Genomic DNA, 72,089 nt, shown 5'->3' on the forward strand with positions numbered 1-72,089 from the left:
CTCTTTTCTGAGCCTTGACTGTCATCTTTCCGGAAGCTTGGATGCACAGCTCTGACCTTACCTGCTCTAGAGATCAGCACGGCCTGCGCCTTCACACACACCCGGGCCTGGAGGAGTAACGCAAGTGATTCTCACGCTCGGCCTTTATGTTGAATCCCAAGGAGCCTGATTTCATTCTCGTGGGTTCATGAAAACTGAGGAGAGCTTTGAGAAAAGTAATTAAAACACTTTATTGCCATGTAACAGGAGGTTGTCATTCTTAGGAAAATCTTCCTAGTCAGTCCTTAGAATCTCCCTATTGAGATGGAGCCTCTGATCAAGAGACCTGTCCTTGAACACATCTTTTAGAAGGTAAAGGATATTAAACCATTGAGGAAACAAATCCCAAGGAAGCAGAAAATGAATTTGCAATTTTTAGTGAAATTCACAGAACTCTATTTTGTACTAATGGTGGTTATCTTCTGTTTCATCTCCTGCTTCATGAGAGTCTTTGTTTAAAGTTACATTCTGTGTGCAGAATTTGGAAGGAAATATTTAATAAAAGGATTGCGGGGACTGAATACTTTATTCATAGTCATTACTGATTTATAATAATAATCAAAGTGATAATAAAATAATGTAGTCTGGTTGATATGACCTACAACTGGAAATCTTGAAAGTCGTGTAGGTAAAGTATTATCAAGAAGAAGGAAAAGTTAATCAAAACCACACACTAACTCAAAAGGATGGTACAAATATTGCTGATTTTCCTACTGAGTCATCTTTTGGCTCGTGAGGCCAAATGAATTTTGAAGCATACCTTTTTGCTCTAGTTTCTTTTCTTCCTCAATATTTCACCCAATCCCACCAGCCCAAGTTCTCCATGTTTTCTACCTGACTCGGTGAGTAGAGAGATGAGTAGGTCCTAATAGTGAATCAATTGTTAAACCCCTCTTATTAGTGAAGGAATATCGACAGGACGAACAAACCTTTTCTTACTCATTCTGACATTTTCTCAAACTGAAAAGGTATGTATTTTACAGTATTTAGAAGTCAGCCTCTACTAGGAGAGGACGATAAAAGAATGAGGTAGAGGAACAAGAAAACTCAGCTGTTGTTTTCAAATTAGCAATAAGAATAATTAACTGGGAATTCCCGTTGTGGCACAGTGGTTGATAAAACCGACTAGCATCCATGAGGATGTGGGTTTGATCCCTGGCCTCACTCAGTAGGGTAAGGATCCAGCATTGCAGAGAGGCGTGGTGTAGGTCGCAGATGCGGCTCAGATCCTGAGTTGCCATGGCTCTGAGGTAGGCCGGTGGCTACAGTTCCTATTGGACCTTAGCCTGGAAACCTCCATAGGCTGTGGGTGCGGCCCTAAAAGACAACAACAACAGAAAAAGAATAATTAACTTTTTTTTAAGTATTACCATGTATCAGATCATACTAAACTCTTCATAAATAAATATATATATATATATAGTATATTATTCTATTTAATCCACAACTAGAATTTTTTTAATCCACTGAGCAAGGCCAGGGATCAAGCCCACATCCTCATGGATACTAGTCAGACTCTTTTCCACTGAGCCGTGATGGGAATGCCCTAGAATATTTTGAATAGTCCAAGCATAGTTATAAAAATACCAGTTTTGACCAAGCTCTCTCCAGATAAGCCCCCCATTCATTGAGCATCATCCACGTGACAGGCACCGTCTTTAATTTTGTACAAACTCTGTTTTGAGTAGTCTTTACGATGGTATTGTATTATTACCCACATTTTACCAGTGAGATAAGTAACATGCCCAGTGTCACAAAACTAGTGATGACCAAGTTCAGATTTAAATATCCATCTGTCCGATTCCAAAATGGTTGTGTTTTCAGTATGAACTCATGAAAACAGTGATCGCAAAAAGCAGAATTGTATTATTTTTATTTATTACTATTCCGTTGGTGTAAACATGATGAAGAGCCGTGACTAAGTGGAAAAACATTTCTGGTTAAGTTTAAGCAACATAACTTGCCAGCTCCATAAATTCGAACAAATTGCTTTCATACACGTAAAGTTTCCTCATCTGTTAAATCAGAATGCAAATTGTAAACAAATTGTATAGGATTATTTTGTGGATTAAATGATATAACTAGGTATGAAATATCCTTTCTAAACTGTATAACTATTAACAATGTTACATTTTTAAATAACTCATTTAATCCATTCTTTCTTGGCATTTCAGCCTGATCTCCAATTAGTATCTTCCAAGTTTAGGAGAAGATGGTAATGAAAGGAGACATCAGGGAGTTCCCATCATGGCTCAACTAGTATCCATGAGGATGGAACTGAATCCAACTAGTACCCATGGGGATGCAGGTTTGATCCCTGGCCTCACTAGCGGGTTAAGGATCCAGTGTTGCATGAGCTGTGGTGTAGGTCTCAGATGTGACTCAGATCTGGCATTGCTGTGGCTGTGGTATAGGCTGGCAGCTATACCTCTGATTCGACCCCTAGCCTGGGAACTTCCATATATCACAATTGTGGGCCTTAAAAATAAATAAATAAATAAAGGAAGAAAAAAGAAAAGAAAGAAAGAGAAAGGAGACGACCGAGTTTTAGATGCTTGAAGCAGCATTGTTGTTTCCCAACAGCAGAAAGGGGGCACCCTTAAAGTAACCAAGAGGTGCCACACAAGAGCGAGGGCAAAAGATGTTTTTCTGTTATCTACTGCCAGAACACAAGGCCTTTCAAAACCCAAGGGCTAAAAAATATTATGTTATTGCCAGTGATTCTTTGGGTCAAGAAGTCAGGCAGTGGTCAGTGGGGGTGACTCTGGCCTCAGCTGGGATAATTCATTCTCCTTTACTCTGCTGGCAACTGCGGTGGGTTGAAAAGTCCACAGCCTAGAAGACATGCCTGCAACCTTACACCGGCTATGGGTGGCTTCTGCATGAGTGTCCCCTTACTGCTTAGCAAATTACCATAAATCAGTATAAATTCAGTGGCTTAAAACCGCACAAATGTATTATCTTACAGTTTTGGAGGTTAAAGTCTAAAATTCAGTGTTTCTGCAGAGTTGTGTTCCTTCTGGAGGCTCTAGGGGAAAACCTGCTTCCTTGCCTTTACCAGTTTCTGGAAGTTGTCAGCATTCATTAGCAAGTCCCCTTCCTTGTAGGTTTTCAACCTCTCCTTCTGTCATCTTATGTCCTACTCCAACCCTGAGCCTCCTGCCTTCCTCCTTTAAGACCTCTTGTGATTACTTGGGTCCACACGGACAATCCAGGCTAATCTCCCCATCTCAAAACCCTTAACTGAATCAAAAATAGATTAAGTAAATGTACTATATGTGTTTTCCTCATTATTAGACCTCACAGTCAGAACAGGGCCATACCCAGTAAATATCCACCGTAATTATTACATTAAAATAAATTTGTCAGTGAAAACAGCTGCAAATGGATGAATTCATCGGGCCGTAAAATATAGCACATAGTAGTTGCTCAAAAATGATAGTTACCATTATTTCAGAAAATGCCAAAAAGTTCTGTGCATTGAGGACTTGTTTTCATGGTTTCTTTTGGTCTTTTTTTGTTCCTTTTTCCCCTTCTTTAACTGAGTGAAAAAAAATATTTATGAAGTGCTTATTTCCTTCAATTAATGATTCTTTCTTTAAATGTAGAATGAAACGAATAAGATGCTCGAGTCAGATGGTCAGATTATATATGTACAGAATTCCCCGGTGTGCAGTCCTGTGTGAGATAACTGAGCAGTTACGTTGTTTCCTTCCCTTCCCCTTCCGAGGGTGTCACCTGAGCTGCACAGATTTGGTTAATGTCTGCAGAAGAAATTACTTTCAGGAGGTTTTCCTTAAGTGTGTCAATTGCCTGAGGAAATCCGTGCATGTTCTCTGGGGTGGCTTAGGAAGCCCCTCTGGGACCAGGGATTCTGCTCTTGCTAAGTGTATCATCTGGGAAAAGCCATTTAAATGGCTCTTTGCTCCTGCTGGGAAAGGCTGAAGCTGGAGATTCTCCCCAACCAAGTGTCTCAGGAAGCACTTCCATTAGCTCAGGAGTTCCTACTTCTCCTCTCTCTGATAGGGTCCAAAGGAACTTCTTCTTCAGTGAAGAGCAGGTGAGGAGATGCAGACGAGGGGAGAAGATGTTGGGGGGAAGCACCAAAGGCAGAGAAGTGGGGAGAGTTGGAGCAGAAATTTGAGAGAAAGAAGTATCTCTTTCCTGCCTTTCTAGGTTTGTGAAGTGGTGGGGAAGGTGATGGACATGGGAGTGAGTGGGGAAAAGAAATCCTCCATCAACTCTCTAGAAGGTTAAAATGCAAGTGAGGGAGTTCCCGTCGTGGTGCGGTGGTTAACAAAGCCGACTAGGAACCATGAGATTGCCGTTTTGATCCCTGGCCTTGCTCAGTGGGTTAAGGGTCCAGTGTTGCCGTGAGCTGTGGTGTAGGTCGCAGACACAGCTCGGATCCTGCATGGCTGTGGCTGTGGCTGTGGCCAGTGGCTACAGCTCCAATTGGACCCCTAGCCTGGGAACCTCCATATGCCATGGGTGCGGCCCTAGAAAAGACAAAAAAAAAAAAAAAAGTACAAGTGAGTATTAGAGTTTTCCTCTGAAACCAGAATAATGAAAATTCTTCTTGGCCTTATTCATGATGGGATGGGGAGATATATCAAGAATAGCAACTGCTAAGGGCCAAGACTTCAGGAAGGGGAGTGAAAAATTTAGGACATCAGGTAATTCAGTAGGAGTTCCCACTGTGGTGCAGCAGAAAGGAATCTGACTAGTATCCATGACAATGTGGGTTCAATCCTGGTTTTGCTCGGTGGGCTGGCGATCTGGTGTTGTCGTGAGCTGTGGTGTAGGTCACGAATGCATCTCAGATCCTGTGTTGCTGTGGCTGTGGTGTAGGTGGGCAGCTGTAGGTTCAATTCGACCCCTAGCCTGGGAATTTCCATATGCCACAGGTGCAGCCCTAAAAAGCAAAAAAAAAAAAAAAAAAAAGGCAATAATCAAAATAAATCGTATTTTAATGCAATATTTAATCTAGTTTTAATCCATGATTCATTTATTATTTTTAAACAAAAACTAGTGTCATGCCAAACCATATTACAGCCTAAGGCAAAAGAAAAAATGTGAAGTCTTAGGTTTGATGGAAACAAACTTATCAGTAATATATTTTTAAATCTACTTTCTTTACTTATCCTGTTTTCAATTGATAAAATTGCCATACTGGAGATATATGAGAATACTAGGTAAATTTTAATTAGCTGAAATAAGATTATAATTCTATTATCATATACATTATGGTGTGAGATTTAATACAATTGTTTTTCATTTTTTGACATTTTTCAAGATATGTTAGTATTCTGGAAACTATTAAGTATTAAAAAATACATGAAAATGTGTAGGGGTGCACATTTTTTATTTTGCCTTAAACTCCAGTGTGGCTTGGCACAGTCCTGTTCTTTGTTCAGAATTTTGTTCTAGTTGTCATGGATTTTTTGCATTGGTTTTGAGTTTTTAGAATGTTTCATAAGAGTGTTATTTATCCAGCTGCTGAATTTTTATTTGTTTGTTTGTTTGGTTGGTTTTTGGCTGTGCCAACAGCATATGGAAATGCCCTGGCAGAGGATGGAACCTGCGGCCCAGCAGGAACCCAGCCACTGCAGTGACAACAGTGGACCCTTAACCCACTGTGCCACAAGACAACTCTCCAGTTGCTGAGTTTCTTTAGCACCTTCCTTATATTTATATCCAAGGCAAATGTCTCATTGCCTCACCCTAGTTCCAGCCCGCTGTTCATAGCATGTGCTAAGCATGATAGAGTAGGGAGATGGAGAGCTTTGAGTGAGAAGACTTGTCTTTTGCCTGTGTTTAATGAATTAATGTAACCTAAATGAAACTTATCTGTAAGTGCTTGGGGTAAATAGATACAAAATGTTGCCTTCGGGATGGATTAGCAGTGGGATCCTGCTGCGTAGCCCTGGGAACTCTGTCTCGTCACTTATGATGGAACATGTAATGTGAGAAAAAACGATGTATACATTTATGTATAACTGGGTCACCATGCTGTACAGTAGAAAAAAGATATATATTTATATAAATTATATATAATAAATATATAATGTATAATATATAATGTATAATATATAAAAATATATTTCTATAAATGATATATCATAAATATATAATGATTTATATATTTATATAAATGATAAAACAAAATGCTACCTCTAACTCTGTAGGGACTACATGATATATAATAATGAACAATTATCGCAGCGTCTGACAGAGAGTAGTTTTGACTCAGTGAAATGTGTCATTGCAGGACTTACTGAAGGGGCATGCTGCTTCATTCAGGCCACCATGCTGTCCGTTGGTAATTCCACTCCTCCAAGTTTCTTCCTGGCTGGAGTGCCAGGGCTGGAAGCTTTTCACATCTGGCTTTCCATCCCATTTTGCTGCCTCTGTGTGATCGCCCTCTTGGGGAACAGCGCCATTCTATATGTGGTGATCACAGACTCCAGCCTCCACGAGCCCATGTACTACTTCCTCTCCATGCTCTCCAGCACAGACATAGGCATCACTGTTTCCTCTCTCCCCACCACTCTGGGTGTCCTCTGGTTCAATGCCAGGATCATCAGCCTGGATGCCTGCATTGCGCAGATGTTCTTTCTGCATGGATTCACCCTCATGGAATCCTCTGTGCTTTTGGCCATGGCTTTTGACCGCTTTGTTGCCATCTGCAACCCCTAAGGTACGCTGTGATTCTTACCAGCCCTAGAATCATCAAAGCTGCCGTGGTGATTTTTGTGCGAATGCTGGTCAACTTGATGCCCTTGCTCCTGCTGCTTAAGAGGCTGTCCTTCTGTGGTTCTCACATGCTTTCTCACTCCTACTGCTACCATCCTGATGTGATTAAGTGTTCTTGCTCAAGTATCAAGGTCAACAGCATCTGTGGCTTAGTTGCTCTCATTCTGACATCAGGTATAGATATTCCCGGTATTTTCCTCTCTTACGTGCTGATCATCAGGTCTATCCTCAGCACAGCCTCCCCAGAGGAGAGGAAAAGGGCTTTTGGCACCTGCATCTCACACCTTGGTGCTGTTGCTATCTTCTACGTCCCCTGGGTCATCTTGGCTTTGGTCCATCGCTTTGGGCATAACGCTCCTCTGTACGTCCACACCCTGTTGTCAAATCTCCATTTCTTATTCCCCCCAGTGCTGAACCCCATTATATACAGTGTGAAGACCAAACAAATCCGTAAAGCTTTCCACAAGTTCTTTGCAAACACTGGGTAGCCAGTATGACCACGCAAGGACCTAGAGGTAGTCTTGCTTCCTTCCTCTCTTCCCTCGACATTTTATTGAGTAACAGTGGAATGTGTCTGAGTGGTGGTAATACAAGGTTACCTAAGGGACCATCCTTGTCCTTTCAGATAATTTGTACGGTCTAGTGGCAGGGACATCGAATTAAAACTGTAATGACAACAGGGAATGAGAAGTGTGATCACAGAATTACATCCAAGAGACTATATGGACACTGAAGAAAATATCTAGATCATACTGGAGATTAAAAAATTGTCAGGGGAGATAACTACTTAAACAAAAAAAGTGATGCAATACATACAAATATAAGGGCCTTCCAGACCTAGGGCACAGGGCTGTGAAGGGGGTATGTGAGACAGCCTGACACACCAAGGAAATTTATGCAGTTAGTATGGCTGGAGTAAGGGGTGTGTATGATATTGAAAAGGGTAAGAAAGGCTATAAAATAACCTTTGTGTGGAGTTCCTGCTGTGGCCCAGTGGCTTAAGGATCTGGTGTTGTCTCTGCAGCAGTTCGGGTCACTGATGAGGTGCTGGTTTGATCCCCGACCAAGCACAGTGGATTAAGGATCCAGCATTGCCATGGCTGTGGTGTAGGTCACAGCTGAGGCTCAGATTTGATCCCTGGCCCAGGAACTTGCATATACTGAGGGTTTGGCCAAAAAATAAATGGATACAAAAGCTTTGTGCTAGGCAAAGTTAAAGTATGAAGCTTGAAAATGGAGAACAATCAACTGGAATTGGGAAGTTTTATTAGATTCCCCTTTAAGGAATGTCCATTGTGGCCTGAAGAAAAGCATTCTCCCTGAATTCTGACTTGAGGCAGTCTTTAAGAAATCTTATAGTCTTCTGTTAGTTTGAATGACCCTGGAATAATCTTCACTCCCTTACGGCCACGTAAGTTTCTCATTTGTCCTGGTTTATAGAGAGGCATTCTGTAGTTCTGAAATACGAGCTGTTCATGCTGGACTTGAAACGGATTCTAAGATTTTTAGTACAACTCGAGTCCTCAAGTCCTCAAAGATGGGTAATGAAGATCACAAGATTCCACGAGCTCGAAGAAGACAGAAGTGACAGTAAAATGTAGTGACTTCCTATCTCTCCTGACAATACTCAGTTTCCAAATATGCTCTTCTTTACCCCCCATGAAAATCCTCTAAGATATCAGACCTATGAAGAGGGGGCGGGGAATTTGGGCAAGCTTGTGAAATAAGGCACCGAAAGAAAGATATTTGTGGCGCCTTACGTTATGCATTGTCGAACCATTTACATTTTAAAAATGAAATTTAAAACATTTTAAACGTTTAGGATGATGTGTATGTAGCTCATTGGATTTAAGGGCTTAATAGCATTTCTGAGCTTATTGTAAACAGCATTAATTTTTCCTTTGTGAAATTTCCCCAAAAGAGTTAGTAAAATTGAACAATGTGAGATAGGAAATGATGAATTAGTAGAATTGTAATAGTAACTATGCATCTACAAGTGTGTCTCTGATTTACCACCTACAGGTTCCGTTACACGTGGCCTCACTTCCACCCTCCGTAAATGAAGTCTCATCCTTTTACATACTTCCTTTTAAGTCTTTATGTGTTTCCTCTCCTTGCCATCTCTTTTCCAACAAATAATAAATCTGGAGATAAAACTAAAACCGAGCTTAGAAGATTTTAGCCGAAAATGCCTATAAGAGGAAATAAAATCTGAAAACAAGTTATTAAATAGCTACCTCCACGATTTAGAAAAAGAAAAGTAAATAACTCCCCTCAAAAAGAAAGAAAATTGGATAATTAAAATAATAAATGTAAACATTTATTTTAAACTATCAAACGATAAATAAGATTAAAAATACAAAAGTTTCACTAGAAAGACTAATAAACTTGACTGGCAAGAGTGATCAGTTACAATTCAGGAAAGCATACAAATCAAGATTAGTAATGAAGAAGTTACACCATTGCTCATCCCGCACACACTTTTGAAGATGTGAAAGAAAATAATTTTTAAAACTTGGATGCCAATTTTTGAAAATTTAGATAAAATGTACAAATGTCGAAAAAGCACAACTTAGAACACTAATATGAGAAAAAAGCTCAATGGTCCCATATATATTAAATCTATTATGTTCATGTTTATAGACTGATCTAAAGACAGAAAAGTAGGGAGGAAGAAAAAGGAAAAGGAAAAAGAGAAAAAATAAAGGCGTGAAAGTGAGAAAGAGAGGAGAGAGGAAGGCAGGAAAGGATGGAAGGAAGGAAGTCAGAAACCTAACAATTGATGTTAACCTCCAACCTTCAGGCTCCAGCTGTATGCAGACTCTCTGAAAGAATGGGAAAATAAGGAGCACTCCCTCCCAAATGGGTTTTACAAAACCAGTCTTATTAAATACTGCAAAGAAGGACCCATCGCACAAAGGAAAATAACACACATATAAACAGAAAGAGAAGAAATATCAATACTATTATTTACAGAAAACTTGATAGATTCTGTGGAAATCAAAACCAATAAGTAGACTTTTAGATTGATAAATAGATTTAGCAAGATTTCTGATACATTACCCCTCAAAAGCACTTTTCATGTTTTCACTAACAAACACTTAGAAGAGTAGATTTAAAGGGTTACCATTGAAAATATACAAAAAACCAAACATGTGCGACCAAATTTCACAAAGGTATAAAACATCTCTACTTTGAAAAGTGTAAAACAGCATTGAAACGAAAGAAATTCTGAGTAGTGAGCCATGTTCTTGGATTGGATGATTCAGTTCTTTAAAGTATTGTGAAATTCCCCAAGCTGTTTCAATGCAACCCTCATAATTTCTGTGTAGATTGATATGTGTGTGTGTATTAACTATTTATTGTAAAGTTCATAATGAAATTTGTAAAGTTCTAAGTCTCACTCTAGTCAATATCATAACGATTAGAAAGCTACAATAATTATGGCAAAGTGGTTGTTGCCCACAATTTGACAAATGGAGTGTTAAAGCAGAACAGAGTCCAAAACAGACTCGCTACATATTTGGACACTATTTATAACAAATGTGGAACCATATAGCAGTGGAAAAAAGATAGTCTCTTCAGTGAAAATTGCTGGATTGGTTGCATATTCATATACAGAAAATGTGGAGCGCCCTCTATGGCTCAGTGGAATCGGCAGCATCTCTGGAGCACTGGGATGCAGGTTCCATCCCTGGCCTGGCACCAGGGGTTAGGGATCCAGCTTCAGCTGCGGTGTGGATGACAACGGTGGCTCAGATCTGACCCCTGGCCTGGGAGCTCCACATGCCGCGGGGTGTCCAAAAACAGAAAGAAAATAAATTCAACTTCCACCTCATACCATAAACAAAAATCTGTTCCAAATAAATTATAGAGGCAAACCATAAAATATTAAGTTCCTATAGCTAACACTGGACAATATATTTAAGTTGTTGGAGTATACAACTATTTCTTTAACATAACAGATCAGTCACTAACTATAAAGAAAATATAGCTTGCTCTAAATTAAAACAGGAAATTCTGTCCATCAAAAGACACGTTTAAGAAAGTGAATATTAAAAAGAGAATTTGTGTCCTGTACCCATAAGGAACTATATAAAATTAATAAGAGAAATCAAACAGGCCAATAGAAAAATGGAGAAAAGTTTGGAATGGACACTTCATCAGAAACTAGATACAAAATGCTTTTAAACACATGGAAAAATATTTGACATCATTAGTTAGGAAAATGAAAACTGATAACAAAATCCGATAGACTACCAACCTCCAGGAATTGCTATCATTAAATAAAACTGATAATATCAAATATTGGTAAAGATATGAATCAACAGAAACTCTCACATGCTGCTGGTGTGGATGTGAATTGGTACAGACTTTTTTTTTGTCTTTTTTTTTTGCTATTTCTTTGGGCCGCTCCCGCGGCATATGGAGGTTCCCAGGCTAGGGGTCGAATCGGAGCTGTAGCCGCCGGCCTACGCCAGAGCCACAGCAACGCGGGATCCGAGCCGCGTCTGCAACCTACACCACAGCTCACGGCAACGCCGGATCGTTAACCCACTGAGCAAGGGCAGGGACCGAACCCGCAACCTCATGGTTCCTAGTCGGATTCGTTAACCACTGCGCCACGACGGGAACTCCTGGTACAGACTTTTTAAAGACCTATTTGGTAGAATCTCAAAGTTGACCCAGCATTTTTACTCACAGACTATAACCAACAGACATGCATGTGTGTGTGCCTGAGAGACCCGAGAACTTCAGAGTAGCATCATTGTTTATAACCAAAACCTGAACACAATGGAAGTGTCAAGAAAATACAAATTGATCATTTTGATGTGTTCTTACAATTGCAAGAATTAAAAAGAATAAAACAATTCCAACACACAACATTGATAAATCTCATAACGCTAATGCGAAGTGAGTCAGAAACAAAACCGCACAGGCCGTATTATTCACTGTGTATGTTTATATTCCATTATATTGTAGATGAAAATTACGAGCAAAACTAATCTAGGATGTAGGAGGGCAGGAGCGTAGTTAGTTTTGGTGTAGGAGAGGAGCTAGTTAACGGGATGGGGTGGGTACGGGAGGATATCTGGTAAGGCTGAATGTCAGGATTGGCAAAATATGGCCTGTGGGCCAAAGCTGACTGCCCTCTCTTTGTAAATGAAGTCTAGTTTGGACCATCCCAAATCAGAATAGTGTATGACTGTATCACGCTACATCAAAATTAAGTAGTAAGACAGACAACTGTATGGCCAGAAAAAGCCTAAAATATTTGCTATCTAGTCTTTATAGAAAAGAAAAGAAAACTCGCTGGCCTCTATCTTTATCACTGACTGGGTGGCAGTTACATGTCATAAATCGCATGGTAGGTGGTTGGCTGGAGACAGTGGGCTGGTCTGTGCCACGTGGGCCTGCCCAGCATGGCGGCTTGTTTCATTAAAGCCACATCTTATGTAACATAAGTACAGAAGGAGTGTCCTCTCATCTTTGCCACAGTCTACAGTTAAAAGCCAGCAGAGGTCCTACTCGCACTCAAGATCAAAGGACTACGCAAGGGCTCCAGAAAGCAGAGGTAATCAGGGGCTATTTTACTAGTTTATAATCTGTCGGTAGCAGAAGGATGTGGCTGGAAACCCTCTTGCTCGAAGTTCATGTTGGTTGTTGCAGTATCAGCCCAGACACTTGGGGGAGAGGGGAAGGTTTCCAGGGAGAATTATAGTGCTTGAACTGAACCCTCACACACATTCTGCCATTTCTCATACAAGGACACGTAGGAATAGTAGACAAATACTCATTAAAGAAAAATAGCTAAATGAGGAACACATTACTGGATTTATTGCTATCTAGACAAACACACGACTCCCTCTGCCAACGTGGAACTTCTCTATAAAGGAGACACATAATGTTTGGGTGTGGATTTTCACCTTTCTACTAGTCTAGAATATTGCTCGGTCTGTACAGCAGTCTGCATCCATCACTCAGCTGGCCACAATGACAGAGATGGCCAAATCCCTCCGAGGGTCTAGATCCTTAAACTTTTTTTTCAATGTTTCTCTTTTTGAAAATTTATTTATTTATCTGTATTATTAAAGTACTGTTGATTTGTGATGATTCATCAAGTTCCGTTGTACAACAAAGTGACCCAATCACACACATTTCCCTGTGCTGTACAGTAGGGCCCCATTGTCCATCCATTCCAAATATAATAGTTTGTATCCCCCAAATCCCCAACATAGATCCTTAAACTTTTTTAGCACAGAAAACAGCAAGTAAGAGAGCAAGAAAATGAACACACAGTAACTCAGCATTTACCCCTAGTGACCTCAGCCACTAGCAAAATTGGGCCCAATGAATGATAATAGATCAGGAGCTGACCCATTTCCTGGAGAAAGGCAAGTGAGCGGCTAGACAGAGATGGGTTTGGAAGTGGACGGTATCATCCTCGCTCTGCATCAACGTGGTGGTGAAAAAATAGGACTTGGAGACTAAAGTGCATGGTTTCTCCTCTCTTCGTTGCCTCTGTAATTATTCCAGTGAACACCGGCTTGCTTTCCTGTCTTCCTAGCATACTGATAATCTAGTGACAGAGGCATGCACCTCTCTGTTCTCCAGGGTCTAGACAGTGTCTGAACCTTCCATTTAAATGGTTTATTTTGCTCGGTATTATTGTCCCTGGGGACCACTGGTCCCTTGAGCTAGGAGCTAAAACCCTTCTGAGATGACACAGCACTGCCCTGAATTAATATACAGAGAGAGGGGCATTTTGGTTTTTGGTTTTTCTCCATTTGCAGCCTCAGTGAGATTCACATTTTACTGACGGCCCCACAGTTCAATTCCACTTTGCTATAAAGTCAGTGGCTCCAGAGTCATAACTCACTCTGTCTGCTGGTGGAGACAGAGAAGTCTCCTTTTTCCACGTGAAGCTGGTAAGAAGCTAGAGAAAGCTGTTCGTTGTGCTGATTTTGTGCTTTGTTATCTATTCATAAATATTCACATGAGCTTACATAAAAGTCAGGTAACAAGGTTTTTACCCTGTTCTCAAGGATCCATTTAACACACACATATCTGAGCCCTTCTAGTTTATAGTTAAACATTACAGCGGTTTTTATCCGGTTGAAATGAAATCCTGAGAGCTGAAAATGAAAAGAGAACTATAGGAAAGCAGCCTCAAGGGGATGATAAAGTGTGTAGTCATTACAGAGAATTTACTCTCTGGGAGCAAACTTTAGTGTATTAAATGCTTGATTGAAAAATATTAAAGTTATGATAACTAATATTGCTATTATTTTAAGCTTATCTAGAATTGATTTTAACAATGTAAATGTATTACTTTCAGAGTGTTATTTTTAAATTTTATTTGAGCAAGACTTTATAACATTTGTCACATTTCTCTGTGTATTGAGTCAGCTACCTCTTCTAGTACCTGCAATGTCTGCTGAGAACTTTCGTCTTATCCTCAGACCAGCATCCATCATTTCATACACTTGAACAGCAATAAATTTCCCCCAATAATTCATAAAGAAGAAATTAAGCACTGGTTTAAAAGGAAGCAAGTTCTAACATGTGCTGTGACACGGATGACTCTTAAGGACATTAAGGGAAATAAGCCAGTCACAAACGAATAAATATTATATGATTCCTCTTGAATGCGATACTTAGAGTAGTCAGGATCAGAGGGACAGAAAGCAAAATGGTGGTTGCCAGGGGCTGGAAAAGGGGGGTTGTTGTTTACTGGGTGTAGAGGTGCAGTTTTATAAGATGAAAAGAGTTATGGAGATGGATGGTCGTGATGGCAGCCCAACATTATGAGGGTATTTAAACCCACTGAACTGTACCCTGAAGAACGGTTACGACAGTGAATTCTGCGTTAGATGTACTTGACCACCACTTTAAAGGCTGTAAAAAGCAAAACCAAAAAACAAGTAGCCCTGGGTGGGACATAATTCCCTCACAGAACTTTCCACCAGCATCGTCACATGCATCTTTTGCATTTTTTGCATGTTTAAAAGTACATTTTTTGATTTACACTGTTGTGCCAATTTCTGATGTACAGCAGAGTGGCCCAGTCATACATATGTGTACCTTCCCTTTTGTGTATTGTCTTCCATCCTGGTCGGTCCCAAGAGATTGGATACAGTTCCCTGTGCTCTACAGTAGGAGCTCATTGCTGATCAATTCTAAACCCAGTAATTGCTCTTCATCTTTATCTTCGGCTCTTTGAGGGACAAGTACTATCAGGCCCTAGAGTTAATCACCGACTATTTTCTTATGGCATTTTCTGTACCAATTAACCCCTGTTGTTCTACATTTTAATTTCTCACTATGTAACGTATTTTTCACCTCGGTTTATAAATACGTATGCTTCTCCGAGTATTTCCAATCTTGCCCAAATCCTCCATCTGCATCAGGGTCACCTTTGGGCATAGCTGATTTTTCTCCCTGCCTTCCCTGACAAGTAAAAATAATATACACTGGGCCTCCAATGTGTATTTTTCCATTCGTTCCTTAAGCCATTGTAACAGGTTCTCAGTTGTCATCACTGGACTTCAACCATGGTTTTTGTTTGTTTGTTAGTTTGTTTTTAGGTCGCTAATATGAAATTAATTTGAAATTTTCAATCCGTGGAACACCTGACCATTCAAGCAATTTCACACTGTCATTCATGTAACACCCAGTCATGGCACCAGGCTCTCTTGGTTTTAGTGATTCCTGGAAAGCTTTCTAGTCTCATCTTGCTTTAGTGTATATAGTTCTTTCCAATAACTTCTACAGAATTCCACCCTTACTGGTTTTTCTCTCGTAAAACCCAACTCTCTGAAGGTCGTCACCCACACTGTTGGATTAAAATGACACTTTTACAATGATAACTTCCAGATATGTTATCAACAAAAATCCAGAGCTCTTTGCCTAGATTCACACCGACGAGGACACTGCAGGATCATCAATATCTTTAGGTGACTTTCTCTTGGTCATTTCACACACAGCGTATTCAAAATTAATTACATGGATTTTTTCTTAACAATTCTGTATGCATTTAATCTTATAATCTAAGGGAGCTTAAAATTCTGTCAATATAGGAAATAACTATCAAAATGTATATAAAGTCACATGGACATATTTCCTTGAATTTAAGAGTGAAGATGTTATTGTATACATACAGTAGAGTTTGATTTACTTGAGTTACGGTGGTAGAGTACTTATCCATGACCTTAGACAATTCTCCTAACAGAAAGAAGCTTTATCTAGAAATTTTTATGCAGGAACGTACCTTATTATTTCTATAGGATGTGAGTATTGCGAGGAGAGATGCTACAAATTCAGGACAACCTGGAGATCTCAGGTAACTCGACATCTAAAGCTCCAACGTTCTTGCTGACTGGCATCCCTGGCCTAGAGTCCATCCATACCTGCATCTCCATTCCCTTCTGCTGTCTCTACACCGCTGCCCTCTCTGGGAACGGCATGATCCTGCTTGTCGTCATTACCCAGCGGCGTCTCCACGAGCCCATGTACTATTTCCTCTCCATGCTCTCCGCTGCTGACCTGGGCTTGACCGTTTCGACAATGTCAACAACGTTAGGTATCTTCTGGTTCGACGCAACTGAAATAAGCCTGGACGCCTGCATCCTCCAGATGTTTTTTCTTCATGGGTTTACCGCCGCAGAATCGGGGGTGCTGGTGGCTATGGCCTTTGACCGCTGCGTGGCCATCTGTGACCCTCTGAGGTACACCGCCATTCTCACCAATGACAGAATCATCCAGGTGGGCTTTCTAATGGCTCTACGCTCTGCGGTAGTAGTAGTACCACTGCTTTTGCTCCTTAAGCCTCTCCGTTTTTGTGGAGGAAATGTCCTCTCCCACTCCTACTGCTATCACCCAGATGTGATTAAATTAGCATGTTCAGATACTCGGGCCAACAGCGTCTGTGGATTAGCGGCTCTCCTCCTGACCTCAGGAGTAGATACGCCATGCATTGTCCTGTCGTATATCTTGATCCTTCGCTCTGTCCTCCGCATCGCCTCTCCTCAAGAACGACACAAGGCCTTTAGCACGTGTGTCTCCCACATCGGAGCAGTTGCGGTTTTCTACATCCCCATGGCGAGCTTGTCCTTGGCGCATCGCTTTGGCCAAGCCACACCTAAAGTGGTCCATTCTCTGATGGCCGACGTATACCTGCTTTTGCCCCCTGTGCTCAACCCCATCATCTATAGTGTAAAAACACAACAGATTCGAAAGGCTGTACTCAGTCTTCTCCTTACACAATAGACAGATGATTACCTTTGAGAAAGTCATTATAAAAGTGTCTTTCACTGTATAAAAGCAATCCTGGTAGGTTACTGCATATCCGAGATTTTTTTCTCCTCTTTTCATTTATTCAACAAAGATGTAGTAAGCATTTTTGTGTTTTCGGTCATAAAATACATATACAACATAGCAATGTAACTGAAGGATTTTACAGTCCAATAATGGAAACAAGGAAATAATAATAATGAAATAATGCAAATAATACCCATAGTAACTAATATCTATTAACTGTTCATTTTATAGTAGGTGTTTCTACTAACTGCTATAAATATATACTGTTTTTTCTTAAAAACAGCCCACTAAAAATATTTATTGTATTTTAGAGATGGAGAAAATGAGGCTTAGAGACATTTAGACCATCAAAGGCAAGACATCTAACAATAGAGCAGGGTTGAAATCCAAATCAGGCTTTCTGTATCTTAGATCCTGCCTTCTTCACAAGTGTACTGCATACTCTGCCAAAAGCAACTATCACGGGATCAAAAGTAAGAACTGGATCTTCCTGTCCATGTAGCATGCCTTTAAAAAGTTGCCGTGGCCTTCTTCTAGCATAATTTGGCTTTTATTCTTCATTCATAATTAACAATACAAACAGTAGAAATAGGCGTGTCATTGCATGTAAGCCATAAATCATTACCTGCTACTGGACAGTCCGTAGACAAAGCTTCAAGGATTGGGGCGTTGGCTGGTTCACTGCTGCCATTTGGAGAACTGGAAACGATCATATGAAGCAGAATGTAAGGAGTCTGGAGTAGAAATGATTAACCTTCGTCTGTGCAGACGTCCCTTTGGAATCTAACAAAATCCACCAACCTTTCTTCAGAGAAAAATCACATATAAAAGCTCTCATTATTGTCCATAAAATGTCGGAGGTTTCACAAAATGTCAGGAAGGGCGCACATGGCTCTCTCAGTGAAAGAACCAAGGTAAAGAATTCATGATTTTCAGCCTATATACAGTCATACATGGCTAAACCTAGAGCATGTGGTTCCTGAAAATAAGACTCTTGGTAACTATATCAATTTAAGAGGCAAGAAGAACCTTACAACTCAGTTGCATAAGATGGTAGGAAAGTTCAGAGGAAAATGGAGGTGGAAACCTAGTGGAAGTCACACCAGTTTCACTGCAGCTGGAAAAGGGGTCGTAGGTACGGGGAACGGGTCGCGAGTGCTACAGACCATAGGTCTGTGGGCAGTGCTGCCGCCAGCTCACGCCAGCTTGCAAGAAGCCAGAGCGGGCGTCTCTTCTCAACCTGTCAACGACGTCAAAGCGGCAGCCTGAAATCCGCATTCATACCAGGAGAACTGGTAAACACGACCAACGAGGAGCTTTGTCTCTCTTTTTTTTTTTAAAGAGCTTCAGTTTATCAGCACCTCTGATACAGCTTTTGCGACTGGGGGTGTATCTGTTTGGCCTTGTAAGAAGCAATAGAAATTATAAAATCAGTAAAATGTAATTGCCTGCACTCAAGAAGCTGAAATCTAAGCTGCGGCGTGGTGATGTAGGCCAGAACTAATGGATGAAGTGTTGGGGTGACTGACAATACAAAATTGTACCCCTTCTTTATGTTGCTGTTGGGGGTGAAGATGTTTCCAAGGGCACATGGAGGAGAAGCGTATCTGGGAAGTGACTCCGTGAAAGGATGTAAGAAGTGTTGTGTTACTATTGTACTCCTCATGGAGGGATAGTCTTCTGAATTTTAAATTCATAGGTCCCATCTGGACATAGCATCATGTAAGGTAGTTGGGGGCTTTTATAAAATGCAAGCAAAATCGTGGGTGAGTTTATTTAGCTTGAGGTGTATGGTTGGTCTACAAAATATGTAGGGTGCTACGGATTCATGCTACTTTGTTTAAGTCATTAAAGGGACTAGGCTAGTACACACGTAGTAGGTAGAGTGGTCTTGAAATAAATTTATTAAACTAACATTTTAATCATTTTCAGTTGCTCAAGAGGGCACCATTAAAAAGATACTCTGGGAGAGTCTTGAACTATGTACCTTACCCCACTGGGCACAGGCAGAAATAAAAGAGAGTGACAAGAAAGAGAAAGACCTGTGTGAGTGGGCAGGCGTAGCCTTGTTTTCACTAGGTTATCCCATACACTACGCATGCCCTGGTTTTTTCATTTGTAATCTGTTGTGGTCTCTGTCTTTTCTCGCTCTTCGATTGATGCATCGGATCAACTTATGAAAAAATTAATCAACTCTTTCCTTCGGAAGGATGGATCTGGTTGACATCTCAGCTTTGAAATAAGATGCTTGCTATTGACATCATTAGCCAGGTTTCCAAACAGGCCTGTATTCTCACCATCCCTCTGGTGCTCTGTGGCTAACTCCACCTTGAATCATGCTGCTTCCCATTCTGAAATACTCTATCCATCCCTATTCGGTTTTGAATCCACACTGTATTCAAGTTCCACCTCTTTTATGAAACATTCTTCAGCCAAAAGAATAACGTGACTGAGGAAAGAGAGCAAGCTGGGATGGAGAGATTATGTAAGGCCAACAGACTCACCCTTGAGTGTGTCCCAGGAGAAGGCCCTAAGGGCATGCCACTCATGCAGGCTATTAGGAATGGACTTCTGGAAATGACCTCAGCATCACGAAGAAGCTGAGAAGTGGCTGTCCTCTGCTGACTGGGGATGACCATAGGAGACGCTGTCACCGAGCCAGGCTCATTAACATCCATGCATATGGTGAGTCCTTGACATAATAGAGGCCGGAGAGCCTTGGTTAATCACCCAAAACCACAGGGGCTACTGTTATCATACAAAGCAACAAGGTCCAAAGGGCAGAAAGAAAGCTTAGCTATAGATGGATAACTGAGCACATCATGGAGCAAATTAGACAAGCAGCCAACAAGGGTCTGGCTAGGTAACATTTACAACAAACAAACAAAACAAAACAAACAAATAAAAAGAACAAAGAATGAATGAGAAGGAGGCTAGAAGCACTGATGTATTTTGCTGCAAGCTTGACTTTGCATTAAGGAGCGAAAGAAGGAAGAAAGTTTTGGTAGGAAAAAATATCTGAGACTATAATGCAGCTCCAAACAGAGTTAGTTGTGACCACGGAGTATCCTCAAGTCAAAGACACCTGTCAGAGGGGTCTTGTGCCTTCCAGGACTGGACCTGCCTTAGTCTCCCTGCTACACTCAGTCATTGGCTGGAAGCAGCTTGTGGGAAATGTGGCCTCTGCAGGCTGTGATGACGGAGCTAAGAACTCAGCAGCTAGGACTGTCATTCTCCATAGCCTCAAATAAAAAAGGCACATTTTAATAACCAACACGTCTGTCAAATTAAGAGAAAAGTATGTAGGGAGCTACAAGGAGGAGCCAAACCACTGAACCTTGAGACAAAGAGAAGCCAGAGCTTCTGGCTCTGAAACAGTCTGCCATGTCCCAGCTGCATGTGCCTCCCTTGAAGTTTCAAATGCTCAGGAAATGGAGCAGCAGGATGGATATATGAAAATTTTAGAATGATTTTTTGCAACTTTTCTTCAAACCATAAATCCTTTTGAAACATAATGTTAAAAATTCTCATGAGAAAGCATCTGATGGGTCCTGCTTGAGTCAGATACCAAAGTCTACATTGCTGATCAGTCAAGTTTATGTGCACAAGCCCAGCGTTTGGGGGCCACTTTTATGTTTGAGGCTGTTATCAGAAAAGAGGAGATATTTTTGCCGCAGGACTGCCCAACACCTCTCTACTACCCACGCTTTATCCAACAGAGTGCAGTAAGAAGATTCGATTAGTGACAAATGTTTTTAAGACAATGGTTATAATACTTGTGATTAGATGATTGACTTAGCAGAAGAATATGTTCAACTTTTGAGTTTCTCTTTTAGCAAAACTGCTCAAGGCGATAGAATCAAGGATTACAAAATCGCCGATTAGATAAATAGAGCAGTTGCATAGAATTACAAAGTGTAAATATTAACGTCATATTTTTCCTGCAGGCCAGCAGAGATGGATTCAGATATTTTGAAACAAAGATTAAAAAGTAATCAAGATAAAAAACTTGCTCTGTTCGGCACAGAATAATAAAATGTCCCTTCCACATAAATTATGTCTCCATAAAATTTTCATGTTTATTATATTAAATAATTACTTATTCTGACAATTATTGTTGTATGAATTCAATTTAATACTAAATACTTTGCTACTAATAGCAAATAATTCTATACTTCATTAAAACTTTAAAGAAAGTAATAATTCTTAGTCTCGGACAATTTATGAGAATTACAGAAAATATGCCAAACAGCTATAAAATATCTGTAGTAACTTAAATCTGTGTTTCTGTACTCATTACCCCACATTGTGTTGGACAGGCAGGAAAGAAATCTGTTGTTCAAAACTAATTTTCACAAAAGTATACATTTATTTGTTCATTATGTATTCATTCAATGAATATTTATCAACACTTACCACATTTAAAAATAAATAAAACATGCTCTCAAAAGATGTACGCTCATGACATACTTGTAACCATGTCTTCCTAACAAAATAGTTCACATGTCCCTTTAATAATTCAGTCATTAAATCTGAAGCCAAATTTATTTGGTTTCTTTCAGGAACAAATCCTTCTGTTAACAAGGGAAATTATTTCCGATAGTTAAGGATTCAAGATGAAAGTTTTAAAGTTTTTAAAGTTTTTCATCTTTAAAAAAAAAAATGGACCAATTGAGTTCCCTGGTGGCCCAGCAGTTAAAGGACCCAGCCTTGTCACTGCTGTGGCATGGGCTCAGTCCCTGGCCTGGGAGCTTCTGCATGTCACAGTGCAGCCCCAAAGTAATGAATGAATTAATTAAAACTGGACCGGTTGATCCTCTGATCTTGGCAACATGTCTTTCTATTTAAAATTCTATTTGATCAAAACCAAAAGTTTTACCTCCCTTTGTGATCCCACCCAAACAGCCAGGCCTGATTTATCAGTGTCACACTTGGCATTTCCCCCAGTTTTTAACATTGAAACCGTTCCCATATGACATAAATGAAACTTAATAGGCTCTCTCATTGCTGCCTCTACTATCTGTGTCTCTCTTTACGATAGGCACAAATTCTATCAGGTGGTCCTACCTTCAATCTCTCATCATTCTGATTTGTCCTCTATGCTAAGGTCATTCTAACCTCATAATCGAATCACCTCCTTGCTTAAAATAACCTTTAACAATGTCTCTTGTGGCGTTCCCATCATGGCTCAGGGGTTAACGAACCCGACGCAGGTTTGATCCCTGGCCTTGCTGGGTGGGTCGGGGATCCGGTGTTGCCTTGAGCTGTGGTGTGGGTCGCAGACGCAGCTCGGATCCCCGGTGGCTGTGGCTGTGGCTGTGGTGTAGGCCACGGCTGCAGCTCCAGTTGGACCCCTAGCCTGGGAAGTTCCATATGGCTCAGGTGTGGCCCTAGAAAGCAAATAATGACGACGGTGATGATGATGGTAACAGTGTCTTGCTATTCAAACCAAACCCAAACCCAAATAAACAAAAACCCAGACCACTCAATCCTAACCCTGTGTACCTTTACCTAAAATGTTTGGAGATTGTCTAGTTCACCTTTCTATTCTGCAGATAAAGAAACAAATGCCCTTAAGGAGAGTGTCTTTTCACTGAGCCACCCAGTTGTGAGCAGAGAGGTTTTCTGGTTCTGTGATGCAGGATTCTTGGAGCTTGACTGTGTTGCTTCTCTCTGTAGTGGAGATGCCTCATGTATTTGCCTGCCCTCCTTGATGAGTCTCATTTTGTTCTCTGTTTTTCCACTTTCCTAAAAATGCATAACAAAATTACACATACAAATATGTCTATACAATGAACATGCGAGTGTAGATAGCTCTTTGCCGTCCTGATTTCAATCCTCTTGGATAAATACAATCCAGTCTGCACTGTGGGAATGTATTTACTCATTTCAACAAACATTTCATATGCATTAAAGGTACTATGTTCCTGGTACTATGCTATTATCTGGAGATACTGTGAAAACATTCGTTATTTCACTTAGTTGTACAAAAGACAGCTATGTGACAGATGCTTTACAAGAAACACGTAGAATAAAAAGCAAGGAGAAATACTGGATCCTCATCTTAAATACGATATCCATGCTCAAAGTAATGATTCAATTTCCTTTTTACCCAAACATGTCAGCAGAGTTACTATGTCAATATGCTTATTTTTCTTTGGTTCTTTTGTGCTTGTCTCTGCACCTACATTTCCGGGTACCAGCTAAGTAGCCAGGGAGCAGAGGGGCAAAGCACAGCAGAATGGCAGAGAAACCCCCCTGGGGAGTCCAGTTGGGCGAATGACTCTACCATTCAGGTTTCTTATAAAAGCTCTCCATTCGTAGAGGGGATGGGTGACCTGCACACACCCACTGCAAACGAGAGCAAGAGAAGCCTTTCCTTTTATCCGAAGGCCAAGTCAAGCAATCGTTGTCAGACTAGAAACAGTCCTTGGCTGTGTCGATAATGAAATACACCTGATGACTAAAGCTGCTTCATGAGTAATGTAGCTTCAGCAAACGGAAGACTTTCCTCAGAAGTAAAGATAACAATTCACCTCGTCTTCTGGCATTGCCCCTCCAACGTGTCTACATGTATGCCTTCTAATTTTCCACATTTTGAAAGGTAAGACTCTCCCCACTTACCCCCTGGTACCTGATCTCCTGGTTATTCTTACTTCCCTCTGTTTTATTGACTCCTATGGCTCCGACGCCTGTTCAAAAATCCCAAATCCCATATGGATTTTTCGTTTCATCTGTTTAGTTAATCATGGAAAATTGTGCTTCTGACATGTATGTATTTCCTGACACATGTAATAACCAAACCTCACCGGCATATCCTCACTCTTGTATAACTTACATTTCTAATTGGTTTACATTTTCTGCAGCACATTTATTGCATTTGGTCTCTTCAGCCTGCAGCAATCTGATTTATTTCTTTTTTATTTTGGACACAGGTGAGGGTGACACAATAAAATGACCATACCCTTAGAGTTAGACAGACCAGGACTCACTCACTGGTTCCATGATGTCTATTGATGGAAAGTTTCAATAGGCTCTTCACTCGGAACCCAAGCTAGTCACCTGAAAATTAGGAATGTTAGTCACAGTCTATTAATATTAGGCTGTTAAGGTGCCAACGTCTAGAGATAACTAGCAAAGAATCTGGCCCAATATTGATTTTTCTTTTCTTTAACAGTATTAAAATTACCCCGTCATCTATCTTCTAGCCTTCCACCTACTTCGTAGTTCAGGTCCCAGCGCAGTGCCTCCCATCCCCATATTCATAGGATAGTTGCTGCTTTGCCTCCATGTGGGTAGTTTACTTTGTAACAGTCCTTTGTAGCAGAAACTCAGAAAACTTGTAGGGCTTTTTTTTTCATTGTATGAGCAAATATGGGATATATTTCCATCTGATTTAATTTAGAAGAAAATGAGTTCTTTCAGTCTCCAAACACTATTTTTGGAACAGACATTTTTCTTCCAAAAGTTTTGGTTTATTTTTCCAAGGACAGTAGTTGCCTGTATATTGGCTTTTCACTTTCTGCCCTTCTCAAATATAATGTTCTTATTGTTTTCTTTTCATTGTTTTTTTCCCTGTGCATTATGAGAGAATTTTAAAATGTATTCTCCAAGTTAAATTACTCAATTTAAATTACCAAGTTAAATTACTCCATTTAATTCTGCTTTTGCTTATATCTAAGATTTGCTTGAATTCATCACATTTCTAGTATCTCATTATTTTGGCCTTTTTCTCCAATTTTTTTTTTCTTTTATAGTGCTTGACGGTGCTATTACCTGAATTACCTTAAGATATTTTCTTCTTAGTTCTACAGGGGTTTTAGCATCTTTGATGATGATGACTGCTTCTTTATGATATAATAGGGAATGGGCTGTGGTTTACAAAATTATTTCATAGTCACATATTATTATACTTTGCATATTCCAGATGCTGTTCCCTTTTTATTTTTCTGCAATATTTTAAAGATTTAATGATAGCATTTTTTCCTTTACATACTCCCTAATGCAAAGAAAGATCTTTTCACACTTTTTTTTCCCACCTCCCATGGTATTATCTTTGACTGTTTTTCTTGAGATACGGTGTCTACTGCAAGGAAAATGCCCTGGTCACTTTATTGTTCAGTGTCTTATAAAAAGAGATGCCTCTTTTTATTTTGGTGCAGACTCTGGATTCCTGAGTGTAGACGGTGATAATGGTGTTAAGTGCTGTCCTGTGTTTGACCAGATTCCTCAGTTAGAAGCAGGTGATTACCCTCAAAAAATTCTAGATGAAGGCTATCAGTTTTAACTTCAGTATTTCTCTGATCTATTTCTTTTCCCCTTTATCTTTTTTGAAACGCAATGGTTTCTCCCAATTCAAGAAAATTGGGAGAGTGTTTCAGGGAGTACTGGCTAAAATATTTTAAAATGGAAATCTGTTTTACATCTTAGAAAAGAAAACTTTGAGAACAGTATGCAGTTCTCATTAGAAAAAGTTGCAATGTGCCTGTTGATGGTAAACAGAAGGGAGGTGAGAATACCTTCAGATTTCTGAATTAGGCAACCTGATACATTGTTACTAAAGATATATAGCAGATCTGTAGAGATATTAATAAAAATGGGAAATAGAATATACAAGTTGTGGGGGCTGTGGGAGCTAATTCAGATGTAGGCACTTGGTGCTTGAGCTGTGACTTTGAGATATTTTACTGGCAAAATCAAAGAGTTAGATAGATGGATCTAAGATTTAGGAGATTAGCCTGGGAAGAAGTGAATATATTAAAATAGGAAAACAAATGAATAAAAAACATGGAATGACTAGGGAAAGGAAAGTATGTGGAAATGGACAATGGGTTTGGAGAAAGTTCAAACTAATTTTTAACCACATCATAAGTTAAGTGTTGTAGTTAATTAGATGATAAAATCTTATTACAATGGGCATACTTAATGGAAATGATCTTGAATGGCTTCTAAACTAACACTAGAAATCTTAAAGAAGTTAAAAATATATTTTGAGCAATAGCTTTATTTTTGCAATAAATGTTATGTTCACTACAGATTAATATGAATTATAGCATCCAATATGGATATATTTTTTTCTCTTTTTAGAGCCACACCATTGCATATTTGGAGGTTAACAGGCTAGGGGTCACACTGGAGCTGTACCTACTGGCCTATGCCATAGCCACAGCAACACCAGATCTGAGCTGCGTCTGCAACCTACACCACAGTTCATGGCAATGCCAGATCCTTAACCCACTGAGTGAGGCCAAGAATCGAACCTGCATCCTCACAGATGCTAGTCAGATTCGTTTCTGCTGAGCCACGATGGAAACTCCTATGGCATCCAATATTATGCTTAATTTCCTATTTTCTAAAATTGTCATTAATTTATTTGTATAGCATAACAAATACATGCAATCCAGAAAAAAAATTGTTCCAACTCTGAACCATAGAAATGTTAAATAAGAGATTTGCACACAGATATCTCTAACACATGTTTGCCTTGTTTATTAATAGAGATTATATCATTGAAGTATTGCTATTATTATAATTATTATTTTCATTGGAAAGTGTAGTATAGTTTTTAATATCACAGATTCTAAAGTCTTATTTTCTGGTTCCCAGCATCATCTGTTTCACATTTTATCTTTGGTAATTGATCTTCTAAATTTCTCTTTATTTTTATCTATAATAAAAATACCTCTTCCTTAGCTTTGTCAAATCATCCTTGTGAACCTGAGATGAATCCCACCTGGTCATGGTGTATGATCTTTTTTATATGTTGTTGGATTTGGTTGGCTAAAATTTTGTTGAGAATTTTTGCATCTATATTCATCAAAGATATTGGCCTATAGTTTTCTTCTTTGGTGATATCTTTGTCTGGTTTTGGAATTAGGGTGATGGTGGCATCACAGAATGTCTTTGGGAGTGTTCCTTCAAATTTTTGAAAAAGTTTAAGGAGGATGGGTACAAGTTCCTCTTTGTATGTTTAATAGAATTCACCTGTGAAGCCATCTGGTCCTGGACTTTTATTTGTAGGGAGTGTTTTTATGACATATTCAATTTCATTTCTAGTGATCGGTCTGTTCAGTTGACCTATTTGTTCTTGATTCAGTTTGGGCAGGCAGTAAGTCTCTAGTAAGCTGTCCATTTCTTCTAGGTTGTCAAATTTGTTGGCATACAATTGTTGATAGTATTCTCTCATGGTTTTTTGTATTTCTGTAGTATCCATTGTGACTTCTCCTTTTTCATTTCTTATTGTGTTTATTTGTTTTTTTTTCTCTCCTCTTCTTGGTGAGTCTAGCCAGAGGTTTGTCAATTTTGTTTACCTTTTCAAAGAACCAGCTCTTGGTTTGATTGATTTTTTTCTGTTGTTTTTTGAATCCCTATTTTATTGATTTCCTCTCTGATCTTTATGATTTCCTTCCTTCTCCTGACTTTAGGTTTTGTTCTTCTTGTTCTAATTAATTTAGGTGGTAGGCTAAGTTGTTGACTTGAGATTTTTCTTCTTTTTTGAGGAATGCCTGTATTGCTATGAATTTCCCTCTGAGCACTGCTTTTGCGGCATCCCATAGATTTTGAGTGGTTCTTCATTATCATTTGTCTCGAGGTATTTTTAAAATTCCTTCTTGATTTCCTCATTGATCCATTGGTTTTGTAGTAGCATATTGTTTAGTTTCCATGTAGTAAGTTTTTTCTCATTTCTTTTCCTGTAGTTGATTTCTAGTTTCATGCCATTGTGGTCAGAGAAGATGGTTGAAATAATTTCTATACTCATAAATTTGTTGAGGTTAGCTTTGTGCCCCAACATGTAATCAATTCTTGAGAATGTTCCATGTGCACTTGAGAAGAATGTGTATTCTGCTTTTTTGGATGTAATATCCTGAAAAGGTCAATTAAATTTAACTTTTCTATTGTGTCCTTTAGGATCTCTGTTGCCTCATTGATTTTCTGTCTAGAGGATCTGTCATAGATGTGAGTGGGGTGTCAAAATCTCCTACTATGATTGTATTCCCATCAGTTTCTCTTTTTATGTCTATGAGTATTTGTTGGATGTATCTGGGTGCTCTTATATTAGGGTCATATATATTGATGATTGTAATAACCTCTTCTTGAATGGATCCTTTAGCCATTAAATAGTGTCCTTCTTTGTCTTTCTTTATGGCCTTCGTTTTAAAGTCTATTTTGTCTGATGTGAATACTGCAACTCCTGATTTCCTGTCTTGTCCCTTGGCATGAAATATCTTTTCCCATCCCCTCACTTTCAATCTATATTTGTCCTTTGCCCTAAGGTGAGTTTCTTATAGACAACAGATGGAAGGATTTTGCTTTTTTATCCAGTCTGCCACTCTGTGTCTTTTGATTGGAGCACTCAGTCCATTGACATTTAATGTGATTGCCATCAAATGAAATAATCTACATAAAATGCTTGGAACATTGTATAGAATGTGGGCTTATTATTCATATATTATATATCTGAATAATCCCATAAGGAACAGGGTGTACATGTTACAAAAGGTTTTCCTTATTGATTTTTACCACATCAGAGGCAGGCTCCATAATGGTAATTGAGGCAGTATTTTAATGTTACAAATTAAGAATACTGGAGTTCCCATGGTGGCTCAGTGGTTAACGAATCCAACTAGGGACCATGAGGTTGAAGGTTCAATCCCTGGCCTTGCTCAGTGGGTTAAGGATCCAGCGTTGCCATGAGCTGTGGTATAGGTCACAGATGTGGCTCGGATCTCATGTTTCTGTGGCTCCAGCATAGGCCAGCAGCTACAGCTCCAATTAGACCACTAGCCTGGGAACCTCCATATGCCGAGGGTACGGCCCTAAAAAGACAAAAAAAAAAATTAAGAATACTATCAAGCTTCAGACTTATGGGACCTGAAGCATCTTCTTTTTAGTTCCCTTTAGTAAATACATGTTTTGAGATAGGATGAACTGAAATCATCTGGGGTGGCTTTTTAGGTATACCTAGTCCCTGAAACAGAGATGTTCCCCTGCTAAGTTAAAATGAATTTTCACTTGGAATCTGAGTTTAATAATTCTAAAATTCCAAGACAAAATTAGTCAATTATTGTCTTAGGCAAAGTTCTGCTTATGGTTAGACTATTTCAGGAAGGGCAAATAAAATACAAATCAGTTAGCAAAAACATATAGAGTACTATAAGCAAAGAATTCTATGAAGCAAAGATTTGCTAAAATTAACCCCTTATTCTGATGAGTCAATATTAATAAGTTTATAATCCAGTTGAAGAATAAAAATATAATACAAATATTGGTAAGAGTACAAGATAATAAATGATAAATACCAATAGATTTAGCTAAATAAAATGAAATTAAATTGAACTTAAATATATTGTTTCAGTGATGAATATCATAGACATAATACTGAGTGAGAGAAGCAAGATGCAAATGGTACATACTGCATGATTCTATTTACACCAAGATCAAGAACAAACAAAAGTAGTTATGGTAATAGAAGTCAGAACAATGGCAACTGTAGGAGAGGACAATCATGAGGATGAAGCATTGGGAAGGTTTCTGGGTTGGTGGTAATGATGCCTCAGTTGATCTTGGAAGTCGTCACGTAAGTATACATAGATGCCAGGCTTCATTGAGCTGTATTCAATGCTTTGTGCACTCTACTGATTGTGTATTAAACGTCAACTAAAAATGATTTTAAAATTCTAAATTTAGAAAGTCAAGGTCTCACAAGAGAATTCTGCTCCTGCAGACCACAATGCCAATTTTCCATAACACCACTTTGCCCACCTTCCTCTTGACTGGAGTTCCTGGGCTTGAATGGGCCCATGTCTGGATCTCCATCCCCTTCTGCTGCCTCTATTTAACTGCCCTTTCTGGAAATACCTTAATCCTCTTCATCGTCCTCACTGAGCCAAGCCTCCATGAGCCCATGTACTATTTCCTCTCCATGTTGTCCACCACGGACATTGGCTTATGCCTCTCAACGCTGGCGACCGTACTGGGAATATTTTGGGTCAATGCCCGGGAGATCAGCTTCAATGCCTGCGTATCACAGATGTTCTTCATTCACCTCTTCACTTTCATGGAATCTTCAGTGCTCCTGGCTATGGCCTTTGATCGTTTTGTGGCCATCTCTCACCCCCTGAGATATGCTACCGTTCTAACGCACACAAGGATTGCACAGATTGGTTTGGCAGTCATCACCAGGGGCACGGTCATTCTGGCACCACTAGTCCTGCTTCTTAAGCGTCTGTCCTTTTGCCGCAGTCGTGTGCTCCGCCACTCCTACTGCTTCCACCCTGATGTGATGAAGCTCTCGTGTTCAGATACAAAGGTCAATAGCGCTTTTGGACTAACTGCCATTATCTCTACTGCTGGAGTGGACTCTGTCTTTATCCTGCTCTCCTATGCCTTGATTATTCGCTCAGTTCTCAACATTGCATCCCCAGAGGAGAGGAAAAAGGCCTTTAGCACCTGCGTTTCTCATATCACGGCTGTGGCCATATTCTACATCCCCTTGATCAGCCTGTCTTTTGTCCACAGGTTTGGAAAAGAAGCTCCATCCTATGTGCCCACGCTCATTGCTAACATGTACTTGCTCATTCCTCCTGTGATGAATCCCATCATCTATAGTGTGAAAACAAAGCAGATTCAAAAAGCTATGCTCAAACTTGTGTGTTCCAAGAGAACGCACATCTAACAATCCCGCCCCCCAAAGACCTATTTCCAAGTCAGTGAAAATTGATCACAAATTAGAGTTGGAGACCAATGCAGTTTTACAGTTGGGTGTAACTAGGTACTATCCAATTCAAACATCTCCAAAATCAAGTTAATCCCACCTAAGACAAGCTTATCTTTTCTACCACCAAAATATAATTCATAGTCTCACTATCTGTCACTTATCCTGTTTCTTCAGATGACTAATGAAACTCCTGTCTTGATGCTATTTCTTCCCAACACCTCCTATCATTCACTTTGAATTACTTTTCCAAATAGCCAGCTCAAATAAAATTTTAAAACAAACCAACAGACCTCTCTTTCATGGATATTATTCCTCATACACCACCTAAATGAAGCAAAAACTCCTGTCTATGATGAAGTCCTTCGCAATTCAGGTTCAATTTTCCTTTAAAGTTTAATCTACCCCTTTCTCTCTTCCTGCGTTCTGCAAGTATGAGAAAATCAGTCTGCTAACTCTTCTACTGTGTACTTGCAACTTTTCTAAATGGGTGCTTTACTACAAATTCCACTTCAACCCTGACATCCATCGTTCCAATTTGAAACTCTACTTATGTGTCAAGGCTCGTCTTTAAATACCTTCATTAAATTTCTCATGATTACAACAATGACATCTGATCTTTCTGTAATTCGATTTTCCCAATGCTTTGTCTGTATCTTTTGAATACAGCCAAAGAAGTATTTTTGGCTCTACATTTGTATATAACTATTATAACTTCCACAAGGCTGTAGCATAAGAAATTTCTCTTATAACTGATGCTAGTTTTCCTTCTTGTGTTATCTAGTAATTGATCATAGTTCTGATTTTCCAAATCACATAGGGAAAGAGCTATTTTGGAACCTGAGATTGCAGTCTTAGCAATTTATCCCAGTTTGCATCAGGCACAATTTGACTAAGAATAATTTAAGTCATTTCTCTTCTTGAATAGGAAGGCTTCCCAGAACTACTGCTATTTTGTAAGTTTGTTTCTTAATTTATGAATGCAGAAGACAAAAACTTATAAACTGTCTTCAAATGTTCACTCAGCTTTTGCTCCTTCATGCAGTAAATCTGTATTTCTTGTCTATTCTAACACCAAATATCTCTTCATCTCCATCTGTAATACTAAAAGTCTTTTCAACTAAATCATGGTTTCCTTATAGGTTTCTAGGACTCCAGTGCTTTATCTCCCTTCTGTTTTTCATCAAATAATCAGGAAAAAAAAGCTTAAAAGGATTTTGAATTAAATTTAATTGTATAAGAAATATTAGATACCTTCTCACTAACAAAAGATTTTATAGAAATAGCCAAAGTCCTCCTTGATCTATTCCTTCAAGTCTAGTCTTTCCACCTTCTGTGTGAACTTGATTTTTATTTTTACTTCTTAATGAATTTCTCTTCCTAGATATGAATAAAATAAAAACTAAAGCAAATATCTTTATCATTTGTATTTCAGACAGAAATGCAATTTTCTAGGGACATTTGACTTTTATTTCGAGAACTACATGAAACAAAGTAGAGAAACCTGCTCATTGCTCAGAATTCCTACCTATCTCTCTCTTCCTTCAGCTCTCTTATTCAACACCTTCCTGGGTATTAGCCCCAACTGGTTTCAAACCCCATTGTCTATTCCTCTACACACCTTTGATCTCTATGGGGTACGCTAGCTTTGGATCGCTAATTTTATAGACAGAGAAATGCTTTGAAACACTCTTAACATTTATTTACCTAGGCTCAACTCACACCTACCATAGTCTCAAAATACTCTGCCACAATTATTCTAGCTCATTGCCACCCCAGCGCCCTAGATTTAGTCTGATTTGCCCCGCCCGACTTCACACACTCACTTCTTCACAGAAGATGATAAGACAGTGGCACATTGCACCATATGAGGCAGCATCAGCTCTGCGTCCTACAGACTTGAAAATAAAAAGGATAAAACCAGGGCCATGACCATCCCAAATTATATCCTTATTATTTTTTCAACAACAACATGTATCTAGTACCTATAATGAAACAGGTTTTAGGACTGATATTGAGACTATAAATATGAACAAGATCAGCTTCTTGCTGTAAGTGAGCCTATTGCTAGTAAGGAATATAATGCAAAAATGTACTTGCATTAAAATGTTTATTACAGATGTACCCACTTGCAAGAAAACTTAGTAAAGGGCGCAAATGTTGAATAGTTCAAATTGCAAAGAACTTATAATGGTAATTCTGCTTTATTACAACCATGGTATGAAGTCACAAATCACCTGACATAGAAATAGATACAAAGAGGCAAAGCCAAACTGATAAGAGCAAGTTAAAAATGAGAAATAAGGATTTCTCTTGTGGAACAGTGGGTTAAGGATCCAGCATTTCCCTTCAGTGGCTTGGGTTACTGCTGTGGCATGGCTCTTATCACTGGCCCTGGAATTTCTACATGCCACAGAGAAAGCAAAAAAATAAAAAATAAAAGTAAGTAGAAGTGGTTTATTATTTGAATTAATAATGCAAGTCAATGAGAATGTAGTGTCCACTATATACAGCTTAACTGATACTAAAATTTACAAAAAGCTACCTCTGTCTGTAATGTATTTTCCAAAGGCCAGTCCATAGAATTACAACACAGGGCCAGATACATAATAACTGATGGGGCTTTTGTTAAAAATACAGATTCCTGGAGTTCCCACTGTATACTCAGCAGGTTAAGAACCCAAGTAGTATCCATGAGGATGTGGGTTGGATGCCTGGCCTCACTCGGTGGGTTAAGGATCCAGCATTGCTGCAAGCTGCAGTGCAGATGGCAGACACGGCTCAGACCTGGTGTTGCTGTGGTTGTGGTGCAGGCCAGCAGCTGTAGCTCTGATTCAACCCCTAGCCTGGGAACTTCCATATGCTGCAGGTGTGGCCCTAAAAGGAAAGAAAAAAAAAAAGCACATATTTCTAGTACATTAATACAATGGATTCTAAAACGAGCTATCAAGCCACAAAAAGATATTGAGAAACCATAAATGGATATTATTAAGTGAAAGTAATCAATCTGAAAAGGCTACATAGTTGATGATTCCAACTATATGACATTGTGGGAAACATAAAAGCATGGGGACAGGAGTTGGGGCCAGGGAAGGATGTATAGGTGAAATGGGATTTTCAGGGCAGCCAAACTATTCTATATGATACTATGATGGTGAAACAAGTCATTATGCATTTGTCAAAATCCACAGAATGCACCATACCAAGAGCAAACCCTAATGCAAACTATGGACACTGTGTGATAATGATGTGTCAATGTTGGCTTATTGATTGTAACAAATATATCACTTTGGTGGGGGAATGTTGGTGGTGGAGGAAGCTGCTCATATGCTGGAGTGGGGAGTGTATGGGAACTGTGTAATTTCCACTTAATTTTGTTATAAACCTAAAACTATTTTTAGTTTTATAAAATCTACAAAAAAATTCAGTTCCTCAACCCCACTTCAAAATATTTTATTTTATTAGTTCTTGCTTGAGAATCTGTATTTATAGCAATTTGGGGAGCCACTGAGCTATAACAAAGCACACCAGGCATTGTACCATCTCTGTTGTTTGTTCTTTTTTAATTTGCATTCATTTATTTTCTTATACGTTTTCCTTTTTTATATATAATGATTTTTATTTTTTCCACTATAGCTTTATCAGCAAACTAAAATTTATTTGTTTTGATCTCTGCCTGTGGGGCAGGGGGAATCATCTTTAAGGCTTTCTGTCTGTGGAACAACTGAATCTAATATCCTGGTACAGGAGGGTGATTCTTTTTTCCCAAAGCAGGTGTGGAAACTACATTCATACCTTTTTCATGTTTGTTCAATATTTACATTTTCCTGGAATATGATTCCAATATCAATTATGGCAAGTCAAAAAGAAAACCACTTTGGCAATTGCAGTGCACTAAACCACATGGGAGTGCAAGCAGCATTAGTGTGACTCTGAAGCACAAAGCCAACACAAGCAAGTCCAATTGGCCACTAAGATCCCTTAGGAATAGGTTTTCTGGTGGTAAATGACTCTCCTGTGAGTTCTTCATAGAGAACCTCCACTCTGGGAGCTGAAGGGGACCTCACAGCCCTGTCTCTTCCTCATCCTCCTCTCTTGATTGTAAGTACAGAGCATGAGAGAGACAATGGGTATGCATCCATGTTAGAAGGGTTTTGTGCACTCATTTTGCAGCAAGAGATTTGGCTTCATCAGAGGAAGTATTTCTAAGAGGAAATTATAACAGCCATGCAAACACAAGATGTGGAATTGCCTTTGATTTAAAAATGTACAGCAGGGAAGGTCCTAGCATTTTACTGTCTTCAGCACAGCTTAGAAATGAGGAACGGAGATTCTCTCCAATGCCCTGAATCTCCATTCTGAAAAAATTTATAAACAGTGAAATTCTGAAATCCAGGTTTCCAGGTTATGTGGCCAATCTGAAATCTGACTATGAGTCCCTAGATAAAATAAAATATCTAAAGTTTATTATTCATGGTGCTAGACATGGAGAATCCAAATAGCCCCAAAATTCACTTTGAGTAGTGAATGTATAAATCTGCCATAAAAAGCAAGATTTGATTTCTTTAAGTGAAGCACAGACTATGGGCTTTCTAGGGTTGTATGCTCAAATCTCCCTTGAATGTTGACAAGGAAATAAGTTTTAAATAGAGCAATAAAAATCAAAACATGGAGTTCCCGTTGTGGCTCAGCAGAAATGAGTCCAACTAGTATCCGTGAGGACGCAGCTTTGACTGCTGGCTTCTATCAGTGGGTAAAGGATCCAGCATTGCTGTGGCTGTGGTGTAGGCTAGAGGTTATAGCTCCGATTAGAGCCCTAGACTGGGAACGCCCATGTGCCATGGTGCAGCTCTAAAAAGAGGAAAAAAAAAATCAGAACAGGAAAAGCAAATCTTTCAAAACACCAGGTGCTTGAAACACTAGTGCCTGTGCATTTATATGACTGTTAGAGACAGGAAAGATAATAGCATATGGCTGTTAAACACACACACACACACGCACACACACACACGAATACTTGATATTTTAGTAACGCGCAAGTATATATTAACATAAAAGCTTATTTTTTTATATGTCCTTCTACCAATTTACCACTATTGAGAAACATTGATATGTACCACGGTGGAACATTAGCAGATTTTAAATTTATAAAAATGGTATTCAAAGCCTCTCTTTTCCACTCTGTGAAATACTACAAAGTTCCTCCCTCTAATTTTTACTTTCCTGGATGAAAAACCTGAATCTTACATATAAGATGATTTTTAAATTAAATAATTCCCTTAAAGCACAGAGTATCACTGTGGGATTCTTTAAATGATAGGTCTTAACTTCCTTTCAAAGTAACTATAGTTATTATCATTCTCCAATTCACCAATGAGAAAAAGTTATCAAAAATAATCTGTCCTCTGATTTTAAAACTTTTTGCATATTAATTTTTGAATGATGCCAGGAAACTGAGAAATTGATTTAATTATATTGTTATTGATTCAATTTAAATTCATTTGATTTTATTCAATTGATTTCATTTCATTTAATATGTTTTTAAGTCAAATAAGTATAAAGTCAAGAGAACATGAATCACCTTATGATCAGCCTAGTAACTATTCCATAGTCACTAAAATGTGCACTTGCAACTTTGTTTATCGGGGTCCCTTGCACAATCTCTCATACAGTTAAGATATTAAGCAGTGTCCATACACATGTTTCTGTGATGTCTTTTTAAATGGCAATTACATAGAATAAGAAAACAATAATGGAAATTGTTCATTCAGTCACCTTAAATTAATATTAAATGGCAAGACCAAAGGCATGTGGCTATTCTGAATCCAAAGTGAGCAGCCTCAGATGTAAGGTATGTTAGGATCTCTGTAGCCTGTAAGAACAGGAATAAAATTTGCAACTGGACAGCAATAATAGCTGAGGATTAAAAATAAAAGTAGTCAGCAACACAACACATAGTGACAAGAGGTGTCCCAAACTAAGATTTGGAGCCTGAGTATTTTACTAACACAGCTGCAGGAGTATATTCGCCAAACCAAGTGGTTGGAGCATCGTAGTTGAATGTTCATGAGTGGTCAGTGGGATTCCAGCCAATGCCTGGACCAATGAAGACATCATCCAGTCTCCCAGAGGCCAAAGAGAAGAAAATTAAGAAGAGAGCACCACCATATTGGCTTAGCGAGGATCTTAGCAAGACTTTCCAGCACAGAAAGGACTAGATCAAGGGGTTGAGTCAATATGGGAAAGGAAAAAGGAACGAGGAGAAGACGTATCCAGGACCTTGCCTACATAACTGTAAGTCTCATTTCAGATACTACTCACTGGTGGAGCTGGACACTCAGGTGTGTTATTTACCTTGATGAATCTTGTTCTGAGGCTGTGGACAATGATTGCAACAACACCAGGCTGGAGAGCAAAGCATCTAAAATCAGGTCTCCACACACCCAGGTCCCTGTTAGCCCTGGAACGTGATACAGTTGCTTCTGAAAGGAGTACTTGCTGAAGGTGACATTACAGAGAATTTTCTTTAACATGTATCAACACAACTACAGTGACAACAGATGAGAAAAGAAAAAAAAAATCAAGATCGGAAACAAACCAAAAGATCGGAAACAAACAAAACAAAAAGATCAGAAACAGCCCTAGCAAATCAGGAGTGAGATTCATTGACCAAGAAATAGTGAATAGGATATTTCAATGGTATAAAATTATTTCTTTACTTCCTGAAAAGGCTACATATTTTAAAATATATTATAAAATTCCACAATAATGCAGTAGTGTTAACACAATCTTCTAGCATATGCATATTTTTAGTTAAATAATGAATCATCTTTAAAACTTAATATTATTTTGAGGTCTCCATTAAATTAAATTCTTGGTATTTTCAGATTATCTTAATCTGATTCTCCCTCAGTGTGGGGATTGCAAAGAAAGACAATGCTTAGGGTCAAAGTGGAAGATGACAAAACGAATCCTAAGATTAAAAAAAAAAAAAAAAAAAGCTCTTTTCTCTATTGTAAATCAGGAAACAAGAATCATGGAGGATGTTCAATACAGAAAAAAAAAAAGAAAGAAAGAAAAAAAAGAAAAATTGGGGAGGAAAAAAAGAGAGGCTAAAGTTGTAAGGATAATCTCCAGTTTGCTTTCTCTAAGTGTTGTTAATAGGAATCCCAATGAAATTACTGAACGGTGTCGTCATTTCTCATTCTAGGGCATTTTATGGCAACCCGACTATTCTTCATAGTAGTTATGTCACCTTCTCCAAACATCACTTCCTCTCCTCTGATCTTTTTCCTGACGGGCGTTCCAGGTCTGGGAGCTGCCCATGGCTGGATCTCCATCCTCTTCTGCTGTCTGTACATAACTGCCCTGTCTGGAAATAGTTTCATCCTATTTGTCACCATCACTGAGTCAAGTCTCCATGAACCTATGTCCTATTTCCTCGCCATGCTCTCAACCACCGACCTGGGACTGTGTATTTCTCCGCTGGTCACTACGCTGGGCATATTCTGGTTCAACACAAGACAGATCAGCTTCCATGCCTGTGTTGCCCAGACATTCTTCATTCAACTCTTCACGGTCATGGAGTCTTCAGTGCTCCTGGCAATGGCCTTCGACCGCTTCGTTGCTATTTGTAACCCACTGAGATATGCTACCATTTTGACTGAGTCCAGAATCGTCAACGGCTGGTTTGCCATCCTTGCCAGGGGGACAGTGATCCTAATGCCTCTGGCCCTACTTCTTAAACGTCTGTCATTCTGCAAAAGCCACGTGCTCCATCATTCTTTCTGTTTCCATCCGGATGTAATCCAACGCTCCTGTTCAGACAACAAGATCAGCAGTGTCTCAGGACTCACTGCCCTGCTCGTGACGGCAGGGCTGGACTCTGCCTCTATTCTCCTCTCCGATGTCCTGGTCCTTAGGACCATCCTAAGCATCGCCTCCCCAGAGGAGCGACGCAAGGCCTTTGGCACTTGTATCTCCCACCTCGCTGCCGTGGCTGTCTTCTACATCCCTCTTGTTAGCTTGTGCTTTGTCCACAGGTTTGGGAAAAGGGCCCCTCCTTACGTACACACTCTTATGGCCAATGCGTATTCGCTTATTCCGCCAGTGATGAACCCCATTATCTATAGAGTAAAAACCAAGCAGATCCGTAGGGCCGTTAAAAAAGCCCTCTTTCCCAAGCGACCTGAGGTGTGACTTTCGCAGCTCTGCAAGGAAATCTGCACCTTAGTTATGACTTCTAAGACCTAGTGTTTAGTCAATAGAGTCTCTTCGGTCTGTCACTCAAAAGAAAAAAAGGAAAGAAGTAGAAGGTTGGGTGGGCTGGGGGATACGGTTTGGTAGAAAATTATTTTTTTACTTTTAAAAATTTTATTTATTTTTCATGGAATGGCAGTGGATGTACAGTATAGTGATTCACAACATTTATTTATTTATTTACTTTGCTTTTTAGGGCCGCACCCGCAGCATATGAAGGTTCCCAGGCCAGAGGTCGAATCAGAGCTAGAGCTGCCGGCCTACACCGCAGCCACAGCAACCGGGGATCTGAGCTGTGTCTGCCACCTACACCACAGCTCATGGCAACGCCAGATCCTTAACCCACTGAGCGAGACCAGGGATCGAATCCACAACTTCATGGTTCCTAGTTGGAGTCATTTCCACTGCTCCATGACGGGAACTCCAATTCACAATTTTTAAAGGTTATACTTCATTTAAAGTTATTATAAAATATGGGCTATATTCCCTGTGTGGTACAATATATCCGTGTTGCTTATTTATATGTCATACTTTGTACCTTTTAATCCACCTTCCCTATATTGCCTCTCCCCTCCTGGTAACTATCAGTTTGTTCTCTATATCTGTGAGTGCATTTCTTTTTTATTATATTTACTATGTTGTATTTTTTAGATTCTAAATATAGATGGTATCATACATATTTATCTTTCTCCATCAACTTAGTTCACTTAGCATAATACCCTCCAAGTTATTCATGTTACTGCATATAATCTGAATTTTTGTATAGAAGAGGCTAAGTAACATATTTTATAATTTTTTTGATGACTCGAATTTTATTACACTTATAGTTGTACAAAAATCATCACAAAGAAATATATTTTATAATTATTAAAACTAATAAATGACCTCTGCAAAGTTGCCAAAAATCAGGGAGTTCCTGTTGTGGCACAGCAGAAATGAATCCAACTAGTATCCATGAAGATGCAGGTTCAATCCCTGGACTTGTTCAGTCAGTTAAGGATCTGGCATTGACATGAGCTGTGGTGTAGGTCACAGATGCTGTTTGGATGTGGCCTTGCTGTGGCTGTGGTGTAGGCTGGCAGCTGTAGCTCGAATTTAACTCCTGGCCTGGGAACTTCCATATGCCATGGGTGCGGACCTAAAAAGCAAAAATCAAAAAAAAAAAAAGTTGCTGAAAATCAGATCAATAAATTGAAAATATATTGTATTTGTTTACACTAGCAAAGAACAAACCAAAGCAGAAATTAGGGGGGAAAATTCCATTTACAATAGCATCTAAAAGAACAATACTACTTGGAAATACATTTAGCTAAGGAGGTACAAACCTGCGCGCCAGGTTTTGTGTTGTACACAAAAACACTGCTCGAAGAAATTAAAGAAGTCATAAACAGATGAAAAGATATGTCATGTTCGTGCATTTTAAGACTTAATATGGTTAGTATGGCTATACTTCCCACACTGGTTCTCAGGTATGATGAAATCCCAATCGAAATTCAGGTTTGTTTCTTTAAATAAATTGACAAGCTGATTTCTAAATACACACGAAATTTTAAGGCACCCAGAATAGCAAAGATCATCCTGAAGAATCAGCAAAATTAGAAGATTCATACTTAATTTCAAAATGTACTACACAACTGCAGTCATACAGACAGTGTCATACTGGCATGCGATAGTCATTTAGTTCAATGAATTGAGAGTAGAGAAGTAAAACCTCCCATTTCTTGTCAACTGGTTTTTGACACAGGTATCATGAAAGTTCATTTTCCACAAATGGTGCTGTCACCCAAATGTCCATCAACTAAAAAATGTCCACACAGCATGACGGATTCCTACAATGGAACATTAGTTGCCAGTGAAGAAGAGTGAAGGGTTTACATGGACCACAAAATGGATGAACCTTGGAAAGATTATGCTAAGTGAAAAAAACCGGTAACTAAAGGCTGAATCCTATAGGATTCAGTTTATATGAAATGTCCCAAATAGGCACATCCACAGAGACACAAAGTAGATTAGAGGTTCCCCAGGGCTGGGGGAGAGGGAAGGGACTGAGACGTGGCTGCTCCTGGGTAGGGTGTTCCATAACAAATATCCCAGAGTGAACTGTAGTGATCGTTGCACAGCTCTGCGAATATTCTAAAAGCATTAAACTTTTCCATATTAAGTAGGTAACTTGTATGGTATGTGAATTGTATCACAAAACGGCCACAATGAAAAAAGAGGACTGGAAATACATAAGGAAGGTGGAGAGAGGACACATGTCTGAACTGCTTCCACCATAGAAAAAGGAGAAAATGTGTTTGAAATAAAAGTTAAATTAATCGTAGCACCAGAATATAAATACAAGTACAATCCGTGATCTGTACATGTGGGGGATCCATGAAAGATAGAATAAAAATAAAAAACGTTGATAGACAAAACTGTAAATAGTTCAGGAGCATGTCGAAAAGAAGGTTTAGACTGCCCGAGGGGATGGCCCGGGTTCTGAGATGCTGGACTCCATCAGAATAATCAGCGACTTGACTTCTAACCCTAACCTGACCCTCTTTATGCCATATTTTAGGCTTCAGAGAACTTTGCTTAATGGTGGGAAAAAAATGAATACGAATTGTCCCGCCGCAGAGGCGAGTCTGCACTTGAACTCTGGCAGTATCAAGGGACAGTGAACCTGTAGGACCAGATGAGGACCGAATAGCGTGTGTCCCTCCCCACGGCAGGATATCTCATCCTCCCCCCACAATACCGACGGCAGTAAGTCCATAGAGAATGGAAACACTACCCTTGAAAATATCAGTAGAAACTCATAAATACTTAGATCACACACTGACATGTTCCTAAATACAACATATCAGGTAGCTACAAATTGACAGGAAATAGCTACACGTATGTGCAGAGCACTCACTTTAACATTTGAATTAAGTCATAGAATATTAAGTCTGAATATTTTGAAAGTGTCCCCATATCATACATGTACCATCTCCAAGAGTACCTTCACTTACACCCCAGAAGCATAAATGTGAGGGGAGATGGTGGGGGGAGCAGAGCTGCTATTGCCTGTCTTCGCATGTTAGGGAATGACCTGACCAGAGTCTGATTTTTTTACCATAGTCTTGTGAACGAGTAGACCTTTCACCTTCACTCAGAAGTACCCAGATAAACTAACTCTAATGGGAAATGTATACACATGTCAAACACTCTCCGGGTATTCCAGAAAATGTCAATGTCAGCCAGGTGCACACCTGCCGGTGTGCAGGGAGAGATGGAAGAGGGTATGCCTCCAGAACCCAAAGGGGCCTGCTAAGCATTGGGTATCTTTCTTGCTTTGGAAAGCAAAATACAATGTTTTTCCTTTACTATGCAAGAGATATCCTAGCATACTCTAGAACACTGGGTCATTCAAAGTTTCACTGATGTGTCAGACCTCTATATTTCCAGGCTGATTTCCCTCTGGAGTGCATGTGTTGCTAGCTACTTCTTGTCCATCCCACATGTTTATGGTTTCATCATTTCATCAATACAGTGGGCAAGTGTCATACTTTGGCGGATGTCCTACTGCTCCAGATCTCTTAGAACTGCATTATGACAGAGTTGCAGAAAGACAGCATAGCCCTGGGTCAAGACTATGAATGTGAACAAAAGGGTGGAATAGGAGTTTGCTACCATGTGCTTTTCAAAGAGCCCTGAACTTTGATAACCACCCACAGACAAGAGTACCTGTGGTAGAGTCTCTGAGTTCAGTAGAGGAATTCCAGCAAAAAATCCAAGAATAGATGCATTGAAGAAGAGAACAGTTGCATTTTTCTTGCATCACACTACCCCGGAGCAGCCCGGCTCAGCGTCAGGAGAGACCCCCTCTTCCACAGGGGAAAGTGAGAGGGTAGCAAGGGAGCACCCGGCTGCCCCATCTACACAGGATGCTGCCAAGGAGGCCCGTGTCTTTCTCACCTCCCCCAGGATACTGAAGGGATCCGCACGACTGAGACACAGGGAGAGGTGGGAGCGCAGCATCCCAGGCTTGGAACTCACAGAAGGCATGCAGATCCTATTATCTACTTTGCAGAATCCACTAGGAAGCCTGCCCACAAACCACTGGAGATGCCTCACTTCAGACCCCCTATCTGACCTATGGTACTTCCCAGTGGTCCGTGTGCCTTACCGTACACCCTCCATAGCCAGCTCCCTGTGTGCGTCCCCATGGGCAGAGGGTGTGAGCCTTTGCAGGTGGCCAGTGCGCACACGCGGAAAGCTGGCTGCACTCTGCAGGACTGAGAGAAAGCACACAAAGTTGAACCATCAACACCGCCCTGAGGAAATTAAACGGGAGGCAACAGAAGTCAGCCTGGCTCTGTAGAATGGAGAGAAGACATACAATCTGAAGATTCGTCCCACCACCACTACCCCCAAGGGGAAATAAGGAGTGTGAGCAGTCGCATCCATCCAAAAGATCTGTGAAAACCTTAGGACCCCCAAGCAGGTCTGACAGGTAATTTTGTTAAGGCTTGTTGGGTGACCTGTCCTGGAGAATGTTCTTTGCATGCTTAAGAAGAATATATATCCTGCCTGCCTCTGTTGAGTAGAATGTTCTTCATATGTCATTTACGCTCATTTAGTCTGAAGAGTAGTTCAAGTACAGCGTTTCCTGGGAATTATCAATTAGCAGCATTCCAGAAGATTATATGGAACTGTGGAAGTACTTATTTGCCTATAGTCACTAGTTCCTGTTATTATCGGCAGTCCAGATTAGAGCAACTAAGAGGACTCCTGTAAGGGCCGTATCAAGCTTGGTTGTGTTATGTGCACCTGACCCCACTGTGCCAGTGATGACAATATTGTGTCTCGGAAAAACCACCATTCTCTATGCTCTGCTGCTGTCAAGAAGGCAGAGAACCATGAACCACAATCATTGTTTTCCAGCAGGGTTCCCTGATATATGCTGTTAATCGGAGGATGCTAGAGGGAGGCAACTGCAAGGACAAACATCTCCACCGTTGCCTTGCTCCTCCTGTCAGGGCCAAGACAGCAGCAGTTCTTTGCTGACTGGTATGGAATCCAGTTTCCAGTTTCAATGTTTTGACATTCCCAGCACAAATCTCATCATACTCCCTAGAGAGAAACAGAACCAGACACAGTGGACCCCTTTTAGGGAATCTGAGTTCCAGTTCTATGAGCAGTCCTGCTATGGAGTGACATCCTACAGTTCTTATCTCCATGCTGTGTTTGTGTTCCCTTTGTGTCATTTCAGTCCTCTAATACCTGTGTATCCAGTTCCTTGGATTAAATACTCCCAGGCCTAAACACTGGCATAATCTGTGTTTTCCTATCTAGAGCGTGGCTAACAAACCCACATCAAATGTCCTTGAGGAGAGGGTCCAGATATAGCAACACAAATCCAAAATTAAATTCTGTCCGTATTAGGTACATGTTAAACTTGGGAATTCAAGAAAAATTACTGTAGTTCCAGATGATATTTGCTAAAACCAAGAACAGATTTATTAAGCATCAAGAATAACAGTACTTCTGAAGAAACTATACAGATTGGGGTTAAATTAAGCAGAGTTATTTTCTCAGAAAAATTGTGCTAGAAATCTTTCATAAAGAGGTAGGGGAAAGGAATAATATTTGACAAACAGTTTAGATTACTGTCAAAGCAGTAAAATGTGTATTGATGATGACACCAGCTATTATGCTAAAAGTCAGGGATGTAAGAGACAGAAAAGTAAAAATATTTGGAATAATTCCATAATTATGGACAATGTCAGTTATATGTGCCAGATTTATGTGATAAAATTCAGTAATTTACAATTGTTAATACACACTTTATTCCCATCTTTGTCTCAAAAGAAACGAAACCCAAAATAATTCCACATTTGAAACTGAAGCTGGGTCATAGGTTATCTTGGTCATTATAAATTTTTCATCTTGATGAGGAAATATTAATATCATTGTGGTTATCTGAGGAAAATAGTAAAAGAGAATTCCCAGCCTAAATTTATCTCTTTTAGCCCAGAATCGTCTCCCTTAAAGTTTAGTGGCTTTCTGGGATGCTTTCATTCCAAGCATGGGTCTCAATATGTTGCCTTCTAGATGGCATTTTACTCATCTATACAATGCGAGAATTAGGAAAAATAAAACTGAAAACCATTTAATTCTTTGCTGCTCCAGGATGGAGAATTTTTATCACAGCTCTGCGTATCTGTTTGGTCTTCACACTGTAGATGATGGGGTTCATGACAGGAGGGATCAGCAGGTAGGTGTTAGCAATCAGAGTATGTGCATAGGCTGGGGCTCGTTTCCCAAATCTGTGAACAAAGGACAGGCTGATCAATGGAATATAGAAAATAGCAACAGCCCCAATGTGGGAGATACAAGTGCCGAAGGCTTTCTTCCTCTCTTCCGGGGATGCGATGCTGAGGATAGTCTTAATGATCAGAATATAAGAAAAGGGCATGAGGACTGAGTCCACACCAACGGTAGAGATCAGGGCAGTCAGCCCAGCTGCATTGTTGACTGTGGTGTCTGTGCACGAGAGCTTCATCACGTCAGGGTGGAGGCAGTAGGAGTGGTGGAGCACAAGGCTGCACCACCATAGGAGTCAGTACTAGCATCCCCCTGGTGATGATGGCCCCTCCAATCTGTGCCATTTTAAGATCAGTTAAGATAAAGGCATATCTAAGAGGATTAGAGATGGCCACAAATCGATCGAAGGCCATAGCCAACAACACCAAAGATTCCATGGCAGTGCAAAGTTGAATGAAGAACATCTGTGACAAGCAGGCATTAAAGGCGATCTCCCTGGCATTGAACCAGAATATGCCCATCGTGGTGACCAGGGTGGAAACGGACAAGACGGGGTCAGTGGTGGACAGCATGGAGAGGAAATAGTACACGGGTGTGTGAAGGCCTGACTGGGTGACAATGACAAAGAGAATCAGACTGTTTCCTGAGAGAGCAGTCACATAGAGAAAGCAGAAGGCAGTGGAGATCCGGGTGTGGAAGGCTTCCAGCCCAGGAACACCAGTCAGCAGGAAAGTGATGGAAGAGGATGTGGTATGTTTAAAACTGACACATTGAACTCAAACTGAAGAATCTTAATCTCAGTATTCTACAATGATCAATTATATGCAATTTTTATGTATTCAACGTGAAATTATTTTACCAAGTAACTATTTATAAGGGAACGACATCTATATTATATTAAGCATTCATGAAGATTCACACACAAAAAAGAAAACTACACATCTAATAAAGGAGCAAAAAACAATAAATGAACAAGTGTGGGAGGACATAGCCATTGTTTACAAACAAATGTCATAACAACCAGTCTTATTTAAATTCATGTCTGTTGAGTGAGATTTTATCCATCACTTCCTGACTTCATGTGGTAGACAGCCATTAAATATTTGTTGAAGTCTGTCTATAGAGTTGAGTGAAATTTTAAATGAATAGCAAACAGTATATGCAATGATTCTGACATAGTAAATAAAGTAAGTTAGCTTCTGGTGGCCCAAAAAAAGGAATCCACGTTTTATCTCCTGGATACTTTCTTTCAAGCAGGTTGAATATCTTCAATCTTAATAAGTAACTAACATTTGTTCAGCCCCTACTAGTGGTTGTTATGTTATCTTATATAAACATACAGTCTATTTGCAATATCATAACTTGAACTGTATCTAATTAAATTTAATACCACAAAATGAGTAAAAGCAATCAAGACAGTTACAAACAGAACAATTTGTGTATGGAAGATCTCAAAAGTAAATATTATGGATATTTTTAAATGTTCATTTTTTGGCATATCAAATCAATGTTTGAGGATTGCATATTCTAAACTTTAATATGTTCAAACATGGACAAATGTGTTTATTGGCTGAGTTATCCACATGACAAGTTACTGTGTGTGCCTGAATTACTCCATCTCTATGTAATACTGATATGCTTAACCCAAAGGATGAGTGTAAAGATTAAATTAGTTAATGCATGTGAAAAGTTCTGAAGGGTACTTATCTATGATACAAAATTCACCAAAATGAAACAAACTAACTTATTTACAAAACAGAAACAGACTCACAGTTACATAGAAAACAGTCTTATGGTTACCAAAGGGTAAGTGGGGAGGGATAAATAGGAGTTTGGGATTACCACATATACGCTATTGCATATAAAACAGATAACCAACAAGGACCAGTATAGCACAGGGAACTATGTTCAACATCTTGTAATAACCTATAACATAAAAGAATCTGAAAAAGAATATATATAATATACATATAACACTTTCCTGTATATCTGAAATTAGCACAACATTGTAAATCAACCATACTTCAATAATTTTTAAAAGTTCACTACATATTGGATATTACAACTTAAAGTTAAAATATTATATAATCGTTTAGCTCCCTTTTTTAATTTTTGTTAAATTTTATATTGATTTTTTTCATTATATCTGGTTTATAGTGTTCTGTCAATTTTCTGCTGCACAGCAAGGGGACCCAGTCACACATACATGTATACGTTCTATTTTCTCACATTATCATGTTCCATCATAAGTGACTAGATATAGTTCCCAGTGCTATGCAGCAGGATCTCATTGCTAATCCGTTCCAAAGGCAATAGTTTGCATCTATTAATCCCAAATTCCTAATCCATCCCACTCCCTCCCCCTCCCCCTTGGCAATCACAAATCTGTTCTCCATGTCCATGATTTTCTTGTCTGTGAAAAGGTTCATTTGTGCCATATATTAGATTTCAGATATAAGTGATATCATATGGTATTTGTCTTTCTCTTTCTGACTTACTTCACTCAGCAGGAGAGTTTCTAGTTCCATCCATGTTGCTGCAAATGGCCCTATTTTGTTCTTTTTTATGGCCGAGTAGTAGTCCATTGTGCATATATACCACCTCTTCCTAATCCAATCATCTGTCCATGGACATTTAGGTTGTTTCCATATCTTGGCCATTGTGAATAGTGCTGCAATGAACATGCAGATGCATGTGTCTTTTTCAAGAAAAGTTTTGTCCAGATATATGCTCAGGACTGGGATTGCTGGGTCATATGGTAGTTCTATGTATAGTTTTCTAAGGTACTTCCACACTGTTTTCCATAGTGGTTGTACCAGCTTATATTCCCACCAACAGTACATGAGGGTTCCCTTTTCTCCACACCCTCTCCAGCATTTGTTATTTGTGGACTTCTTAATGATGGCCATTCTGACTGGTGTAAGGTCGTACCTCACAGTAGTTTTGATTTGCATTTTTTCTAATAATCAGTGATGTTGAGCATCTTTTTCCTGTGCATGCTGGCCATCTGTATATCTTCCTTGGAGAAATGTCTATCCAGGTCTTTGGCCCATTTTCCATTGGGGTGTTGGCTTTTTTGTTGTATAAGTTGTTTGAATATTTTAGAGATTAAGCCCTTATCAGTTGCATTTTTTTGAAACTATTTTCTTCCATTCTGTAAGTTGTCTTTTTCTATGGTTTCCTTTGCTGTGCAAAAGCTTGTCACTTTGATTACGTCCCATTGGTTTATTTTTGCTTTTATTTCTGTTGCTTTGGGAGACTGACCTGAGAAAACATTTGTAAGGTTGATGTCACTGTCTCCCTGTCTTTACCACTTCTCTCTACATATCCTCCTCACTTGTCCACATATCTTATTATCTCATAGCTGACAAAAGAGGTGGAAGTATTATCTTTCTCACTTATATATTAGAAACTCATGTGGGGGAAGGGTTAAAAGAAAGGGAACTTCCTTGAGACCAAGAAGATTACTTGTGCAGAAGCCGGAGTAAAAATCACCATGAAAAAAAGTCTAAGGATTGTTTAAAGGTACACAGTTTCAGATATTTTCAAAATGCCACTAAAGTATGAGATGTAAAGTGTTAAAAGGTAATACTCAAAGGCAACCAGGATCCAGTATGGAATAATTTTATCACCATTCAAAGGGTAAAAATGTGGGTTTTTTTAAGCAATAAGCAAAGAAAGAATATACCTCTTTTTGTACTGTGAAAGAATACACCTCTTTTTGTACTGTGAAGTAATCCCAACAATTTTTCCTTCTTTTTTTTTTTTTAAAAAATTGTATTCTCTTTCATTTGTAGCATTACCACAGTCTGTAAACATTCTAATTTCTTCCTCAACCAAAACAATTTGTTAGGATGAAGGAATGAAGGAGGGACTGATTTCTTATTAACCCTGTCTTCCTGTTGCATGCTTCTCCTTCTCTTCATGAACAACTTATTAAATGTCCCCACTTCTTAAACTTAAAGGGTTTACAGCTCTTTAATGGTTCACATCTAGAGTTGAAGTCTGTTTTGTTCTTGGACTGAGACATACTCATGAGTTTTCACCAGCACTGTGTTCATCTCTGGAGCTCAGGGTCCTCCTCCAGACTCATTCAGGTTCTTGGCAAAGGTAGTTCCTTGTGGTATAGAGTTCCGGCCTCCACTTTCTTACTGCTCTTATCTCCCAGAGACTCCTCTCATTCTCAACCATGTGGACCTCACAACATCCCATCTTGCCTCTTCTAATCCAGAAGAAGAATCTCTCCACTTTTTTTCTGTTTTTATTTTTCTTTTTGTCTCTTTTAAAGGCACACCTAACTAGGCTAGGCCCACCTAGTATAAACTTGCTTTTGATTAATTCAAAGTCAAGTAACCATGGACCTTCTTAATATCTGTAAACTCCCTTTTCCATATATTATAACATAAGAAGAGAAGTAATATCCTGTGACATTGATAGGTCCATTCAGACTCAAAGGTGGGTTTTGTACTGAACAAGTGTGTAAGAGGCAGGAACATTGGGGGCCCTTTTGGAATTCTGCCTACCATAACCGTCTGGGCCATCTAATCTCCAGGCGTTCGTAGATTCAGCTTCTGCAGTACTCTTTGATTGACCATCCTCATCCTCCAGTTCCATCACCAATACCTGACATAATCAACACTCTCACCAGTTTTTCAGGTAATTAGCAATATTTTCATAAGCGATTTACCTTCCCTGAGTTTCAAGTGTTTCCAAACTTTCTCTGTATTGATGCAAAGTGATCTCTCAAAAATACATATTCACATCACTCCTTACCCAGAGCTCTTCATTGCCTTCAACATGAAGACAGAACTCTATCTCTTTATTGCGGAAGTCAAGGATATCCCAAATCTACTTTAACCACCCCCAGTCCTCTCCCTAACCCAGGAACCTTTTGATACAGTCAACCTGGGCTTTTTCTACTTCACCAAACTACCACATACAAATTCTCTCACATTGCAATGCTTTACTTAATTCGTGTCCATCTCACTCCTCTTGAATTAGCCTATATTCTTTAGACCCTTTAGTTACTCCACCGAACTCTTTCTAAATTCAACATTTCATTTATTTCTTTTTTTTTGTAATTTCATTTTTATTTTTTACAGAATAAAATACATATAAACACAATTATTCACACAGATTTTTTTAGTCTGAAATTTCATTTTTATTTTTTACAGAATAAAATACATACATTTAAACACAATTGCATTCACACAGTTTATTATAACATGGATCTTAAGAAAGAGATTAAGTGACTCCCTCTGGAGAAGTGGAATGGAAAATATGCTGAGAAAAATAGGAAATTTATTCTATACTTTATCTTATTTTGTATGGCTTTCATCTTTACTATTTAGTATTATCTATTACATTTCAATTTTTCTTTAAAATTAGCATTATATTAAAATTGTTATATTATGCAACTAAAATTTATAAAGAAAGCCTTATATACCATTAAATATTTTATATAGTATAATAAAAAGAATAACTTAACTGGTAAGAATAACAAAAATAATACATCCTCTGAAAATAAGTAAAATATAAAATGCATAAATTGGTTAAAAAACAATGTAACTATATAAATATGTCCTCACAATTTGTTACATCTTATTGATTCTTCAATATAGGCATACGCCATTCTAGGTGATGTGATAAACAAGACATTATAGACCTTATATTGTACCATGGAGAGAAATGGTTTTTAATAATACAATTGCAGAACTGTATTATTTAATTGTACAGTTGTATTATTTAATTATAATTATCATAAATTCTTTGATGGAGAGGAAATCAGAATCAGATGTAAGAAGACTTCAGCATTCCAAGAGTGATGTCAAATGACCCCCTTCATGATGGATTATGCACTCATTTACTATGAGATATATTTCTTCTCCAGAGATTCCTTGTTTGTGTATCAATTGTATTTTTGGTTTGCAGTTATTCTGAAGTTTTGATATAAGAGTCTATATGTATATGAGATTATTTTAAGTTGTTCTCTTAATTGCAAGTTCATCTCCAGTGTCCTGCATTTGTACCCACCTCTTCTCATGATTTCGGATTTTGGTGGTATAATTGTGCATGGATGATTTCGTATCTTTACTGTATATATATCTTTACTGGTGAGCCTTGTCATTTGTGGAATTTTTGTTTCCTGTTGCTGTCTTGCCTTTTCTGCCTAGAGAAGATCCTTTAGTATTTGTTGTAAGGCTGGTTTAGTGTCACTGAATTCTCTCAATTTTTGCTTATCTGTGAAGGTTTTGATTTCTCCTTCAAATCTGAATGAGAGCCTTGCTGGCTAGAGTAATCTTGGTTGGAGGTTTTTTCCTTTCATCACGTTGAGTATATCATGCCACTCCCTTCTAGCCTGCAGTTTCTGTTGAAAAATCTTCCGATAACCTTATTAGGGTTCCCTTGTATGTTACTTGTTTCTTTTCCCTAGCTGCTTTCAAGATTTTCTCTTTGTCTTTAATTTTGGTCAGTTTGATTAGTATGTGTCTCGGTGTATTCCTCCTTGGGTTTATTGTATATGGTACTTGTTGTGCTTCCTGGATTTGAGTGAGTGGTTCCTTTCCCATGTGAGGGAAGTTTTTGGCTGTTATCTTTTGGAATATTTTTTTCTGTCCCATTCTCTCTCTCTTGTCCTTCTGGCACCCCTATAATATGGATGTTGGTGTGTTTCATGTTGTCCCAGATTTCTCTGAGACTCTCTTCATTTGTTTTCAATCTTTTTTCTCTTTTCTGTTCTGCATCCGTAATTTCCACTAATCTATCCTCCACCTTGCTTAATCGTTCTTCTGCCTCCTGTATTCTGCTGTTGGCTGCTTCTAGTGAGTTTTTTACTTCAGTTATTGTATTTTGCATCTCTTCTTATTTAAGTTTTATATCTTGTATCTCTTTGGTCAGTGTTCCCTGTAAGCTATCCATCTTTGCCTCCAGTTTATTTCCAATGTCTTGCATCTTCTTCAGCATCAACAGTCTAAAGTCTTTTTCCTGGAGGCTGAGAATCTCCTGATCACTTAGCTGTTTTTCTGGGGTTTTTCCTTTCTCCCTCATCTGAGTTATAGTTCTCTGTCTTTTCATTTTTATAGGTTTTTGGTGTGGTGACCTTTGTACAGATAATAGAGTTGTAGCCTCTCTTACTTCTGATGTCTGCCCTCCTTGTGGCTGAAGTGGGTTTGGTGGCTTGCTATAGGCTTCCTGATGAGAGGGGCTGATGCCTGCCCCCTGGTAGGTGGAGCCGATTCCTATCCCTCTGGTGGGTGGGGCTTAGTCTCAGGATGGGATTAGAGGTAGCTGTGTGGCTGAGGGGTCTTTAGGTACCCTGTTTACTGAGGGGTGGGGCTGTGGTCCCATCTGGGTTGTTGTTTGCCCTGGGGTTTCTCAGGCTGACTGACGGGTGGGGCCAAATTTTCCCCACATGGCCCCCTCCAGAGAAAGGCACTGCTGCTGAATATTCCCAAGAGCTTTGCCTTCCATGTCCCTCCCTCACAACAAACTACGTTCACCCCTGTTTTCTCAGGATGTCCTCCAAGAACTGCAGTCAGGTTTGACCCAGATTCCTATGAAGACCTCACTCTGCCCTGGCACCCAGTGCACGTGAAAGTCCTTGTGCACCTTTTAAGAATGGGGTTTCCATTTCCCCCAGCCCTGTGGAACTCCTGTGCCCAAGCCCCACTGGCCTTCAATGCCAGATGCTCCAGGGGCTCTTTCTCCCAGTGCCAGGTCCCTACACGTGAGGGTTTGATGTGGGGCTCAGAGCTCTCACTCCTGTAGGTGAGTCTCTGTGAACCAGTTAGTTTCCACTCTGTGGAGCTTCCCACCCGGGAGGTATGGGGTTGTTTATATCACGAAATCGGCCCTCCTACCGCTTGATGTGGCCTCCTCTTTTTCTTCTGGAGTAGGGTATCTTTTGTAAGGTTTCCAGTTCATTTGGGTGGAAATTGCTCAGTCTTTAGTTGTGAAAAATTCAACATTTCATTTATTTCTATGTAAGCGTTACATTTAAACATTAAGTAGTGACATTAAGAAATATCAGGTTGCATCACCTTCACCAAGTCAAGTCAGAAGAAATTACTTCTTCTAGAGTCACAACCTTTTTTCATTTAAACATCCAAAACAGTGGTTATTCCACTGTGTGTTCTTTGAAAATATGTCTCTCCAACTAAAATAAGCTACTGGCAGATGGATCATTGCTTCTTCATCATTATATCTCCTGTATTTTTTACTATGTTGGGCAGTGTGGGAAGAAAATATGTACTTCTTGATGTAAATTAAATCCAAGAGTTGGAAACTGAGAAAGGAATCTCACTGAAGCCCCCTTCATTCCCACAAGTGTGTGTGTGTGTGTGTGTGTGTGCGCATGCACGCACGTATATTGGTTTTTTTGTTTTGTTTTGCTTTGCTTTGCTTTTAGACAGAAGACTCTCCTAGTACTGCAGGGTAAACTTTTGCGCATCCTTCCATTTGTTGATGGTAATTCTCCCCTTATGTGAAGACCGTAGCCCAGCCCCACTGTAAGAGCTACAAGTTCTGTGCTGGTCTCCCTTGACTTATATCTCTCCTCTGATCACAGAGAGATTTTAACATGGCCATTGGGTCAGGAAAACCTAGGTTCAAATCTCACTCTACCAAAACCCAGGTGAGGTTCTCCATATGAGCATATGACATTGGTGTCTTCTGTGCAATTAGAGTTTACCAATGGCATTCATTTGTCAGGATTAAATAGGATCACGTTTATGAAGCACTGAACCTGTTCACAAGTACTTGGGAGACATTTAGTAATGGTAAATGAGGGTGAGGATGATGCTGGTGGTGACTGGTCGCAGTCGTGCCGGCTGGCTTTAGACACGGTTTTGAAATGTGGCACAACGAACCAGGAGACTCACCGCTAGTCAGAGAACTTGCATGCTAGCAAACTCTTCTGAATAGCAAGACGTGTGACCTGTAGGCCAATGGAACATCATCATTTACAGTATCACATCCCCAGGAATACAGATGGCAGGAAAGAGCTTTCCACCATTTTCTTTAGGCACCATGAAAGCTTTCTGCAGTTGATAAAATCTCCTTCATTCTGAAAGAAATGAGACTTCTGCATAAAGTCTGATATTTTCTCTGAATATAGCAATTTTATTTACAAAGTATGGAGGTGTGTTCTTTCCTGCCCTGCTTGCCTGAGGAGCTGGAGAGGTTAAGGGCTCAGGGAAAGGCAACTTATACAAGGAGCTAAGATGCAGGTTGTGTGAAATCTCTTAATAAGAAAACTCCCGATGGATTTTTTGTGTGTGTGTGTGGCTCCTAGAGTCTGAAGCTGTCCAGGGGTTCATTCTACCTCAGGTTGCCTTCTCCTACTTCATTGCACTTATTTTTGTCATTTCTCTGTGGGGACTTGTATGGTAGTCCCTTGACCTTGTATCCTGGTAAATGTTTGTTAAACGTACACTTGTGAGTAAAAATTCCAAGACAAACCCCCTACTCTATGCATTTCACTCCTTATCCCCACACCCAGCTGACAAATATATCAGCCTCCAACATCACATGGGAGAATTTTGTACATTTCTAAGAAAACTTCATATTTCTAAAAAAAAAGTCATTGATTCCTTCATAAAATATTTTAAGTATCTATCACATTCCAAAATTTTGCACTGGTAACACAGGGAATAGAACAGAGACACTTCCCTCTAAATGCTCAAAGCCCAATGAAGAAATAAACACAAAACTTGATGATTACAACAGGGCATATTTATGGTTAGAACATCGAAGGGCATGTACTTATCCTGCAGGTGGCCAGCACCAAGTTTGTCAGGAGAAAAGGGAGAACCGAGTAAGGGAAGCACAAAAGTGACTAACATATTCAGAATGCCTGGAGTCCTGGGTGCAGGTGGGAGAGCTGGTAGCAAGTGAAACTAAACAGGGAGGCAGGATCCATGCTGCAAAAGTTCTTATGGGCATTCTAAAGCATGTGAATCTAAATAACATAATAAGCAATGCTTAGTATGAAATTGAATCAATCCCCAAAGTAATAATGCCTGTTTTCAACAAGTTTCAAATCAGGTGTGTCCAAGATGCAGGAGAGGGAGACCCTGAGTTCACTCCCTACCCCCCTCCATCTGCTCCCCTCAATGCACACCAACTTTACAATTTACAGAGTAACTATTAGTGAGAAATGCCTGGAGACTAGCAGAAAAGATATTCTACAACTAGAGATACAAGGAAGGAACCACAAGCATGTAGGAGGGGTAGAGACGTGGTGTAGCCAAGACCCATACCCCAGGTAGGTGACCCACAGACAAGGGGATAATTACAACTGCAGAGATTCTCCCCAAGGAGCAAGGGGTCTGAGCCCCACATCAGGCTCCCCAGACCAAGGGTCTTGCACTGGGAAGACAAATTCCCCAGAATATTTAGATTTGAAGGTCAGTGGGGCTTTCTTGAAGTCCCAGAGGGCTGTAGGAAATAGACTGCACTCTTAAAAGGTGCACACAAAACCTCACATGATACAAGACCCAAGGCAGAAGCAGTAGTTTGAAAGGAGCCTAAGTCAGACTCTCTTGGAGAACCTCCCAGAAAGAGGGAGGCAATTGGAACTCACACTGGAGACATAGACCCTGGCAGCAGCCATTTAGGGGAGCTCACCCCACCATGAGGACACTGGCTCTGGCAAGCACTATTTGGGGATCCTCCCTCTAGCTTATTAATGCCAGGATCAGCTCTGGTCACCAGCTGGTCAGCTCTAGACCTGGGACACCCCAGGTCAAGTAGCCAGTTAGGCAAGTAAATAGCCCCAACAACTAGCAGGCCCAAGAACCCCAGGACCCAGCCCCACACACCAGATGGCAGATACCAACTCCAGGTTGAGAAAGATGAACAAAACTGGAGGCACCACACTTTCTGATCTCAGACTATACTGAAAAGCTATAGTAATCAAAACAGTATAGTATGGTACAAAATAGACACACAGTTTAATGGAACAGAATAGAGAGCCCATAAATGAACCCACACGTATATGGGCCATTAATCTACGACAAAGAATGAAAGAATATATAACAAGGAAAAGACAATATTTTAAATAAGTGGTGCTGAGAGAACTGGACAGCTAACATGCAAAAAATCAAACTGGACTAATTTCTCATTTTTTATATAAAAATAAATTCACAATGAATTAAAGACTTCAGTATAAGACCTGAAACCATTAAATTTCTATGCAAATCATAAGTTGTCCAATCTTTGGCATAGGTCTCAGCAATATTTTGGGGGCTATGGCTGCTCAAGCAAGAGAAATATAAGCAAAAATAAATAATCTGTATCCTGTCAAACTAAAAGCTTTTGCACAGTGAAGAAAAACTGCCAGTACAAAGAGGCCTCCTACTGAATGGTAGAAGATATTTGCAAACAAAATATTTGACAAGGAATTAATATCCAAAACATACATAGAATTTGTACAACTCAACCTCAAAAATAAACAAACAACCCAATTAAAAAATGGGCTGAGGTCCCGTATAGACATTTGTCCAAAGAAGACACCTAGGCCAACAAGCATGTGAAAAAATGTTCAATATCTCAGATTATCAGGGAAAAGCAAACCAAAACCACGATGAGATACCACGTCACACTTGTCAGAATGGCTATTATCAAAAAGACAACACATAACAAGTGCTGAGAAGATGTGGAGAAAAGGGAATCCTTATGTCTTGTTGGTGGAATGTAAATTGGTGCAGCCACGACAGAAAACAGCATAGAGATTAATTTTTAAAAATTAAAAATAGAACTACCATATGATTCAGCAATTTCGCTCCTGGGTATTCATCCAAAGAAAACAAAAACAATAATTTGAAAAGATATATGCACCCCTATGTTCACTGCAACATTATTAATAATAGCCAAGATATGGAGGCAGCCTAAGTTCCTGTCAGTATTTGAGTGGTTAAAGATGTGATAATGTGTAATTTATATTACTAAGCCATAAATTTTTTTTTATAATCTTGCCATTTGCTGCACATGGACAGACCCAGAGAGTATTATGCTAAGTGAAATAAGTCAGAAGAGAAAGACAAATCTAGTATGATTTCCTTTACATGTGGAATCTAAAAAAACAAAACAAAGGAACAAACATAATGAAGCAGAAACAGATTCATAGATACAGAGGACTACATGTGGCTGCCAGAGTGTTTGAGGGAGGAGAGAAATAGATGAGGGAGATTAAGAAATAGGTGAGGGGGATTTCAGGCATAAAATAAATGAGTCACAGGAATGAAAAATACAGTGAGGGGAGTATAGTCAATAATTATGTAATATCTTTGTATGGTGACAGATGGTAACTAGACTTATCGTGGTGATGACTTTGAAATTTATGGAAATATCAAATCACCAGGCTGTGTAACAGGAACTAACCTAGTGTTATAGGTCAATTATACTTCAAAACAAACAATCTCATAGAACAAGAAATCATATTGTGGGGATGGGGGGGCAGTGGAGGGAGGCAGTCACAATACAGACTCCCAGTTCCACGATGAGTACTAGGGATGCAACGTACAACCTGACAAATACAAGTACTGCTGCTGGGTGTTACCTCTGAAAGCTGTTAAGAGAGGAAGTTCAGAGTTCTCATCAGAAGGGAACGTTTTCTTCCTACTTCTTTCGTGTTTTTCCATATCAGAGGATGATGTTCACTAAACTCATTGTGGGAACCATTTCATGATGTCTGTAAGTTATTACGATGTCAACTTTAAGCTCACACAGCGTTGTGCACCAATTATTCCCCAGTAACACTGGAAGAAAAAATAAAATCGCTTCAAATCAGTCAGGGAAGAGAGGTCTGACTGCCTATAACAAAAAGATACATGAATGACACTGGAAGAAGGAAAAAGTGCAGTAAAACGATAAAATAAAAATATTTTTGGTTTTTTGAAATATGTGAAAGCAGATGGATATTTCCGTCAGAGAGAGCAAAATGGTTGAAAGCTGTGGACAAGATATTCATGGCGTCATTCCAAAGTGAAAACAGCTCACGGGAGTATTACTCTAATACGCATGATAACCTATAGGTAGCTTGTTAAAATGCAAGTTCTTGTGCTCCACCTGAAGAGTCTCTGATTATGTAGTTCTTGGGTGGAGTTGAGGGATCTGCCCTTTAAAAACCAACTTCAAGTGCTTTCGATGCCCTGGTGCTGGATCACACTGAGATCAGTGAAGGATGCAAATGGAAAGTGGATGTCCCATTATAAATTCATCCGGTGGGGGGGATGAAGACAGACTTTGAGGACCCATGGGAATGAAACTGGACAAATTGTGTGTTTTAGGTGGTTGTTAAATGGAAATTGATTATTTTATTATCTGAAGTTAAAAAACAGCAACAACAAAAATGTCATCATGGAGCATTTTTAAAGTATAGGAAAGTTATAAAAAAGTATAACTAAACATTATTTAGCGATCCAAAGATAAGTACTTTTGACATTTGGAACATGTGTTATGGATAAAACAAGGTCTCCACTCAACAGTGCAGAATAGAAATGTGCAGACAGAGTTTGCGGTGAAGTAGAAAAGAATAGCTCTATTGCTTTGCCAGGCGAAGGGGGCTGCAGCAGGCTAGACCCATCAAAACTGTGTGTCCCACCCTGGAGGGGGTAGCGAGGAGTCTTATGCTGTTCAAGGAACAGAGCATGATTAGCTCCCGGACATTCTTCTGATTGGTCGGTGGTGAAGTAAGTGGGAGCCAGCATCATCAATCTTCTGGTTCAAACTGGTCTGGGCTCTGTACTTATTCTTAACTTCTTCCACCTGGCAGGGGTTTCAGTATCTGCAAAATAGCTCAAAAGCAATGGCTCAGAATATTATCTGCAGTCCCTGTGGAAGAACTTAAGGTCCCCTACTTTGCTAAGTAGCTAAACTATTATTTTATCTTGCTTAACTGTTTTCTTTCCTCTCTGCAATTTCTCACTTTTCTGATTAAGTTTATTTTTGATGAAAGTTTTTCTACAGGCAAAAGGCAGGCAGAAGACATGGCTGGGGTCTACTCTGGGGAGGCTCAGGGTCCCAGGACCCTGCTTGGTCAGAGTCTTTCCATACCTTTAAAACAACTATGTTATATGCACGAATATGTACACGTGTGTGTATGTTCACATGAAATTTATACACAGCAGTGATAAGTACAATGTATACTAATCTATCTTTTCTCTGAATGTATTATTTGTATCTATATCATTACTTAGCATGTTGTATGAGGGTTCATATTTTACCAATATTCCGAAGTAAATGTTTAAGTAGTTTCCAAATTAGCATCACAATAGGTAATATAAGTTGACTATCACAACACCTCATTGCGTTCTTGCCCACTTTCCCCCATTACACACACGTTTAGAAGATGAATCATTAGACATTAGATACTTAAAACATCTACCGAGAGTTCTGAAGGACTTTTTTCAAAATTGGAAAAGTACCCTTTTAATTCACATTTTCTCTCTCTCTCTCTCTCTCTCCCCCCTTTCCTTTTTTGGCCATCTCACAGGATATGAAATTTCCAGGCCAGGGATCAGATCAAAGCCATAGTTGTGACCTGTGCTGCAGCTGTAGCAATGCCAGATCTGTAACCCACTGTACCTGGCCGGGGATTGAACCTGTGTCCCAGGACACCAGAGATGCCACCAATCCCATTGCACCACAGCAGGAATGGCACATTTCTTCTTGTTTAGTGTGCTTAGTCATAATCCTCAGCTATGAATAATCTATTCTGGGGAACATTAATCACCACCAATAATTGTAATTATTTCTAAACTCTAGACTTTCCTACTGAACTAAATTATATCAGACATATCTTGGTAGCTGCATATCTTACAAGTGATGAGACTATTTGGACCCCAAGTTATGACTTAATTTGTCCATTTTGCAAACATGTCTTAATTCTGGTTCTATTCTGTGCCAGGTGCAGTATGTGCGATATGGTTACAGGTATATAATACACAGTCCCTGTTCTCAAAGAATTCAGTGAAGGAGTCTATAAATAATAAGTCACTGGATCTTCAGAAGAATGAGAGCATATATAAACAAATTTTTTTGATGTATAGTGGTAACTAACATTTAGTGACTGATCAAACATCAATCATAAAAGATAACATTAGGAAAGAATACACGGAAAATGTCCTAAATTAGCTTAGGAAGGAATATTCTGAGCATAGCCTTGCGAATTTGCTTTGTCTTCACGCTGTAGATTATGGGGTTCATGACGGGAGGGATAAGCAGATAAATATTGGCAATGAGAGTATGCGCAAGGGGAGGGGCATGCTTCCCAAACCTGTGCACTAGTGACAGGCTGATCATGGGGATGTAGAAGGTGGCAACGGCACTTAGGTGTGATACGCAGGTACCAAAGGCCTTTTTCCGCTCCTCTGGGGAGGCAATGCTGAGCACAGCGTGGATGATGAGGACATAGGAGAGGAGGATCAAGACCAAGTCCAGGGCAGCAGTAGCGATGACAATGGCAAGACCAAATGCACTGTTGATCTTGGTGTCTGCGCATGAGAGCTTCATCACATCAGGGTGGAAACAATACGAGTGGTGCAGAACACGACTTCGGCAGAAGGACAGACGCTTAAGGAGCAGGAGCAAAGGCACTAGAGCTGTTGTCCCCCTAATAAGGATTGCAACGCCTGCTTTGATGATCCTTGAATTGGTTAAGATTGTGGCGTATCTCAGTGGGTTACAGATGGCAATGAAGCGGTCAAAAGCCATTGCCAGGAGTACTGATGACTCCATGAACGTGAAACCATGAATAAAGAACATTTGGCCGATGCAGGCATCCAAGCTGATTTCTCGAGCATTAAACCAGAAAATACCTACCATTGTGACCAGTGTGGAAAGGCACAGCCCTAGGTCCGTGAAAGATAGCATAGAGAGGAAATAGTACATGGGTTCATGAAGGCTTGGCTCAGTGATGATGACAAACCAGATCATGCTATTCCCTGAGATGGCGATGGCATAGAGACAACAGAATGGGATGGAGATCCAGGCATGGTAAGTTTCAAAACCAGGGATGCCAGTTAGAAAGAAGACAGCAGGGTGGAAAATGCTCTGGTTGAAGGATGGCATGATGAGTGAAGGAGAAAAATATTTTCACTCTCTTCTACATTTCATGCAATTTAGGGTCACTAGTGAATCTTGCCCTGATCTTCATTGGAAGTGCATTGCTAGTTATTCCTGTCTTAGATTTGGAGTTGACCTTGGGTGGACTAGAGCTAGAGGAAGAGACAGAGCACAAATCTAGGAAAACACAAAAGGCAATTCGCCCTGCTTCTTCACTTCTCACTTTCCAAGGCAAAAATCCTTAAGAGGTCCATTAAAATTTCCATCTCTGAATACCCAATTAAAATGGTATAATTAAGAGACCATTAAATATTTTATAGAAAAAGACTCCTATTTGAATACATACACAAGAGCTATTGATAAAAATGTGATGCTAGGAAAGAACCAATTCAATCTGTGCAAACAGACTAGTGAGGTAGATGGTAAGTGCCAGTCTCCAGGTGGCAATCACATGTCCTATAATCAATTATTCCCACTCAAGATGAAGCCGCTCCCTATTCATTCAGGAGCTGGGATGAAACTCATCAAATTAACTTACACTCAGATTTTTTCTGCCTGAGTCATGTACAGATCTTCTTTGAATACTGGATCTAATTCTAATTCTGTTCATTGCACACTAGTGATTGTCAGTAAAGCGTTTATTCTAGTAGCTGTGAACCTGATATTGTTTACGGGATGTTCTTCCTGAAGAAATCAGGCTTAAGTTAACCTTACCAAGAACAAAGGAATTCATCGCAAGTTAACAGATAATAACTGGAGCCATATAATTTGAGTCAGATTCTTAATATTCCATTATTACAAAAAAGACCCTGAAAACGAATTGAGGGATTTGGAGGTGGGGCATGTTCCCTGACAAAGCCTCACCGAGGCTGGGTGCATCTCCATCCAGAGGGCGGATGATGACTCCGAACCATCTTCTCTCAGGACATGAGCTCAGCTCAGACCAAGAAATCTCAACCCAGATCAAGACACTTCTAGGATCAAAAATGTTCCTCTAAATTAGTTTTTGTCCTAAGTTTTCTGACATCCTATTTTTATCTGTAGAAAGAAGGCTAGGCTTTTTTTTTAAGAATGTGTGTATCCTCTGTCTCTCACTCAGGCATGCATTCTTTCAACAAATATGTAAATAACAGACAAAATGCCAGTGTGCAATGAACAGAATTAGAATTAGATCCAGTATTCAAAGAAGATCTGTACATGACTCAGGCAGAAAAAATCTGAGCGTAAGTTAATTTGATGAGTTTCATTCCAGCTCCTGAATGAATAGGGAGTGGCTTCATCTTGAGTGGGAATAATTGATTATAGGACATGTGATTGCCACCTGGAGATTGGCACTTACCATCTACCTCTCTAAGGATTAAATCATGCAGCTGCTGACCTTCCACACCCCGTGAAAGGAGCTCAGGGTGGAGATCAGGAATGAGGCGCTCTGTGCTCTGGGAAAACTGGCAGAACAGGTCTTCGGAGACGGAGATGTTTTCAGGAGAAGATTTTATGAGCCCAATTCTTGCATCTCCTTGTATATGGAAAAGCATTCAAATCCTTCCTGGTAATGTCTGCGCCTCATGACTGGAAGTTCCCTTCTTGAGACTAGCAGCAATCTTCTCTACAAGATGTGTGCTTGATGGCATATGCCTCCCTGTTCACCAAAATCACATAACCTTTGACATTTCCCCCCACACCCCTCTATGGAGTGGTTTTTCAGAGCTTTCTGAAATGCTGCCTCCCAGGCTATAGTCTTAACTTAAAACCCAACTTCCAGCTCTCACATTGTGCATTTTTTCCCCCTCTACATGATAAAGAGGGAATTTGAGGAGAAGAGAAGAGAAAAATGTTCAATATAGGAAGCCTCAAGAGGAATCACTAAAAAAAGTGATAATGGCTGGAAGATTTAAATTGAAGCCATGCATAACAAACTAAACTCCACGAGTTTTAATTCAGCCCTCAGACTTCAGTTGGAAGACAAACCTCACTTTTTCATTTTGACTTTCATGAATTGGAATATGTCTTTACCTCTGCATTCCCAACAAAGGGACAGTAAGGCTTGAGAATTTCTGGGTTGAAGTTACAGGAAAGGTTAAAAAAAATATCTTAGAGTAATAAAAATCTAAGGGGAAGGAGGTCTGAATAAAAGGCCGTGAGGAATAGCGGTATTTAAGAAAAAGAGTAGCACCTACTAATGAGACTGCAGAGGCACAGCCACTGAGGTACAAATGACCCCCAGGGAAATAAGAATTTCATCAGTTTTTCTCAGACCTTTGATCTCAGAGGCAGGAAAAATGCCTGGCACAAAAGTGTCTAAGAGCATCTGTTGAATAAATGAATGAATGAATTCCACCCGATAATAGTGACAGACTGTAGACATTTCGTATCGGGCCTCTGTAGTGATTCCTGATATATAGCCCTTCACTTTATTCTCTTAACTCTATGTATGTATGGATGTATTTTACTTTTTAGGGCTGCTCCTGTGGTATATGGAGGTTCCCAGGCTAGGGGTCAAATTGGAGCTACAGCTGCCGGCCTACACCACAGCCACAGCAACATGCGATCTGAGCTGTGTCTGTACCTACACCACAGCTCACGGCAATGCTGGATCCTTAACCCACTGAGTGAAGCCAAGGATCGAACCCACATCCTTATGGATCCTAGTCGGATTCGTTTCCACCACACCGCGATGGAAACTCACACTTCTTATTTTTAAAAGAACCTAATTTTATAGAAAAATGTGGATGGGAGGAACACATGCTAATGACTCCAGTCTCATAACTATTTTGAACAATACAGCAATTATCTTTCAATTAATAGAAGGATATACTACATAAATCTGTTGGATATGTACTACTGAGTTTACCAATTTCCTCTGAACTATTTGTTTTATAAACTACCTGAAGATTATACATTCTCTGATGTATTCAGAAAAGACTTCCATGCACTGAAACACTGACCTCTTGCAGAGAAGACTTCTTGGGTCTGGAAAGGAGATCACTTGATCCTGCCCCTACTCTTCAAAATCATCCCAGGCAGCGGCAGAAGCTCTTTAGAGAGAGAGAAAGACAAAGATAATGAGAAAGAATGACCTCAAGCTCACATGTTTACAGGCAGAAGAGTCTTCTGTCCTAAGGCTGGAGAAACGCATCAATCTCTGATCATTGCTGCCCCTTAAACCATCTCCAAAGAAGTTCCCTCTTGTCAGCAGACCCCAAGGCCGTTTCCGGGAATGAGACAGCTCTCAGATTTGAAAAGGAAAGACTTTATAAGGAGCCCAGGAGCCACTTGGTGAGAGCCATTTACCCAGAAGAAAAACAATTCCTAGGAGAAAACTCTCCACGGTTGTGTCTGGCTAACCCTTTGTGCCCTAGACAACCAACTATGGAGGACAGTTTCCTTTCAGTCTAGCTTATCTTCCTTCCCCAAAGGAGAATCCTGGAGGTTGATTGTTATTGTAGTTCTCATTCAAGAGCAAGTTTACGCCTGTCCAACTTAAAAGACAGCGACTCAGCAAAAGCAAGCCTATGGAAACCTGCTCCCCACTTCCTGTGTCGTCAGGGAAATGCCATCAGGATGTGATACCACCACACACCCGTGAGAAACGCCAGAGTTCTTAAGACTGACATCAAATCCTGGTGAGAATTTGGAGCAACAGGAACTCCCATTCATTGTTACTGGGGATGCAAAATGGTATGGCCACTGTAGAAGACCGTTTGCTGGTTGCTCACAAAACTAAACACGCTCCTACCGTACGGTCCAGCAGTTGTAGTCCTTGGTATATACCCATGAATGGTGAAAGCTTCTATTGACACAAAGGTTACACGTGGATATTTACAGCAGCTTTATTCATAAGAGCCAAAACTTGGGAACAATCAAAATGCCCTTCAGTAGATAAATGGATAAATAAACTGATTTATCTGAACATTAGAATATTTTCAATGCTAAAAAGAAATTAGCTGCTAAACCATGAAAAAGCATGAAGGAAACCTGAGTGCATATTTACTTAGTGAAAGAGGTTTGTCAGAAAGGCTATAAGCATATAATTCCACACGTATGACTTTCTGGAAAAGGCAAACTTTTGGAAATAAGAAAAAGAATCAGTGATTACCAGGGCTTGGGGGAAGGGAAGAATTAATAGGTGGAGCCTTGAGCATTTTTAAGATGGTGAAAATACTCTGCATCCTACTCTAACCTTGACTATGTGTCGTTACACATTGGTCCATGACGACAGGCTGCACAGCACCGAGAGGGCACCCTAACGTAAGCTACGGACTTGAGTAATAATGCTGTGTTGGCGTAGCTTCACCAGTTGTAACAAATTAAGCGCCGTAGTGAAGGGAGTGGATGCTGGCAAGGGAGAGGATATATACGTGTATGGGGCAGGGCAAATATGGGAACTCTGCACCTTTCACTCAATTGCTGTGACCCTAACATTTCTCTGAAGAATAAAATCTATTTAAGAAGACATCAGCAGGGGTTCTCATTGCGGCTCAGTGGGTTAAGAATCCGACTAGTATCCATGAGGATGCGGGTTTGATCCCTGGCCTCACTCGGTGTGTTAAGGATCCAGCATTGCTATGAGCTGGGGTGCAGGTCGCAGACGTGGCTTGGATCTGATGGTGCTGTGACTGTGGCGTCGGCTGGCCACTGTAGCTCCGATTCCACCCCTAGTCTGGGAACTTACATATGCCCCAGGTGTGGCCCTAAAAAGAGGAAAAAAAAAAAAAGACATCAACAACATCTAAAGAAGATGGCAAAATTTTGTGAGTCCCTTTTGTGTCCCTTGCTAACTTACAAATGTACCAGGTTGTTCTGATAACTGGCCTGAAGCTGACACCAGAATGTTTATCTCTGTGGTGCAGGTATTAATCATGTTTGACCCGCTTCCCTTGAAACTGTGGAAGCACTCAAGTGGCTTTCAGCCTTTGTCCACTTAATGTAGCCTTTGCGGACTTCTGGGGAACTGAGAGGGCTGATAAGTTTCAAGAACAACAATTAATTAAACATGCTTCTTGGCACATGCTCTTGTGCCAAGAGGACATTTCCTGGCAAAGTTCTGTTATTTGGAAGAAGAGGATGAGGTAACTCTTTCCATTAGAATTACTGCAGAGCAGAGACCTTACTTAGCCTGTTTTTTTCCCCTTCTGTCACAAGATTCTAGATCCCTGGGAAAGTCTAGAAAGGCACACTTCTTTCCAAGAATTCAACAAGAACCTGATAAAATATGTCATCTTTTTTTTTTTGATGTCTTCTGAACTAATAGAAGCATCATCTCCCCCCTGGGAAGCAATTCAACAGATGAGGAAGATATTTTTACAGCCAGAAACTCAGTGCTGGGGTGGGGGGAAGCACAAGTCAAATAGAAGCTTCCAAGATGTAGAAGCAAAGGAGATGCCCAGGCTGTCACCGGGATATAAATGGGAGCTCCTGCCCACCATCCTGAGGGTTCCGTTCTGGGGAGGGTTGGATCCGGAGCAAGAGGGTTACGCAGTGAGCCGCTCTTTCCCGACATAAACTCAGTGGATTTAAAAGGTTGAGCAGCCCAGCTCTAATTATCAGTGGATGTACAGACCAAAACCCTCATGACCAGTTTCTTCTGAGGTGGACAGTGTGTTTCTAATGGACTTGTCCCAGGGCTTGAATGTTTTAAACACCTTCTCTGCGCCCACCTGCCCATTGAGAGTTCTATCCTGAAAGCTCTGTCTTTCTACTCTTTCTGCTTCAAACGTACTGAACACCATTTTTTAAATTCCCTGAAGATGGCATGCTCACTTCTCCTCTGAGTCTGGTCTCACTCACTTTCCTCTCCAAGGCATTATGAATGTGTTTATTGATTCCAAAACCCTGCCTCAGATGCAATTCAAACGATGTTTTGTTTTTTGGTGACATAAAATTTACATTTGGGGAGTTCCCATTGTGGCGCAGTGGTTAATGAATCCGACTAGGAACCATGAGGTTGCGGGTTCGGTTCCTGCCCTTGCTCAGTGGGTTAACGATCCGGCATTGCTGTGAGCTGTGGTGTAGGTTGCAGACACGGCTCGGATCCCGCGTTGCTGTGGCTCTGGTGTAGGCCGGTGGCTGCAGCTCCGATTCAACCCCTAGCCTGAGAACCTCCATATGCCGCGGGAGCGGCCCAAGAAATAGCAACAACAACAACAAAAGACAAAAAGACAAAAAAAAATTTACATTTGGGTAGCTCTTGTCATAGATATTCTGATTTTATACTTAAAGGTAAATTAATGGAAACTGAACATAGCAGGGGTTTTTTTAGAAATTTTGGTTTCGATGTTGTTTTGTTTAGGGTATGTTTTTTAGCTTTCCTGCTTCATGGTTCACTAATAACGGCGCTCAGTGCTCAGTCTGCCTGTGGGATAAAACATCACAGCTATTGCCTGTGTCTGCAATATTTCTTTTTTTCTTTTTTTTTCTATTTTTTTTAGGGCTGCACCCAAGGCATATGGAGGTTCCCAGGCTAGGGGTCAGACAGGAGCTGCAGCTGCTGGCCTACAGCACAGCCACAGCAATGCCGGATCCTTAACCCACTGAGCGGAGCCAGGGATTGAACCCACATCCTCATAGATACTAGTTGGGTTTGTTAACCACTGAGCCACAACGGAAGCTCTTGCAACACTTTTTTACCATCTTCTCACTCTACCTCCGTCTCTCCAGCCCTCCCTCCTCTGGGGGATATTCTCCTTCCTCAAATCTCATTTTAGCAATTATATTTTGTTAGCATCCATTGATCAAATGGGGCCGGGTTGTCCTGACACCTGTATGATCCACATCAGAATGGCTCAGTGGCACTTGAGTCTCTCGTGTATCTTGCAAAGATGCAGATTTTGATCTAGTACATCTGATATTCTGCATTTCTAACACACTTCTGGGGGATGCCAATGCTGTTGTTACCCACCTGGATTCTTGGACTTCTTAACAGAAATTGACAAGAGGCCAGCGTAGAAAATTCAGACAAGGCTCTATCGGGACTCGTGTGGCATGGGGAATGGAAGCAAGCATCAGGTGCCCTCCGTCTGTCTCCCTGAGGAGGGCGGGCTGATTCCGTAACCGGGGTGAGGGTGAGAGCAGATGGGTGGTCAGGCAGCAGGGTGGCTAGAGTGGTCTGCCCACCCCCTTGGAGGTGCTAAGTGCAGGGATCCTGCACGGTGCCCTCCTTCTGCTCCTGACACCTTAGAAGTGGCAGCTGAGTTTTTGCTCGTTTTGCATCTTTTTGTACATAATTTGCCCCACTTCCACATGCATGCAGTTATTTTTAGTCCCCTATCTCTGTCTATAGTTGTAGTTCTGCTGCTGGAGGAGACTTTGTCCAGGTGCAAGCACTGCAGCAGAGGGTCCCAGGTCCCAGATCCCAGCCTGTCTCACTCTGAGTTCTTTAGTAGAAAAAGATCTCTATTTATTCTCCTTTTACTGTAATTATAACATGTATTTAATTACATCCTCCACTAGACTCTGTAACATCCAGGGCAATGTTACAGCCTCAAATCTTGTTCAGTAAGAGGTGTACAGTGTGAATACAATATTTTTGTAAAGATGAATGAATAAAGAACATTGACAGAAGCATGTACAAGGCATGGAGGGAACAGAGGAATGGAAAAGTTAGAATAGGAAGAGCCAGAAGAAGCGGATAAAGAGAGAGTGGGAAAAGCTACATTTCTTTATCCACTAAAATGGAATGGTTAATTCTGACCAAGTCAGCAAGGGAGGAGAACTGCTAATAATTTGACAGGCTATTGAAGTGGACTGCATTACTAGCTGCTCTTCTGCTAGTATTTGACTTGAGGTGAAGAGGAGAACTTATACCTTCACAGAGCACATAGGGCCAGTAGGCACTGTAGGACCTTAACATTTTTTTTTTTTTAAAATAGTGGTCTAATCAGATTATTGATGCTGCAACCAGATGTTACTATTGTTATTATTGTTTGCTTGGTTTTAAGTTTATTTCTACAATCTGGATACCTTAACTCTAGATTACTGGGTTTGCATCTGGCCTCCTGTGTCTGTCCCAGACTTTCTTTTTCTTTTAGAACCTAATGCTGTTTCCTGCCTTGTAAACCTCTCAGCCCTGACTCTGGCCTTCCCATTTCCTGATTCAGGATGAGCATCAGAGCAGCTGCCACATGCATGAATTTTAAAGGTTATATAACCTCCTATGACTGGATATATGACTTCATTTATTTCTGCATCATTGAGAATGACCTGTATTTTTTGACTACTGTGAATAATGCTGCAATAAAGGTCCCCCTACATAGAACACCACCAGCATCTCTGATTTTTTTTTTTTTACTTTGGATAACTTTTTAGAAATGGAATATTAAAGACATTGTAAGACAGTAATATACTGGAAAATTCACTTCCATAAAGTTTCTACAAATATTGTAAAATACTGCTTAGAACACTCTAACATGGCAACACAACACTCTGAGTTGTGTTTAAAAAATATTCACTGATTTAGTAGGTAAGATTATTTTTCTGTTAACTGTAGTGAAATGTTGATACTCAGAAAATATTTATTATGAGTCCCTAACAAGAAGCAGTGTTCTTGCTTCTGTTTCTGCTCTTTCTGATTGTATTAATAAGTTTGGAAACATTAATATGGAATCCACTGACATCATAGACCATGGTATGCCTCCCAGGTCCGAAGTTATTGATTCTGACATACCAATCTCTACATAGTCCTGTTGCGGTTGATTTTATTGAGGGATCGTTTACCCGGGTTTTGGAATGCTGGCTTGAGTTCCTAGCTGCTCTTCTGTTAGGCTGGTGTAAGCGTAGGGCAGCGGAGAAGGGACATGTTCTCAAAGCATGTGTGTAGCAGAGCAGAACCCTTTGGGGTCTGCCCCCCTATCCTCTGCTTTAGCTCCTCTCCAACGTACCTGGATAATAGTATTTGGTGCACATCTCCTGAGTTGGTTTACAGATGCTAAAACCCACAGCAAATGGATGACATTAACGATTTCGTGATCATGAGCATGTAGCTCCCAGACCTACTGGTGCTTAGGGGTTGATAATGTGAACCCCTGTGACGTGACCATTGGCCAGTCAGAGAATTGTGTATGAGCTGATCACTTACACTGCGACCGCCCCCCCCCCCCACCTCCCTGCCTTAGCTTTTTAAAATGCTTTAAAATTTTGGCTAGGGGAGTTCGGGCTTTGGGGGGAAGCCACCCATCTTCTTTTATGGCTTGCAATCCACCTTTCTCTGCTCCAAACTCTGACACTTCAGATTGTTTGGCCTCACTGTCCATTGGGCACACGACCTTGCACTAACACATGTACACATGTGTGGATCAGTGCTTTACCCATACACACACCAGTTCCATGGGCATGCACCAAGCTCTGGCACAAAATGCTTATGATACTCCTCTAGTAACTCTACTGCTTTGAGAGAAAAGGAACGTCCTTTTGTCCAGGGGAAAAATAATTCTTATCCTTGTCAAATAGTTTCTGATGGGAAAATAGTCACTGCCCTAGAATTTGCCCAGCCTGGTGGAGACAAAGTTTCCATGGGTCTCTAGGAATTCACTGTGAGATCACAACAGAACAAACCTCCATATGCAAAACATAAACACACACAAGTGACAAGGCATTAACATCCAGTCTGGCACCCAGGCATGCGTGCCTGCTGTAGGTTTAGAACAAGTTGAGTCGGATTTACTGGTAGATGAATAGTCATGTGAAAATTCTCTAGGGCATGAGTTTTAAACTTGAAAGAGTCTCCAATAGCCCTTGGTTTGAATCCTGGTTGTCCCACTTGTTAACTTCGAGACCTAAGTAAGTTACTTAAAGCCTATAATCCTTGGTAACTGGATAAATCAAAGTAATAATAGATTCTTTTACCAAATTTAGTAACTTGAAATTGTGTAGGTTGAAATTTTGACTTACTAAAATCAAAGCATCAGCAGGGCTGCATTCTTCTCTAGAAGGTCTCAGAGGGTCTTGGGGAGAGTGGGTACCCTTGCCTTCTCTCCTTCTAGAGGCTGCCCACATTCCTTGGCTCATGTTCTCCTTTGGCCGTCTTCAAACTATTGACAATGGATCAGGTCCTTCTCATTGAGCTCTGTCTCTAGCTGCCCACTTTGTAGGACTCATGTGCTTATACTGGACCTCCTCAGAAAATCCAGGATAATCTTCTATCTCCAGGGATTCAACTTTAATCACATCTTCAAAGTCCCTTCTTCCATGTATAGTGACATATTCATAGGAAGCAGTCATTTTTGAGGCTCATTATTTTACCTACCACAAACATTGGCATACTATATTGGACATAGAAAGCATAATCGTATATAACTATTGTTTTGATACATTGTCAAAATAAAATACTTTATACCAAGACATACTCCAGGGTGAAACAGACTTGGTGGTGGGGATGTAATCATGGAAAATGGTTAGGAAATGACTGAAATTATCACATCAAAGATAATTGTGACTTGGATAAGAGAGGCATTTTTGAAGGTGATGGAGAATGATTCCATTCTGGTTATAGTTTCAGATGTTGGCATGATTTGCCAATGGTTTGTATACAGAGTGTAAGAGGTAGAAATCAGAGATGACTCATACACTAAAGACTGGTCCAGAAGTGGTGGAAATATCTGAGGACCTAAACGGTACCATTAGTAGAGAAGATGGATAGTCCATAGCT

General features: G+C 40.0%; 6 protein-coding genes across 6 annotated transcripts; 4 read left to right on the forward strand and 2 right to left on the reverse strand.

Moving 5' to 3' along the window:
* Window positions 1-6,348: 6,348 nt before the first annotated feature.
* Window positions 6,349-8,383, forward strand: LOC125111457 (olfactory receptor 51F1-like). The gene is given in 3 exon segments (XM_047753396.1): window positions 6,349-6,733; window positions 6,736-7,279; window positions 8,236-8,383. Coding segments are annotated over 3 exon segments (1,077 nt in total).
* Window positions 8,384-16,104: 7,721 nt separating this feature from the next.
* On the forward strand, window positions 16,105-17,064 carry LOC125111618 (olfactory receptor 51F1-like). The gene has a single exon (XM_047753622.1). The coding sequence runs from the start codon at window positions 16,105-16,107 to the stop codon at window positions 17,062-17,064; it is 960 nt and encodes a 319-aa protein (XP_047609578.1).
* A 12,781-nt stretch (window positions 17,065-29,845) lies between these two features.
* On the forward strand, window positions 29,846-30,802 carry LOC125111518 (olfactory receptor 51F2-like). Its single transcript, XM_047753478.1, has one exon. It carries the CDS (start codon window positions 29,846-29,848, stop codon window positions 30,788-30,790), a length of 945 nt encoding a protein of 314 aa, XP_047609434.1. The 3' UTR covers window positions 30,791-30,802.
* A 7,275-nt stretch (window positions 30,803-38,077) lies between these two features.
* On the forward strand, window positions 38,078-39,028 carry LOC125111663 (olfactory receptor 51F2-like). The gene has a single exon (XM_047753686.1). It carries the CDS (start codon window positions 38,078-38,080, stop codon window positions 39,026-39,028), a length of 951 nt encoding a protein of 316 aa, XP_047609642.1.
* Window positions 39,029-45,227: 6,199 nt separating this feature from the next.
* On the reverse strand, window positions 45,228-49,996 carry LOC125111458 (olfactory receptor 51F1-like). The gene is given in 3 exon segments (XM_047753397.1): window positions 45,228-45,654; window positions 45,656-46,144; window positions 49,851-49,996. Coding segments are annotated over 3 exon segments (1,062 nt in total).
* A 10,512-nt stretch (window positions 49,997-60,508) lies between these two features.
* LOC125111380 (olfactory receptor 51F2-like) lies at window positions 60,509-61,461 on the reverse strand. The gene has a single exon (XM_047753325.1). It carries the CDS (start codon window positions 61,451-61,453, stop codon window positions 60,509-60,511), a length of 945 nt encoding a protein of 314 aa, XP_047609281.1. The 5' UTR covers window positions 61,454-61,461.
* Window positions 61,462-72,089: the final 10,628 nt, after the last annotated feature.

The sequence above is a fragment of the Phacochoerus africanus genome, chromosome 11 (genome assembly GCF_016906955.1).
Source record: "Phacochoerus africanus isolate WHEZ1 chromosome 11, ROS_Pafr_v1, whole genome shotgun sequence".
NCBI lineage: Eukaryota > Metazoa > Chordata > Mammalia > Artiodactyla > Suidae > Phacochoerus > Phacochoerus africanus.

Bases quoted from the DNA above. Each gene is read 5' to 3' on its own strand.
- LOC125111618 (XM_047753622.1), top strand. From the start codon at position 16,105: ATGCTACAAATTCAGGACAACCTGGAGATCTCAGGTAACTCGACATCT.
- LOC125111518 (XM_047753478.1), top strand. From the start codon at position 29,846: ATGCCAATTTTCCATAACACCACTTTGCCCACCTTCCTCTTGACTGGA.
- LOC125111663 (XM_047753686.1), top strand. From the start codon at position 38,078: ATGTCACCTTCTCCAAACATCACTTCCTCTCCTCTGATCTTTTTCCTG.
- LOC125111380 (XM_047753325.1), bottom strand. From the start codon at position 61,453: ATGCCATCCTTCAACCAGAGCATTTTCCACCCTGCTGTCTTCTTTCTA.